The 72,089-nt window shown below is 47.6% G+C and overlaps 1 long non-coding RNA gene across 1 annotated transcript; it reads left to right on the top strand.

Moving 5' to 3' along the window:
• The first annotated feature begins 35,346 nt into the window (after positions 1-35,346).
• LOC125943138 (uncharacterized) lies at positions 35,347-39,949 on the top strand. Its single transcript, XR_007465589.1, has 3 exons — positions 35,347-36,042; positions 37,097-37,190; positions 38,472-39,949. It is a non-coding gene; the product is annotated as an uncharacterized LOC125943138 (long non-coding RNA).
• Positions 39,950-72,089: the final 32,140 nt, after the last annotated feature.

Here is a 72,089-nt window from a genome sequence, read left to right as displayed (position 1 = left end):
CGGCGAGTGGTCCTGGTAGAGCGTCATGCCGCCTTTTCTTGTTTCCGATAAGATCACTGGCGCTTGCTTCCTCGTCGTCACAGGAGCCCAGGTTAGCGTCATACCGGCCTCCTGTGCAGATCGCCGTCGCAACGAACAGACCTGCCCACTCCAAGCGATCAACAACTCCGCCATTCCCACATACGGCCAACGCTCTCTTACACTTGACTTTGGACTACGCCGTACGTTCCGTTGGATTTTCATCCTCGCTGACGTCTCGCAAGCTGTTCTTGGAGCTGACTTCCTCAGTTTTTTCAACCTTGCTGTGGACATGCATGCTCATCGCCTCATCGATCTCAACACGCGCCTATCCATCAACGGTATACCCTGCACTTCCTCGTCAACGAGCCTTCGAGCTCTCACACCTGCTTCGCCGTATGCAAAAATTCTCGCTGACTTCCCCAACCTCACGAAGCCGCACACCAGAGAGTCACCGGTGAAGCATTCTTTCACTCACCACATTGTGACCACTGGACCTCCCGTTTTTACACGGCCTCGTCGACTTTCTGGAGAACGCCTCACCATCGCCCGCCGTGAGTTTGAGCACATGCTTGAACTTGGCATTGTGCGGCCTTCCTCCAGCAACTGGGCATCGCCACTCCACATGGTCCCGAAGAAAGATCCTGGCGACTGGAGACCATGTGGGGATTACCGCGCTCTCAATGCCCACACCTTACCAGACCGCTACCCACTTCCTCACATACAGGATTTCACATCAAATTTGGCTGGGTGCACGATCTTCTCTAAGATTGACTTAGTGAAGGCTTACCATCAGATTCCTGTAGAACCCGCTGACATTCCGAAGACGGCCACAATCACCCCATTTGGCTTGTTCGAATATGTAAGGATGCCTTTTGGACTGCGCAACGCAGCACAGACTTTTCAGCGCATTATCAACGAGGTCACGCGAGGTCTCGATTTCGTATTTGCCTACCTTGATGACCTCCTGGTAGCCAGCTCATCGGGCCCTGAGCATGAATACCACCTGCGCACCCTGTTTCACCGTCTGGATGATTACGGCCTCGTCATAAATCCCAATAAGTGCGTCTTCGGCGTCGCTACAATCGAGTTCTTAGGCCACCTTGTCACTCCACAGGGTATACAACCGCTCGCCAGCAAAGTGAAGGCTATCCAAGACTTTCCACCCCCGACATCAATGAAACGACTCCGAGAATTCCTGGGCCTACTAAACTTCCATCGCCGCTTTCTTCCTAAGTGTGCCACTTTCCTAAAGCCCTTAACCGACTTATTAGCTATAAAAAAAGACCCGGCTGCGCGACTGGAATGGACCGACGACGCCGCATCTGCCTTCGCCACTGCCAAAAAGGCTCTGGCAGACGCCACCATGCTCATACATCCCGTTCCTGATGCCCCAATTCGTCTCATCACCGATGCATCGAGTGTAGCAGTTGGCGCTGTTCTCGAGCAGCACGCATCAGGTTGGCAGCCCCTTGGATTCTTCTGGCAAAAACTCAAACCAACGGAAGTAAAATACAGTACATTTGCCCGAGAACTCCTTGCTGTGTACCTCGCCATCAAGCATTTCCGCCATTTACTGGAGGGCCGGGACTTTTACGTCGTTACAGACCACAAGCCCCTGACGTTTGCCTTCCATCGCAATCACAGCAATTACACTGCAAGGGAGATCCGTCAACTATGCTTTATCTCCGAATTCACCGTGGATCTCAGACACGTACACGGGTCGGAAAATGCCGCCGCTGATGCACTCTCACGCATCGATGCCTTGTCGACCCAGCCACCACTAGACATGGAAGAGCTAGCAGCTGCCCAGAGCAACGATCCTGAGCTACATAGTCTTCGCTCTTCATCCAAGTCTCTATCTTTCACGGAGTGCCTACTTCCATTTTCTTCCTAATTAATAACGTGCGAAACGTCTACTGGTGTTCCTCGGCCCTTCGTGCCTAAAGCGTTTCGTCGTGCAATTTTTGATCAACTGCACAACATGAGCCATCCGGGTATTCGTGCGACCCAGAAGCTAGTCACATCTCGTTTCCTTTGGCCAAGTATCAATGCTGACGTCCGACGCTGGGCGCGAACCTGCCTTCAGTGCCAGCGTGTTAAAATTCACCGTCACACGGTCACTGCACCATCCCCCTTTCGGCCTCCCGACGCAAGGTTTTCCCACGTCCATCTCGACATCGTCGGCCCTCTTCCACCATCACAAGGGGCCTGTTACCTACTGACATGTGTGGATCGCTTCACCAGATGGCCGGAAGCGTTTCCCGTTTCCGACATTACAGCACCGACAGTGGCCAAGGCTTTCACAAACGGCTGGATATCACGCTTTGGATGCCCTTCTGTCGTCACCACTGATCGCGGTCGTCAATTTCAATCGGCCCTTTTCACCGCACTTGCCAATATCTTGGGCATTCGACACATCCACACGACTGCCTACCATCCTTCAGCCAATGGCATGGTCGAACGGCTTCATCGACAACTGAAAGCTGCCCTCACTGCTCACCAGCCAAGAGAACGTTGGCTTGATCACCTCCCCTTCGTACTTCTGGGCATCCGATCAGCATTGAAGACGGATCTCGGCTGCTCGTCAGCTGAACTAGTCTATGGCGTGTCTCTGCGTCTTCCAGGTGAATTCTTTGAGCCGTCGTCGCCCCCTTCCACTCATGATGCCGCTACGTACATTCGAGAGCTGCGCACCACGTTTCACGACCTTGCTCCTGTAATTCCTGCCGACCGACACCCCCAATCTGTCTTCGTCAGCCAGGATCTGCATGACTGCAGTCACATTTTCGTTCGGCGTGACCAAATACGGCCACCACTCACACCGGCCTATGATGGCCCATTTCGCGTCCTCCATCGTACACCTGAAACGTTCACGCTGGACATCAACGGCCGTGAAGACGTCGTGGCTGCCGATCGACTAAAACCTGCATACATTGCCGCTCTCGCGTCCGCGGAGCTTCCATCTCAAGTCTGGACTTCCACATCCAAGCACGTTCACTGGGCGACTCCTATGGCTCACGCTCTACGGGGGGGCTGTAGCGCCTCAGCATACGGCGCCCGTCAAGGAAGACGAAGTTGGCATTGGAACGCGCGGCAGGTGCAGAGCGAGAATAAAAAAATATCAGTTCGAAAACTCAACACTGTCAGGGCTGAATCTTTCTCGTGTTAGCTCCGACAGAATCATTCGGTTGTTCCTGGCAGGCTTGCAACTTCGTACCTTTGTCCCTAAGTCTGCATCAATTGACGGTCACCACACGTAGCTGCGAGCCAGCTCCTTGCTCCGGACGATGCAGGCATCACCTAGGTGCAGTTCGTCGAGCACGGATTCCCCAGGGGGGGACGGAATAACAACCGTCAGGTCACACATGAGGCACCCTTGATGCACGCTGATCTGCAAACGCCAGTCGAAAAATGGTTTTAAGCTCGCATCTCGCAAGTACAATGGCCAGCCTATGCTTGTAAGCTGAACCACTTTACGAATCACGTGCTGTAACGAGCGCAATCTGTTTGGCGGACACAGGCATATATAGAGTCCAGACGGAAGGCATAAAACGATTCCTCGCCTTCAGACGTGCCGTCTTCAGGATCCTAGAGCGGGAACCTTGAAAAAAAATCTGCTTCTGCGTTGTCACTGGACTTTTTGTGCACGAGCGAGTACTTGTAAGCGGACAACGTGACCGCCCATCGCTGTCAGCGTGCTGTCGCAATTGGTAGAATGCCTGTTTTAGCCCCAGAATTGTTTGTAATGGCTTGTGATTTGTAATCAACGTGAAACATCTTACATAGATGTAGAAATGAAACATTTTGACACCAAAGATAATGGCCAGCGCTTCTTTTTCTAGCTGACTGTACTTTTTGTCGGCGTCATGTAATGTGCGCGACGCATAAAACACAGGCCGAGAGCTTCCATCTTATGTTACACGCGACAATACTGCGCCCCCACCGTACTGGGAACTGTCACATGCCACTTGCAAAGGTTTATCTGTGTCGTAGTGCGCCAGGATCGAGGATGACGCCAACGCATTATTGATTTCCTCGAACACCCTTGACACGATTCATCCCAGAGCCATGGCTGGTCGCGACACAGAAGTTTCTAAAGTGGACTCGCCAGAGTAGACAATCGAGGAACAAACTTCCCGTAGTAATTTACGATGACCAGAAACGATTGTAGTTTGCTGCTTGCCTGTGGGTGCGGACGCGTTCATGAGTGTTTCTATCTTGTGTGGCGTTGTGCCGACACCTGCTGCACTGATAACATGACCCAGATAGTGTAATTCCGTATGGAAAAATGAACACTTTTCTTTTTATATTCGAACCCCGTGCTCAGTCACCCGCTTCAGAACCGCTTCGGGTTTTGCAAAATGCTCGTCTGACGCTCTTGTCGGTTATGAGAACGTCATCCATATAGCAGCTGACGCCTTTCAAGTCTTTCAACATTGTGTCCATACTTTTTTGGAAAATGGAAGGTGCCGAACAAAGCCCGAACGGCAGCCTGTTTACAGAAAAAAAGTCTTTATGAGTATTTAGTGTCAAGTACTTTCTTGACGACTACGATATTACTATACCTGCTGATAGGCTTGATTTAGGTCAATCTTAGGAAATTCTTGGCCCCTGCGAGCGCTGTGAACAACTCGTCGATTCTCGGAAGTGGATACCGGTCAGTTTCAAGACAAGGGTTTTGGGTGGCCTTATAATCGCCGCATAGTCTTATGGCACCGTCTTTCATTACTACTAGCACAACAGGCGTGGCGTAGTCAGTTGTCACTACCGGTGAAATGACTCCCATGTCTTCCAACTTCTTAAGCTCAGTCTCGACTGTCGGTTGCAATGCAAAGGGCACACTTCTTTCCTTCATACATTTTGGCACGCTACCTTCTTTCAGGGACAATCCTGCTCTTTCTTCTGTAATTGTCCCCAGTTCGTCCTGAAACAAATGCTGGTACCTGTCTAGAAGAGCGCGCAGTCTGGAACATGCGGAATCGTCCCACCTGTGAATAGCATGGAGCTTGAACATAGGGCTCCAGTCGAGTAGGATGGCTTGCAACCATTGTCGACCCTTTTCTATCGTAATGTAAAAAGGCAGCTGGCCCCTCTGCTCTCCGTACTACATGGCAACGTGAGCAACTCCGACGGGCTGGATGATTGCTCCATCGAACGTCCGCAGCTGCAGCGTCGTTGGCATGACCTTGATTGAGGGAAACATTTGACGAAACTGACCCGAAGACATTATGGACGCAGTAGCCCCAGTGTTCAGCGCCATTTCCAAGGATACGTCTTGTACGTGCATTGAAATTTAAATCGGCTACAGACCAGGCAAAAGAATTCTCTTCACGCTAACAGAAGCTTGAACGGGACTCAACACCTTCATCGTGTTTCGATGCGCTCCCTTCGTCGTTCTCTGCTTGTTAGCTTGGCACACTCTTTGAATTTGCCCTTTCTTATTACTTTTGAAACAGATGGCCGCAATGTGCGGGCACAGACTGCTTGCATGCTGATCGAGGGCAGATTCAAATTCGCATGTCTGTGCCAATTTCCGCAGCAGCGCAACATATTCCGAGATTGATTCAGTCTCAAGTTGCACTCTTCTGTGAAATTTTGCGCGTTCGCTGATCACCGACAGCTTCAGTGACAAATGGTCACCAAGTAGTTTCCTTAAAAACTCGAAACCTTTAGCTGACGGCAATTCCGGTGCGGTCAACGACTTGAGAAGTCTTTGAGCCTATGAGACTCAAAAAAGCGTGTACCTTGTCGCCCTCGGGGATACGGCTGATCTGAAGAAACGACGACAAGCGTTCCTCATACGACGGCCAGTCGCTTGCGTACTAGTCAAAGGGCTCGATGTGTCCCAGTCGACCCATGATTTGCGTCACTGCACCCGCCGCTGCCGGACCTTCCATTGCCATGTCAGCTTGCCGCAGAATTGGTCAGGATCCCATCTTCGTCGCCAATGTCGTGTTTTCGTCGGGGGGAAGCCGCAGACGAAGGAAAAATGCGTAAGCAAAACGAAACGTGGTTTATTCAATGACGGCTCGTAGTGGAATGCAGCTCGATGGGCACATTACTGTGCCCATCGAGCTGTCGGGATAGTCGGGATAGTGTCGGGATAGTCGGGAAGGTGTCGGGATAGTCGCGCCGCCGCTATCGCCGCCATCGCTCTAGCGGCGATGATAACACAACATGCGGATACCTTCAACAACAATGCTGCACTGCTATACATGACTGTGTAAATCACGGCAAAGTAAGACGCCTGGCATACGCCTTACATTGAGTTTCCGCTTTACGCACCTGGGTGAAAAATGGATCAAGGCATACAGTTTCTAGAAAAGGTGAGGCTGCCCTATTGTTATTCGGTGTGCCGAAAATTCAGCTACATGTCTTAAATTGTTGTACGTAGGTGTTCTATGATTAAAGAGATGTGCCCGTACATTTATTGCCACTTAGGGGCATTTCCCGAGTAGCTTTTACACCAGCATTAAATTTGCATTGCACGCATGCGAGGCAAGGGTTGCACAAAATATTTTTGCAACAAAGGCCAGAAAAGACTGAAGGTAAGATGTACTGCTTTCAATACTTCTGTCCATTGTGCCCTAGATGCACATGCGGTGCTGCCGTACCAAAAGCGAGCCGCATATGTAATCAGCAAAAAAGTGAAGCGAGGTGCAAGCACGTACGTTATACAGTTGAATTTTATGCAGTAAATAAACGGTCCTCGGTCGCATACATTACAAGCGTCGCAAATCCTGTCACAGAACGACAATTCATGAATTGCTACAATCAGATGCACCACTAATCTTCAATGAGAGTTTAGAAGATTGCGAAGTTGATGGTGCCCAGACTTGCACAATGGGCCTTGGAATTTTATTGCAGATTGTATACTTTCTTGAAAAGTGCAATGCATCTTAGACACTCTCCGGGACCCAAAATATCTGTTAAAGCTGGGGTCCCTAACAAATCTCGCAAGACGAAAACATTCAGCGCAGCGTTCTAGTAAGAGCCGCAGAAGATATAGCGATATTTCAGCGGTTCCACTTCTCCCGACACCTTCGGCGCCGTGGCTGCCCGTGATGTCGGCCATTGTTCATCCCCTTCCAACCAACGTCGGAGGAAATGAAATAAGTCGGAGGCGTTACCATCACCGCAAAGTCATCCTTACCGATAATACAGCTCAATGCATTTACACAGATGCTGCTGTTTCACAGAATCACGTCAGTACTGTCTGAACGAACAGCGATGGCAGCAACACAGCAACAACTACTCATAGCACACCATTAAGTAAGACTGGTGCAGAGCTACAAGCAATTTTAGAGGTTGCTCAAGCAGCCAGATATGGCCGCCTCGATCATCGCAGCCCTCTACACCTTCAGACGGATTCGCAAGACGCCCTACGCGAACTAAGCAAGATTGACGCACACTCGCTGGCAACGCCATGCACGAAGAAGCAACACTTCTGCGGCACAAGGGAACTGAGCTTCACATTCATTGGACAGCGAGCCATATGGGCGAAGGAGGGAATGAGCGAGCGGACGCGCTCGCGCGGGGAGCAAATATACCCACCCCCAATTCTGCTTTCCCCGTTTCCGTCGCAGCCCGATCAGCAGAAGATGTCGACGCTGTCGATGCTCACCTGCAGCTCCGACAGCATAGAAAGCTTGCTCTACAAGCGCTTCTGCCCAAAGGCCATGGTCCCCTCCCTCCTGAGCTTCCACGCCGGGAACGCGTGGCACTGCGCCGTCTCCGCTCCGGCACGGCAGTCACGCCTGCGTTCAAAGCCCAATACATGGACAAGTCGCTTGACATAACCTTTGGAACTTGCACCACTGGTGTTCCAACCACAGCACACCACTGGCTATGGACATGTCCTGGCCTATCCCCACTGCGAAGAATCTGCCTTGCTGTGCTGCAGAGCTCAGTCGTCACGCTCAATGACTGAATCCTTCCAAGAAAGACCCATTAACACCGCAAAGCTATATATGAGAGCTTGCTCATCTACCTTATACGAAGCAAAATCATTAACCTAATCTAGGAACCTCACAGGAAAAACCACTGGGGTTGCCTTTTAATACATGTACATTTTTTATTTATTAAATGTCTTTCTCTCTCTCTCTCTCTCTCTCAACGGTGCGTGGAAAGCTATATAGCTATAGGTCCCAAGATCTACCATCTTAGCTGTGACTGTGGGGATCACTAGGGCATGTAAAGGTGGGCTGCCGTACCTGAGAAAGGAGTTCTCCGTTATACGTGCGTGAGGTAGCTGCTAAAGCTTATGCTGGATTAAGAAAAAAAATTATTTCAACTGCCCGCAAGCGACCGCTGGAAATAGTATTTACACAAGTGGGCTTTACTGAATAGCGCATAATAAGGTACGCTAAGTTCGTGCCCGACAAATAAGCCCATTTCTCACTTGCACGGCCAACAAAACAAAGAAAGAAACGTGCGCAACAGTAGTTATTTGCTGAAGAAACGAGAGTGCACCAGTTTTGGTGCAGTTGCTTCTTTTGTAAATAAATGCTTTGAAATGTTGGCCGAGGTGCAGATAAACGTTCTCACTATCACAAATATTACAATAAAAAATATGCCTAAATTAATGCACGTTGCGCTTGTGAAGCACTTGTACAGTGCGCCCGCGTATGCTGTAACCATGCGCTCGTCGATGGTTGGGAGGACTAACTCGAGCGCCCCTTGCGGCAAAGCCCGGAACGAGAACCAGCGCAGGCGGCTCCATAGAGTACTGCCAGCTGAGCCGGTCAGTATTTGAGTAGGTCGTGGTGCGGTCACACAAACGCGCACAACGCTCTCCTCGTTAGTAGAGGGAGAAGACGCTGCGTCGCTCGTATCGGGGGACGCTGGCGCCAGCACCTCTGGACTCTGTTGCACTTTCTTCTTCTTCTGGTTGATCGGTGGCTTGCGCATGTGTTGTTCCTTCACTGCAGGTGCATTGTCCTCCAGAGGTGGTTGAGTGGTCGTTGCTGGTGCTAATGCAGCAGCATACTAATGTGGTTGCACACAGTCAACAGTGGCGTGCTCGCCATTGCAACGTCTGCATGGCGCATTGCACGTTGCAGTGGCATGGCCGAAAATGGCACATCGGGCGCATCGAGATGACATGTGGCGGGAGGCCTCGAAATTACCTTCTGCGCCGCACTTGGAGCACGCCATTTCATTCCTTTGTATTTCACCCTTACCCGAAAGCCAGTCATCATGATGAAATTCGGTGGAGTTTTTAGCATCTCCAGCTTGACCAATCGGCTGCCCTTGTCGTTGTCAGTCAGTCATAAAACTTTATTCTCGGTACTGGGAGTGATGGGTTCTGCGACCCCACCAGATGGCCCTCAGTCAGTTCATCCTGTCCTTGAAAATTACGTCGGAAATGCCTCAGCACTTTCCGTAGGGTGCAAGTGCAGCAGTCAGGACGTCGTCACTGACCACAGGATGGAAGACGATACACCGTCACATAAACCACTGGAGTGCCCGTGCGCTCCAGCGGTACGACCTTGTTGGCGAGCAGCCGAGAACCTTTCGCCTCCATCTAGGCTGCCTGAGCCGCGGAGTGGGCAGCTGCCAAGAACTTGTTGCCGCCGTGATGTAGCAAACACTGCAATCCTCCGGCACCTACGACTTCTTTGACGGAGTCGATGCTGGCGTCAACCGGCATCGAAACCGGTACATTGAAGAAAAGCACTGGGCTTTCGTTGGGCGTTGCACGGGCGCTGGTTTGTCCATGGCTGCTTAACCTAAGCAACGACACAATGCGTGGTGCCCAGGCCGATTACACGTTTGCAAAGATGACAAGAAAGTTTATTCACCCGTAGGCACGCGTACAACTGTTGTGTGAACGTAGAGTACAATATAACGTACTGGACATCGTATTTGATATAAACAAAACAAATAAGCAAACAAAATAGTAAATGGTGTCTGCTTAACACTGGCTTTGCCACACATAAATGCTCTCTGACAGTGTATAGTACGGTCCACTGTTAGAGGGAACATGCGAGCGCGTGGCCGGCGCCCCACGTGGCGGTAGCTGGCGGCGAGATTTGTAAACGCGGCGCATGCGCATAGAGTCGTAAGGGGGGCGCTTGCCCCGCTTCGTCTGTTACTTCTCCGCCCCTGCTCTCGGCAAGCGCTGGAGAGCGCATCCGTTTTCCCGCCGTGGGATTTTTTTATCCGCCACTCTGCATGCCTGCTGCTCGTCGAGTAATCAGGTGGCCGAAAAAAAAGTTTTTGCTTGTTGCTGCAGTCTCTCACCAGTTTTAACTCCACTCTGATTTTACTCTTTGAAGCAACGTCCACGGATGCTCCATAGTTCGGATATTTTCGATATCATTTCGACATGCAGTATTGTGAAAATTATTCTGTTACACCCACACGTGTGCGCAATGAAATGAGGTGTGCATTGAACAAAACATGGAAGTAAACGTGGAGGAAAACTTTATTCATTACATTTTTGTGACAGAGGGTATACGAGGCCAGAACTAGCCACACGACCTTAGAAGGATGCTAAGCTGGTGTGTTGGCATACGTCCATGCTCTGTAAATCCCCCCAAAAAACGCAGACCTCTGCGAGGAAAATTGGAAATTTTCTGAGCTGAGAAAATTTACACGAATAATTGTTATGGACCAGCCCCTAACTGTAGCATTCTGCAAAAGTGATAAGGAAGCCTGTCACATCCGCAACCTTGTGACAATGCTAACTGATAAGTCGCATGCTTTTCACATAGGGCTCGCAGCAGCTGGTCACTTTTTATAACAGACAAGACAATTGAAGCACGATGCAGCGAGCATGCCAAGTTTGTCCTTCCAACCATAAAATGCCCGCTATTCAACAAGCGGGAGGCAGGATTGGTATCAGTTGCTTCACAATGAGCAAACAAAAAAAACAAAAAAGAAAAAAATTTCACAGTTTCGCCCTAAGGGCGAAGCAATGAATGCGATAGCAACACAGCAATGTCATACGAAGTAAGGTGAGCGGCTTTGGTAGCAATATGAATTGTAGTAAACATGAGCTGATTAAGTAAGCAGGTGTGCTGCGGCGTAAGTAGACCGACATGAAGAGAGACTCGATGACCACGAGAAGGCGCGTGTGAAACGGTGGTGTTGATGAGAAGCGCTTCCCGTGGGCAGCGCGCGTGCGAAGGGACACACCTGTAGCGCTGCACTGCCGATCCGGGCAGCATTACATGTGTAGCGTGCGTTGGAAAATGTGGCCCGACTATTACTAACTGAATGAACAAGCGTGGTGGGAGCGCGCACAAACAAACATGAATAGATAAGACTGAATGACTGCAGACAACGACTGTCAAAACGCTGGCAGCAAGCCCATACGCTGCAGCGGTCGAAGGTACGTGCGGTCTATCGGTTCAACAGAAACTGAGCGGCGAATGCACAGTGCATAAAGGTCAGAGCCGTGTGGAGATAAGAGACGGTGCGGCGAGCGACGAGCGCGGTTGTTGGCAGAGGAGAAGTGCGCCCCCCCCCCCCCCCCCCGCTCCCTCCGGCGCTGGCTTCCCGCTTCCTTGCTTGCGCGTGGGAGAGATAAGAGACTGTGCGGCGAGCGACGAGCGCGGTTGTTGGCAGAGGAGAAGTGCGCCCCCCCCCCCCCCCCCCCGCTCCCTCCGGCGCTGGCTTCCCACTTCGTTGCTTGCGCGTGGGAGATTGACTGCGTTCGTTCTCCGTGATAGCGCGCGTCCTTGAACGCTTCCGCTCGGGCATACGGCGCGCGGTGCAGATTTTATCTATAGGGAACCTCACGGCGACGGCGACGACGACGGCGACGACGACGGCGACGACGACGGCGACGGCAGAAATCCGGTTGAAGTGTCCATATAATTGCTATAGCAATAAAACGCCGGAAGGGCCTGCGTTCGCTGCGCGCGACGAGCGCTGGCGCGGAGAAGTAGCAGACGACGTAGGGCACGCACTGCCCTTCCGAATCTATACGCATGCTCCGCTTTTCGAAATCTCCCCAGCAGTTAGCGCTCCGCGGACCGCTGGCCACGCGCTCGCATGTTCCCTCTAAGAGTGGACCGTACTGTACATGCAAAATCTTAAATGAAATGATGCGCCGAGAACAAAATGAGGTCATCCGGGTAACCAGCCAAAACATAAGAAAATGCGGTTTCCGGCCCCCAACCCTTTGTACAGCACCACATTAAATAGACTAGTTACTCTCTAAACAAGTTACACGAAATAACGCTTCCGAGTTCTTCCCAATGTTTCTTCACAATTTGACTCAAGCTGTAACTTCTTGTACACTGAAGTTTTATTTGTCATTTCTAATAGCGACGTTCAAATGGTAGATACAGGGGACCTAAGGCCGCACATTTGCAGCCGACCACTTCAATACGGCACGAAGAAAATGTAGCGATAGACTGTTCCAAGAAGAACCACGGTTGAAGGCGGCGGCACCACAAGCAGCAAAAGACGCCTTATGGTAGCCATTACATGCTTAAATCTACTCTTGATTAGGGGACAGCCCCCATTTCTAAGTGCTAAGCACCTTATGCGCCCGGGCTGTCGGCGTCTCCTGTCATCGATGTAAAGTCACGATAAGCAAGCGGCTCGTGCTCGCGCTCGGCGCGCGCTCGTGCCACTGCGCCCACGTTCGTTGTCGTCGCCGTATTCCAGAGCTGGCTGCGTTGCCGCTAATCATTCCTGGGTATAATTCCACTTCTCTTCAGTCGTCGTAATGGGGAGGCCGCGTTCACGGGGTTATGAGCCATTGCTTAAGGCAGTAGGAGCCCATTAGCGGTGCATCACTGCATGCTTCGCACCTCCCGAGGTTTCACGTTAGTGTAGCTGCATATCGCTCAATATGTCATTACCGTCAAATTTAATTCACCGCTCAAACCGAGCCTACGACTTCACTCGTACTAACTGCATTAACCAATAAAAACTAAAACAGTAAGAAATGCGTCCATTATGGCCAAATCGCTGAAGGAGTTAAAGAAAACAATGATGGTTTTGCTAATACTTCATTGTAAAAGACATCATCACTACGAGCCATGTTTTGAGGCAACAACAACAACAAGCGTGTTCTAAAATAATTCTATTGACGGCTAGGTGGCAAGGCGAGCTTTTTATATCTTGGTGCATGATACCGGAGCACCCTGTATATGAAAGAAGTAGTTCTTCGGATCCGGTGTTGAATAATTTAAAAAAGCGCAGTCGCGCGTAGAAAAGCAACAACCAACATTTCACTTACACGTTCCGGCCGGGGTCCAACCTTGCTGCAATCTATTGCTTCTTGAAGAGGCAATCGCACTCCTCAACGTCGAAATTAAATGTTTGCATGCTTTTGCATTTCTACGTGCACCTGTGCTTTTTTCAATATATAGACGACAAAACAGGATTTCCTGGCAACTGTTTAACTATTCGAAGAAATGTAAATTGAAGAACACAAAAACGTGCTTAAAATTGAAATAAATGAATACAAATTATTTGTGTTTTTCAACGCGAATTTCTTCAAATGTGTACATATAACATTCAGTGAATGTTTTATAGCGTGAATTAATGCCAATATGTTTGGAGTTGTCACAACAACTCGTTGTGCTTGCGTCCTTTTTACCTCCAAGACGTTGTGCAGCATGACTAAGATGCCCGCGAACGCAGAGATTGAGGCAGGATAATCAGGACTGCAAGTGCGAGTGCTCGCAAAATATTCTGTCTCGGAAACGACTATAGGCTCCGTATTGATCACGGGACCCGTAGAATTGGTCGCCTCCTCTTTCAGGTCCTGGAAGCAAGTGTGCCTCCCACGCGATCGCTTTTATATATCTGTGTACTTCTCCCCTGCCTATAGAGCCAAAATCCTCCTCTCATTCGCGCACCCAATTTTGCATGCCGGCCATGCTCTATGTGTTCATCAATACTGGCCTTGTGGTTTTCCGCTCTTCCGCATTGCTTGCTTCCGAGGCCATCACCTCTTCCTGTTGCTGCGTTTTGTTGTATGCGTGCCGTTTTTATGCCGTCTGCGCTCGGCTTTCGGTGAAAGGGAAGATTCCTGTCCAGCGAGCCAGCGTGGCTGCGATCCCCTGAGCAGCGACCGCTGAAAACCCAACGGTGGCTCCAGCAGCAGCTTACACGCGTTCAGGTAGAGGCATGCTGCATTGCGCAGCTGCGTACTCAACCAAACGCACACGACAGTACGCACGCACGCACATACGCACACGAAACGACCAACATGACAGCCTGCATTCCGTTCGGAACCACACCACCGATATTTTGGGTAGAGTGAGTGAGTGAGTGAAACAACTTTATTTGGTCCACAATCGACGCGAGTAAACTCAACGTCACTTGGCTAGGCCCACTCGGGGAGAGAAATTGAAGGACCAGGTCGATTGGTTCCGAACGTGCCTCGACTATACGAAGTAACACGCGGCACTTTTGTTTCAGCAGCGAACAGGAAACGCAGTGATGCTCCTTTGATTTTCTATTTGAGCGTACCCAGAAATCAACGGACTTGTGAATTCTTGTTAGTGCATTAACATAAAAAAGTCATTACAAACCCTAATGTGTTTTTTTTTCATTTCTTACCATTATACATGCCAAAGTGCGCGATGTCCAAAGGTACGTTTATCCGTCGGTTCAAATTTACGGTTAAAAGTTGCAGCTAACTGTTGAGGAGGTTTCTCACTCATTGTCGCTTTCACTCGCCAACTAACTTATTTAGTAGCAATGCCATTCGTTCGTTGGCCCGTTCATAGAAGAACAGCACACAGGACTTCGCTAATAAGGACACATGCAATTATCAACGGAGTTCTTATGCTGTCATTCACACTAACATTGAAAGTACCCCAGTTAGCACACCACATGTATACTACAACTGGTTATGTTTATCTGTATATATAGGCACATGTGCAGATGACCCGGGATGTTGCACTTCACAAATGATTTAGTAGAGTTCTTAAAGCAAAAGACAATACAATACCTTGCTGTTCACCGGGAGTTCCATTGCTACGCTTGAAAATAATCTCTGTTTCCAGACGGAGTCCTCATTCCATCTCTGTACCTAAGCACAGTTCCCAAGGACAGTTAGAATATCAGTTACTCTGCCTCGTAGACAAACCTTGAGTATGCAGTCTAAACTTGTGTATGTGTCAATGACCTAAATAATTAGGAAAAAATTGTTTGAATGTACCAGATTAACAAATATGGCCCCTCACGGGAGAAATGTGTTGCTTCAACTTCGAGATGTGATATATGATTCTTTCCGGTTACGCACTTCCTCGAATCAGCCTTAGCAAGCTGCTATAGACGAGGTTTTTCCAAGGGCCACAGTCTTTCGACGATTTCCTGGACATAGCAAGGGTTCCAGGCTTTCAGTGTTTATTTCTGACAAAATTCGGGGGATGCTTTTCGGCGCTGATCTGTTTTACCGCCCAATTATTTAGTTAATATTTTGCGTTTAGGATAATCGCACGTTATAAACTGGGATCCCAACCAGAGAAAACGCATCTAGAATGCTGAAACTAGCTTTATTCAAGTGAAATACTTACAGTGATGGTAGGTCAGCAGACGCAGGATCGTACAGTGCTAATTCATGCTTGTTTTAGCGGTCACGGGCACAGTCACAATAGGTTTATCTTCAAACCAAGACATGTTCGAACTCCATGCTTGAGCTTTTGTGGGTTGGTGCTTCTTTTCCACCCAAAAAGTCAATTGCTTTTTTTTTTGGCGGTGGAAAAGTTAGTGTTTTTCTGACAAAAACCAAATCGCCGAAAAATGCTTCACGCGAAAAATGCCGCAGAAATGCGATTGATGCTTGTCACAATTTTTTCGGTTTAAACCATAAACATGAAACACTAGACATAACTTTCGAATAATGTCATGATACTTGATAGTTCGCACCATACAGAAGGGATACCAGGTACATTTGCTCGCATTATGGACTTGAAAAAATTGTTTAAGTTGTAATATTCCTTTACGCGGATATATGCTTTCATCTTATACTTATGCGAGGCGATAGAGAAACAATGCTGCAAAGTGTGCTGCAGTTTCAATTTACGCTATGGATATATATTGCGTAATGAAGCATACAATTCGTGGACATTTCACAAATTGCTAAAGCTACGCAATCGCGCCATAGGTCTTCTTTCATTGCGGGAACAATTATTTGGACACTCCCGGGGAATTTATGCCGTCGGCGTCGCCGTCATGTTCCGTATAAAGTCGAAGTGTGATAACATCGCTGCCATGAGCCGTATGCTGTAGGTGCGTGCGCAATCTTGTGCGGATGAGCCGAGAAGGATGGTGGTCTGATGCGCCGGTGTCTTCTCGAGCTCGCAAGGGAAGAAGTCGGGGAGGGTGCGCGCGCTAGGAGGGGGGTGGAAGGGGGCAGGTTAGTGCGCACCTCCTGTTATGCGCCATCTGCGGTGGCTCAGGGTGGCCGCGCGCCTGCTGTCTTGGAGGCAATATTTGGTGGGTTCGAAGGCTAGTGGACCTGAAATGGCTGGTGTATTCGTGTACGCTGTGTTGTCGCACGCATAGTCCATGTTGAAACGAGAGGGAGCACGAAGGAGAAGAATTCACTCGCCGCTGTTTCCACTCTTCATCGCATCAGCCTTCTGAAAGCAAGTGTCCGCGATATTTGAGTGAGATATGTGTTCATGTATGCCTCTGCGCGCGTGAGAACGTGCTTGTCAATTTAGTTAGTAAATGAATATTAGAGCAGTTCTTGCAGCTTATATAACGACTAAGCTAACTTCTATAGCTCTCTAATAATTTTCTATCGCAATCAATGCTTTGCCTGTCGGGGGAAACTGCGAATTTTCTTCTCTAGAGGAGAAGCAGGCTTAAAATGTTTTAACGGAGGTCTACTTCCATTTTCATAAGGTCACATTTGTCCTCAGAAACGCCTATTACTTGCTGAAAGGTATGTAATCGCTAGCCTTGGCCCAAAATAAACGACAAGAGCAGGCAACGAGAGAAGGAAGTGGGAAGTGTTATGCAGAAGGCTGAAATAACTCTTCACTCTTGAGGCAAAGCTTTATGTACTCTCCTTCATCGCCTGCCTCATTACAAGTCTTTTCGTTTGTTTGATCAGACCTACTAATGCCATGCACTCGCCAGTATAAATACTAACTTACTCATGCGAATCAACAAAGAACTACGGAAATTGCACAGGTTGCTGCATCAAGAACGTACCGGCGGCCGGAAAATCAAGTATGCATATTTATTGACAATCTCGAGAACTCAAGGAATGCTGGAAGAACACGCGAGCCCTGCATATGCTTCTATGGGAAACATGTTTTAACTACCTCCTTATTTTTCTGCGTCTCCGTTAGGATAGCCTCCACGCAGCAGCCGGTTGTGTTGTGAGCAGATGTTTTCGCCTTGTTTTCATATTTTCTGCCCTCTCGTATACGCCAGATGGCGTGTCTAGTTCTGCGTTGTGTGTTCTACAACAGATGGCGTTAAAATGATTCTACTTGTAACGCCACTCTACTTTCGGAAAAGCACCGCCATCCTTTGAACAACGCTGCTTCTCTCTCTCCAGTATCTCCGATTGGGCGTTGATAGCGCACGCTTTCACTTTCTATATATATATATATATATATTTGTTCCGCCTCAGAGCTATGTTGAAAGTCGCTCTGCGCAGCCGCCGTCGCTGGCGGCGGCGGCGGCACGCGCGCGGCCTGAAAGCTTCAACGGGAGCTTTCAAGGGGCGCCACCGTCGACTTGCTATCGCAAGCAAAACGTAAAAAAATATACAAGCGGTTTCGGAGAGGAGACGGCGAAGGAGAGAGTAGATGGCGGTACTTTTCCGATATAGGGGTTTTATCTACTAGCCAAGTAGCCGCAGCGAGGGGTACGACACAAACTGCTGCGCATGAAAAAATCGCGCGCCTTCTTTTAACTCCGTGCACGGCCCAGCACAAGTGGCGCGCCGACAGATAGCGTTTCGTGGGCTCTAACCCCGCTCCCCCCCGAGGACGAGTTGACCACGCTATTACTGACATTCCGGAGTTCTCCCACTGCGTCAGTCGCAAGTGACCTCCTGGGACACTGCCACCACTCACTGTTGCCACGACCGTTTAGGTAAGATCGTCAACGGATGACCACGTGCACTGCTCTGCAGACCGACTTCTCGGCCCTATCAAGCTCTTTCAAGACTCTTTCAAGCTCTTTCAAGGAAAACGGCGAAGAAATAAACATCGTCTTCATCCTTGGTGTCGTTATTATTATAATTATTAGGCATTTTATTTCCTGCGGGTTTCCTCTGGCCAAAGCACGGAAATTACATATTATGCCCCCCCCCCCCCCCCCCCCCCCACACACACACACACAAATTCAACACCCCTTGGCAGAGAACCTGGGTGCGCTACTGCCCAGCACAGAAGCCCAATACTGCGCAAAGCAACTAGATGTAGCCCTGCTCCGAGGAAAAATGCGCATGTATCGCTCGATAGAAAAATAACTCTATTGCACCCCTTCTATAGGGCAAAGTTTGAGACGGTGGTGTAATGCGCCACTTGGCATGGGAGCAATATTCTTACATCGTGCGATAGCACACTACTTTTCACTATACTTCTGTCATGACAGGAAGTACGTTGCGACGCTGTATTTCATTGCATTGCCTTCGCGATGGGCGGTGTTTACCCACTGCGTCAACTTTGGCGTTGGCGTAAGTCGTAGAAGATTAGGCCCGCATTAAAAGGGGCCCAGAACCACCCCTCGGGCTAGGTGAAATAGCATAGTCCGCGGGTACCATACGCTGCTGTGAACATCTCAGCCAAGTTTTGCTGTCGTTCGCGGTGCGTGGAGCTCGCATGCGGATTGCGAAGTCACACTTCTCTCAAACGTCCTCGTTTCAACAGAGCCATGATCCTCACTCTTTTCTCTGTGCTTTATTGCGCAATAAAGCACATTCCAATGCGCGACTACTATTCGTCGCTGTGGTCGGTCACACTGCGGCTGCCGCGGGGTGCCGCCACGAGTCCACTGGTTAAGCGCACTGCGGCTCTCTGAGGACAACCGCGTTGGGCTTACGTTTAGCGCGGCGTAGACACCAAAATAAGAAATCGGAACTGCGCGCCACGGTGACGTTTTGAAGACGCAGCGTTGTGGCCTCGCCCCACTCCGCCGTAGCCTTCATTGTGCAAGACATTGAAGTAGGAAGGGGAGCACAGCGGAGGCCTGTGTTTGATTGCCAATAACTCCGCTTCTGCTGAACGCATTGAAGTATATTTAGCGGCAAAGTATTTCTGAAACAGCCTATTTTCACCTAAAATATTTTTCTCCATTTTGACATAAGGTGTTTCAGGGCCCCTTTAGAAGTTTATTTTCGTATTAATGAGCGATGCACTTATGAACTAGGTACCGGAATGTTACTGTCCCCTCACATTTCCTTGTAAACGGTAACATCAAGGCAGCTTGTAACCTCAAGCCCAAAGCCTCAGAAACGAGAATCCATCACAAAATGATTTTTTTTTTCCACTGACAGAGGCCTAATGCGGCAACACTTCACAATGCTGTTGAAGTAAAGACCAATATTTAACATTGATTATATAAACACTCATTTGGTTGAACGACTTTGGTGGTTAAGTCACGTGAAGGTCTGTATTGCTATGGAGGTAATTAACCAAGGCACTGAGTTGGGGCTCTTGAGTCTGGCTCTTTTCCACACTTTTGCGCTTTGTCGCAGGTTCATACGAAGGCGCGTTCCCTCTGTCGCCGTGATCGGCCATACAGCAGCATGGATAATAAAAAATTAAAAGAGTAGAAAGAAAACTATCCGTCTATAAGATAGGGATCCGGGGGATTGCGCTTCATTGCTAGAGTATTATAAACCAGACTTCACGCCATCGTCGTCGTGGTGCCGTTTCCTTGCCATTGTCATCACAAATATGTTCGTGTCACACATTCGCCTCAACACGGATGCGTTTTCTATTAGATAATACCCTCCGCTGTACCCCAATGAATATAGCGTTGCGATTCTCAGCTCAGGCGCGCGGGCTCAATCCCTGCCGTGGTGTCCGCAATCATATGGGGACGGAGTGCAAGAACGCTCGCATACCGAGCACTCGGTATTCGGTACGTTGACGAACCTCGGGAGGTCAAAATTAATCCGCAGCCCCCTACTGCATCTTTTCCTATAAGCATATCGTCGTCTTGGCACGTAAAACTCCCCAATTAAATTAATTATCAGATGACACTTAGCGCAACTAAAAAACCTGCGAAATTATTTTTTTTAACATTGCTTCTTAGTCTGCGGAACCTGAAATTCTTGTTCTTTCATTTTCACATAAAAACAAGAAATGTTCCTCGTTGAAGTTTACGTTAAATTCCCCCCCCCCCTTCCCTCTCTCACCTATGCAGACGAGTGCTAATTTTTTAACTATTCAAGAGCTCGTACTGTCCCTGTAAAGCGAAACAGAGAAAGACTGGCACGTTGGGATCCTAGCACCCGTCGGCCCAACTGGAGATCTAGGGCTTCGTCTTGTCTCTCTTATTTCACGGCAGGAAGGCGGCATACAATACCTGCACGTCTGATCGAGAGAGAGAAAATTTTATTTTTATTTCTCTAGGCAACGGAATTAGACTGTTTCAGACAAGCTTTAGAAAGAATCCATGGAAAGTGGCGTGCTCGTTCTCACTTACGAAAGCGCGAGTGCCTGCGGGTTCACCGACATCACGCCACAGCACGTAGCAATTGGACGAGCCGCGTTGTGCAATATATTCTTTCGCTGGATTTCTCAGCGCCTCAATATCTCTGTGGCTAGACACTTGTAGCGAAATTGTCTCGCGAAATACATGGAGCCAATGCCCTCGGACGTAGTGTATTCTCTACTCAATCACAACCACACCTTTGATGCGCAAAGTGTCGGATAAGAACGTGCCCGTTCAATAAAAAAAGATCATTAGAACGAAGTTATGACGAATGTAAAGGGCACAATACGTACACCCGTGAAAATTAGTATATGGTCAATTTGGTCACCGATAAAGGCAAATTTCTTAGTAATTAACATTCATAAACAGAAATTGACTAGTGCATTAAAAAGTTCGCAATGCCAAGTTTGGACTTTAGTGCTCAATTTCAAGTTACATTGGCAGGCATAGGAGAAATCAGCTTTAGCGCACAATCCCTGCTCCGTATACATTTGGCCTTCTAGGGTGTACACAAATACAAATCAACATCATCATCATCATCGCCATAAGCCTAAATTTATGTTCACTGCAGGACGAAGGCCTCTCCCTGCGATCTACAATTACCCCTGTCTTGCACTAATTGATTCCAACTTGCGCCTGCAAGTTTCCTAACTTCATCACCCCACCTAGTTTCCTGCCGTCCTCAACCGCACTTCCCATCTCTTGGTATCCATTCTGTAGCTCAAATGGTTCACCGGTTAAGTAAACGTCACAGGTCTGCGCGGCACATGTAGCACAGTTACAACGTAAGCCGGTGCAGCGGCTCAAGAGTAGCTCCAATTTCGACACCACGCACAGCAAAGTCTTCGCGGCAAAATGTATTCGCCTCGATTTTGACGAGAACAATCTGAACTGCCCGCCCGGCGTCGGCGTCGACGGCGAGCTGCGGCTTGCAATGCTTTTTGCACAGCAGTCTGCTGAGCCCGATGATGCCTGGTTGCATGCGCGCACGTAGCTCTACGATTCTCGTCTTCATCAGCAGTTTGTACCTTGCGAGGAGGTGCCATAACGTGTACCGAAGAGGTATCCAGAATACGTGGTGCACATCTCACATCCCTTGACCCGTGGCACGGTACGTTGTTGTTGATGATGATGATCGTTTATTGGATTCTTCAAAACGGAGTGGTGACAAATAGTCACCTAGCCTACCTGAGTTAACCAGGTCCAGCTACATGCAGCATGCGACTTCTGTATGCAACTGCTACATGTCGGGACACGTGGTGGAATATTACCGAACTGCAAAGCAAATTTTGTACGTATCCAAGCTACGCGGCACGCATGTCACATGACGTCTTAAATGGCACAATACGATGCTAATGATGATGATTATAATATACTGGCATTTTCTATGAAACGGGACGCTGACAAACAGTCACCTAGCCCGCTTGAAATATTCAGGTATGCCATACATGTTTTTCATTACATCAATATTTATACATCTCCATGATCTTCCTTCTCCCTTCTACTGTTACCTGTGCATCCGCTAGATGGCGTTCTACATAGTGTAATAATATGCAACTGCAATGAAAAATGTGCATGTATCGACGCTAAGTGGCGCTCATGTCACATAACGTGTATTGGTAAAAAAAAAGCAGAGAAGAGATTGATACGACCATGTCTCTTACAGTCATAGGTAGCGACACAACGCAGATTATGAAGGAAGAAAAAAAAAGAGACGTATACAGAAGTTCTAGATAAAAACATGTATAGCATACCCGTTTAAATAAAGCAGGCTAGTTGACCATTTGTAACAGCCTTGCTTCACAGGGGATGTAATTAAATTATTATCGTCATCATCGTGTCTCCACGCGCGCTAGGGCGCGTTTATAGAGCATTTTTCCGCTGCCTGATAACGAGCGCTTGCGTGACTCAGTGGTAGAGTATCTGACTCGCGCGCAGCGGGCCCGGGTTCGATCCCGGCGGGAACTGGGTACCTTTTTTTTCTCATTTCCGGTGGTTACGGAAACCGGACACCGACAGCGGAGGCGGACACCATCGCCAACCGAAACGGCTATTGGAATGAGCAAATAACACCTTACGCTTTAAAGGCAAGCAGATCCCACACCCTGTGCGAATCGATGTTATGCTGAAGTACTGTGCCGGGAGCTGGCTATATAGTATAACGTGGCATTCACCCAAGCGTATTTCATGACACGCATGTCATGATATTCATGTCATGACCTATCAATTCTGTTCGCCATACAGTCTTGTCATACTATGCCAACTTTGGTGCCTACCAAGTTAACGAAACGACCATGACAGCACCAAGGCGTAGGCCTTGGTGCTGTCATGACCTACATGGTTTCATGACCTACATGGTGGTTGCATGACCTACATGACACGAATGTCAAGACATTCATGTCATGACCTATCATTTATGTCTGTCTTACACTCTTGTCATACATGCCAATTTTGGCGCATGCCAAGTGTATTTCATGAATTTCATGACTTACATGACACGCATGTCATGAAATTCATGTCATTACCTATCATTTATGTTCGTCATAAACTCTTGTCATACTATACCAATTTTCGTAGCTACCAAATTAACAAAACGACCATGAGAGCCCCAAGACGTAGGCTGCTGTTTCATGACTTACATGACACACATGTCGTGATATTCATGTCATGACCTATTATGTTTGTTCGTCATACACTCTTGTAATACTATGCCAATTTTGGTACATGCCAAGCGTATTTCATGTACTTCATGACCTACATGACACGACAGGGATGTCTTGATATTGATGTCATGACCTATCATTTATCTTCGTCATACACTCTTGTCATACTATGCCAATTTTCGGTACATACCAAGTTAACGAAACGACCATGAGAGCACCAAGCCGTAGGCGCCTAGATAGATAGATACCCTCAAAATAGCAAATGTTCGCCATGAAATGCTTCGCATTTAATATTGGTTATCCCTGTTTGCTCTCTGATTCCACACTGCTCTCTTCCTGTCTCTTAACGTTAGGTCTAACATTTTTTCGTTCCATCGCTTCTTGTGCGGTCCTTAACGTGTTCTCGAGCTTCTTTGTGAACCTCCAAGTTTCTGCCCCATATTTTAGAACCGGTAGAATGTAATGATTGTACACTTTTCTTTTGAACGACAGTGCTAAGCTCCCAGTCAGGATTTGGCAATGCCGGCTGTTTGCACTCCAACCTAATTTTATTCTTCGGTAAATTTCCTTCTCATGATCAGGGTCTCCTGTGAGTAATTGACCTAGCTAAACGCACTTCTTTACTACTAGGCATACTCCTAGGCTCATAGGCGTACTCCTAGGATGACTGGCGATCCTGAATTCATGTTCCCTTGCCAGGCTAGTGAACATTATTTGGTCTTCTGCATATTAATCTTCAACCCCACTCCTACACTTTCCCAATTAAGGTCCTCAATCGTTTGTTGTGCCTCGTACCCATTGTTGCTGAATAGGACAATGTCATCTGCAAACCGAAAGTTAGCTGGGATATTCGCCGTTGATTCTCACAACTAAGCCTTCCCAGTTGAAGAGCTTGAATACTTCTAAGCATGCAGTGAATAGCATTGGTTAGATTGTGTCTCCTCTCCTGACCCCTTTCTTGATAGGTAACTTTCTACTTTTCTTGTGGAGAACGAAGATATATAGCTGCTGAATCTTTGTAAACATTTGACAAGATATTCACGCCATGACAAATACTTGGTATCAAATATTAGCTCATACTAAAAAAAACAATGACCACAAGTATGTATAATCTAATCGGTGGTCTGTTATCGCTAACTCTGAATCTCAAAGCAAAGTAGCATGTACCGAAATCTATTACTACTTTAATACGCATGCATAGTATGGGGTTGGCAACAGCAGATACAGTATTAGGCATGCACAAACTTACCTAACTCCTATATTGAGCGTATACATTGTCTAGTTATACAAGATAAAAAATTGGGAGGACACTTAAGCTTCACTTTTAAGAGTGGGACGCAATAGAATTCAAAGATCCCTGGCTGCTACTCATGGTTCCCGACCACTGCAGCTTATGCATCCGTAATGGTTACCAGCAAACACTGGCGGCGAACGCTATGCACGTAGGCGAGCTTTCTGGTGGGAACACGGCCTCCTGCGTGGGCCGACCCGGAGATAGTGCACAACCGCGCCAAAGAAATTACATCATTTTCAGGTTTCCGTATTTGTTTCGCACTTTTAATATTCAAGTCTGAGAAGATTTAACATAAAAGGCATGCGCTGTGCGTGTTTTGTTTCAAGACATTTGTTTGTGGATTGTCATTCTCAAAATTTCGAGGAATAGCTTTGCCAAGAATGCAAGACAAGGTATGAGCAACATTAATGATAGAATGATGTGGCATACCTAAACGTGGTTGGGGATGATTTTGTCGGCTGCGGGCGCCAATCCGACGCCGACGCCGGATGACACGGGGCCCTAAACGCTATCGCGTTAATAAACTGCATAGAAGAACCACTGCAACATTTTTACAGAGAAGCTGCATATGCCTAGGTTCTGACCAAAAGTACGTGCGTCGACACGGTGTGTAGAAAAAAGTCGCGTAGACAGAGAAAATGGTAGGCCGATCCCGACAATTGCACAACACCGGGCCGACCGTGGCGGAGGTATTCTACCCACTAATAAAGATAGATCATGCAGGTTTAATGGGGATTAAGTCGAATTAGGGTCGATTAGGGTCGAATAAGGTGCATTAAGGAAGATTAGGGTTGATTAAGGTGGATAAAGGTCGACTAAGGTGTATTAAGGAGGACTAGGGTCGATGAAGGTAGATTAAGGTCGATGGAGGTGTAATAAGGAGGACTAGGGTTGATTAAGGTGCAATAAGGTCGATTAAGTATGATTAAGGGGGATTAGGGTGTCTGTGTTGATGCTTTAATTGCATATATATATATATATATATATATATATATATATATACAGGGTGTCCCAGCTATCACGGAGCCCGATTTAAAGAAAGAGGAATGGCGTTACGCGAAACCAACCTAGTGCGTATTGTTTTCCGTAGAGTGGAGTAGTCGCCAGCGATTTTTTGTTACTGAGATTAAATTAGGTAATTGTAATTGATTATCTAACTCGAGAAGTACTGTCCTAATTATCAAAGTGTCAATGAGACAATTGTAGAGGAACAAGAAAACCTCCCGATACAGCTTTCTGTTGCTCAATAGGTGCTACATAAAAGTGTTTTTCCGAGCTTGAAAAATGCCCGCGAATACACGCAGTGCCTCGAGGGGCCAGTCGCGCGGCGGGATATAGCATACCGATAAACAACACTGTAAAGAATTGTTTCCGAATAACGTCAGGTTGTCTGCCCACATGTTAAGCATTTCCTTTGCAGCGTCGAGTAAGTTCTTTTGTGAGGCCTGCAAACTTTATTTGTATATAAACAATTGAACGACTGATACAAATGAATAGTCAAGTTATGTTGTAGAGTTAGCGATAAAGTAATTCTTTGTGCGGTTGAGGGGCTCTTTTATATATTTCAATATATTGAGGACCATGCAAAGCGGGTCTCCTTATGAAATACGGAAGCGCATTAGTACAACCACCCACTACGTATCAGCGTTCCCTTGTTCGAGCTTCGAGAGGAAAGATTAATGACGTCTCCGCGAAAGAGTTGCCATCCAATATTGTTTTTATGCTGGGAAAATATAAAAGCAGCACTATTTCGTACTTTATCATACTATAAACGTTGCAAATTGTTGCAACTTCGCTAACGTGCCCGATGTTGCACTTCGAGTCATCAATTATACTGAAGAAAAGTGTTTCCTTGAGAAGGAGAGCCGAACACCGCCACAACTTCCGTTTTCGGCCGTGAATGCATTTTTCTTTCAGCTGTCCTCCATTATATCTGATAAGATGCGTCAGCTGCATCTTGTTCCAAATGACTAACGCAAATACTCAGCGCCACAAAGTACAAGAAAACAGAAAAAGACGGCACTAAAAAGGCGTGGCTATACCCTCTCCTGAAGGAAGCGGGTTTTTCCCAGGGGAGCGGCCGGGAGCTTGCAAACATAGGGTAAGGTAGGATACGATTCTCTAATGGATTGCATGCGCGCACTGAAACCATGTTTCTTTTTCCTCTCTTCTCGCTGCTTATAAGATTATCTTTGTTTTCGCCGAACATTTCGCTATTTGAAATGAGGTGAAATATATTCAATGATAGCGCGAATATTGTTTGCCTGGTAAAGAAATGCCGATTATGAATTCTGCGCGATCTCCATCACTCGTGGCTATGTGTTTGTTGCGAAAATTTCGGGAGGACCCAAAATCACGATGCATGTCGACGTTATTGTGAATAACTTTGAAGCAATAGACAACCACAACGACACACAGGGCTGCTGCGGTGCTAGTTGCGGATGCCACCTACAGCAAAAAAAAAAAAAAATACAATGGCAGTGGGGACAGCGCGCGGTCCTCCTTCGTTTCGCTGGATTGTCAAGGCATTATTTTGTGCGTGTGCCGGTCGGCGTGCTTAAGCTTTACGATGATGGTTTGCCGCAAGTGCTTCCAGTCGGAGGACATCTATGTCATCTCATTTCGATCAAGCTGAAATATTTTCGCCAAACAAACGTCGCGAAAGCACAGCTTGCCTTGCATTGTTACGTCAACAGCGCGGAGCAGGTCATGAAAAACAAAAGTGTTTGTGCGAAGGAAATGCGCCTGTGTGTGAAGATTTCTCTTTTGTCTGCAGCACATTTAAATGTCTCTAAGGCAAAATGTGTTCTCATACAGTAATTGTCCACCTCAATAATCGTTAGCATCAGGTCAGCCTGTTTTTTTTATTTTTCGGGTTATGAAATGATTGCAATTGAGGCCTAAATGAAGCTGAGCGTCAACACTAATGGTAATTTTATACTTCGTAACGAAGTTCGAGTGAGCAGGACAATATGTTGACTCTCAGAAGTCTTGAGCGACTGTGGCTATTTATTGATCTCATGTGCGTCCTGTTGTAATAAGATTACAGTGCAGGAAGGCTGTGATCTAAATCAGTCTCACTCTGCATACTGCGTTCGTTTTGCGATTTGTATGTGTCAATCCATAATGAACAGGTCATTAACACAATTTTTCTCTGTTATCCTACATGCGATAAATATGCATAAAGCTCAGTGGTTATTCCAGTACACCACAGTATGAAAAGTGTTTGGTTCGATTAAATTGAATACTGTCCAGAAGATGTAAAAGTGTAGTGAAGGCCTCCGTATTTATTTTCATCACCTGGTCTGTTCTCGAAAGCACATGCCAAGCATGGTTAAATATCTCGGAATGCGGCTGCCATGGCCGGGAATTGAGCCCATGGCCTCGTGCTATGCAGCGCCACGCTTTAACCACCGAGTGGATTGAGTAAGTTAAGCAAATGTTAGATGAAAGCAATGAGTTGAAATACGAATCTATTGATACAGCTTACACTCTGTTAACCATTTTCTTATTTTATGCGTTTCTTTTAGTTGTGAAAACTGTATATATATATATATATATATATATTCCCATTTTCACGAAAAACTATGCCCCTGGGATTGACAGGGACTGCTTACACTTAAGAGCTCTTTTCTATTTAGTATTCTCACTACCACTTGAAATAATAGGCTGCACGCACCCGCTTCACTCCTCTCTACCCTTTCGACACTAATACCACTACAAACTCTCGGTTTTGAACATTTCGACTTCTCTCATACTCAACACACCAACTTAGCCGTCTCACGGCTGCGTGTTTCCGTGGAGCATCCGTGTAAGTTGTTGCCGCGACAAAGGCAAGTCCCATTGTTAAGAGGCTGGCCTTTGAGGCGTTCCATCTTCAACCAACAATGAACGTTTAGCGTGAATTGAATAAACGAGCGCACGCGTGCAACGCACAAATCATGAGCCCTGGCATCGGCGGATAAGCTTCACGTGAGCTTATAGCAACACACAACACTGCCAATGCGAAAATTCATCATACGTAGCCTTTGATATAGTGTTATAGCGCGGAAACATTTTACACGGACACAGGAAGGGACACACACATGAGCTATGCTTCAACATAATGTTTATTAGAAGCCTGATCACTATTTATATAAGACACCCAACAACTCAGACACGCACAAACACAGATGCATCGAGATACGACTAGTCTGTGCTTGTAAAAGAAAGTGAAGGCTTGCTAACACAATCTTGGCCTAGCTTTTCAATAGTTGCCGTTTCAATTATCAGTCTCGTTATTTCTTTGTGCTTGCGCACAACGAAACATTCTTGGAAAAGAGGCAAGCAACCATGTGTGCTTCGGTGGGCAGCTAACCAGCCATCACCACCTTTCCTTACAATTTTGCAGTGCTCTCAAAGCCTATCGTTTAGACATCTGCAGGTTCGCCCGACGTAGTGCCTACCAGACAATAGTAGTCTCTGGTATACGGCGCCTTCTTTGCAGGATACGAACCGTGTTCTATAGTTTTACAGCGAAACTGTCTATAGCCAACGATCCGGGGATTTCTTCGTGGCCTAACGTTGACAGAAAACTATCCTCATCAATGGCTGATACACCCAAATGCAATGGCTCATACCCTCGTAAGGCAGAGGCTACAAGCACTCAGCAAAATCAAGCGAGCAGCACATACATTCGTTGGAATCACGCATGCAACATACTGAACAGATACGTTTTAATAAAGAACGAGCTCAAAACAAGCATCCAAACCACATAATTGACGATAAGGCGCTCCTGCGCCTACATGCAATGTGAAGCACTTCGCGCTCCCCGCATACGCTTCCCGGTAAAGATTACCGTTGCGCAAGCTGCCCCGGCAACGGCACCTTGACTGTAGCGTACGAAGCAGGCAGTAACGTAACTACACTTTCATACGAAAAAAATCACAGCATATCCACTGGGTGAATGATGATGAGTGGGCGAAGCTCCGGAGGGAATCATCGGATCTCCCGCTTAAGGGGACGCTAGCACAAAGGCGTTAGAAACGTGCAGTACTCTCTAGTAAGGGGGAGCGGCCACAGATCTTACGCAGCCATTTACACATGCCGGAACGTGCACCGCGTTTGCCGACGCCATCACATGACTGCTGAGAGAGTATACCCCCCGTATTCATAAACGTTCCTCGACTTGAACTTGACTTGCCACCGCCTTGGGCAGCGCATTCGAAACGCGTTGAAGGTAAGGCGGAGAGGCCACAGCGTCTTACACCAGCTTCTTACACGGGCCGTAACGTGCTAGCACAAACGCGTTAGAAACGCGCTAGAAACGCGGCCTTTCGTTAATGTTGGGTATTTATTGCCATCGTGGTGCGTGTGTCTATGTGCGCTTCGTGGTGTAGTGGTTAGCGCCGCGCGTTCGGAAGCGAGGGGTCCCTGGTTCGATTCCGTGCTACGGACACAACTTTCGGAATTTTTTTTTTCATAAAACGCCGGAAGCGTTCTCCGGAAGCCGGAAGCTGGCTTCCGGAACTGGAAGTGGAAACGGAAGCGGAACCGGAAGTGGAACCGGAAGCGGAACCGGAAGCGAAAGTCGGCTTCCGGTTATACTATACGTATACATATATATGTATATATGGGTATACATACATATACGGACACACAACGCCATCTATTGAGCAATTCATAAAACTAGACGTGGCTACCTACTTCGACGGGGACGAACGGGTGCCGCTATAAGGAGCTTCGCCCCTAAAAGAAGAATCCGCTTAGCAATTGATTTGTGTTGTGACAGTGCTATGGGAAGGCCGCGTTTAGTGACGACTCCGCCTGCATACAAGGCGAGGCGAATTTCCATTGTCTCTGGTCTACTCTTTATATGTGCTTGAACTAGCAGTGCATGCCATGTCGCAGGCCGTCGAAATGTCTTAGGCTAATAATTAAGGTAAAGCGATTATGAATATTACCGCGCGAATAATTTCAACCTACCTCGCAATGAGCAATCGTTCTACTTGTCGTTTACAGCTTTGCTGTTCAACCACATTCACAGCGTGGATTGGAGATCATCTTTCTTTTTTGTCACAACCCACCATTTTATCAGCAACTGGGTTGCTGCTTTTGGATAGTTTTCTCAGCTTGTTCGGGGCTGTGAAAACCACGGTATCTATCTATTCAGCCCCTCACGCCGACCAAGTTGCCCAAGTTGTATACCTGCTTGGGCCGCTAGGTAAGTGCGCCTGGTCGCTATGCCACAGTGGTCGTTCTATTGTCGTTATCCCAGCTTCATGATATCTTACTCTCGCCATGCCCTCGTCATCGTGCCTTCTACCCCGAGCCAGTGATCTAAGTTGGACGGGCCACTAGCTGTGGAGTCGTGGTCGTGAGGGTGTCGTAGTTGTTGCATCGTCGTCATTCCAGCTTTGGCATCCGACACTTGTCATGCCGTCTTCGTTGCATCACGTTGGTCATTACATCGACGTAATCTTTCTTCGTCATTACTGTCGCCATTCAATTGTGATGATGCCCTCTCTGACGTGTCATCGTCAGACATTAACTATCATGCGTCCATTGTCATACTGTCGCCGCAATGCCTTAGGGGTCCTGCCATCAGCTTCACCCCAGATGCGTCACCTAACTTTCGCCATACCGTCGTCGTCGTTATACAGGTTTCGTAATACAATCACCGTCACGCCATTTTCATTACACACTCGCCATCATCCAGTTGTCGTCCCGCCATTGTCACGACATCGTCATTGCTGCATGCAACTTTTGTCGATCCCTGTACGTAATTCCCTGTTGGTCATTCTCTCCTAATCGTGCTGTCATCATTCAATCGTGATTATACCACTGTTGTCGTCATCAGATTGCCTACATGTCGTTTTCGTCCTGTTGTCTTTATTCCATCCTAATATTTTAGCATTTGAAATGTTATTGTCATCGTGCCATCATCGTTATACGCCTGTGACGCGCCGTCGATATCATTGTTTCTCTGTCCTTTCATTGTCACTGCATTGGCGTCATGGAGCCGTCGTCACTTTGGCACCTTGGCAAGCGAGTGTCATAGCAAAGTCGGACGACATCGGCGTACGTAGTATATATAGCCGAATCAACTGAAGTGTTAGTTTTACCACTACACGTGTTAAATAAACGTGACTTCAGAAAAATGTTCTGTCGCTACGTTGCTTGATTGCTATTCGCAATATCGTAGGCGGTCATTGTGAGGTAAGTACTGCCGTAATGTTTTATGCCTGTGGGATATTTTGTACACGTATGGCATAGTGGCAAACTTTCTTCGGCCAACGAAGACAGCTGTTTAGTATGCCCTACAGCTGCAAGGTGGTTTCCTGAGTAGTGCTTCCGCAGCTGATACAAGAATGTGGTGGGGATATCCTGGTTGCGTTAGGTGAGCCTTTTGGCTAAGAAGGCCGGTCCATTCAAAGTGAGAACAGGATTTCATGAGAGCATTGTCAAGACAGTGCCTCACGATACTCGTTTTAAGCAGTTTCGAGAAGGAGGAGCTAAATGGCAACATCGGTGTCTTTCCACTATGTTCGCAAGACCCGCCCATGCAGTTTGTATGAAAATGAAGATGTATATCCAAGAACCTCATAGACCAATCGTCACTCGGAAATTCATGCGTGAGTTGCAAGAGCACCAAACATTCTCGAACCAATGTTAGTTCGTCAGAGTCTTCAGATTCGAATTAATCTTTCTCACACGCAAGCAAAAACAAGTAGTCATCCTCGTATCTAAAACATTTTATGATTTTTGTGCCCGTAAGACGCGCCAAAAGTGATTTTGTCATGACTGGATGAAAACAGATCACTAATGATAGGCGCGATGCAAGATCCAATGCAAACGCCTTGCTTTTGAATAAAGAGTTTCCCATCCCAGTGGATGTACGTCGAGTCGAGGTACACAGCTAAACGTCCCAAGTGATGCCTGTACTAAATATCCGATGTATCTTTAAAATTGAACCAACCAAACTGTGTGGAGGCGTTCGTTCTTCATCCATTCAAGCAATGCGTCACGAGGCCAGGAGTAGTAGAACTCCTTTATATCTACAGAGAGGGCCCCAAGACCTTCGTTGGACTGAGGCGACACGACATTGAAGACCTCTTATGACTTTTTCGCTAAAAGAGGGTCATCTGCCTCCAATATATTTACTTACCTTCCAAGACCAAGGCAAGGGGTTTTTGCCACTTGTCTGTTACTAACACTATGACCCATAGGGGAATATGCGGCGGATGCGTTTTCGCGCTAAAGAAGACTTTAAAGAAATACTTTTTCGCATTTCCCCATTTTCGCCAGCAAGTTGTCTAGACTAACCCTCTCGCATACGTATTTTGTCCTCTTACTTATTTACATGCGCACATCGAGTCGGCAATCAAGAACATCAGAAACCACTTCACTGACTTTGGACAGAAAGATGCCATTCGACATTACAGCCAATCCTCTCCCCTTATCAGCAGAGTGTACACGTAAGGAATGTTACTTAAGAAAGGACTCAACGCGTTTGACAGGTATACTCGAGGATCTTTGCTTGCATCAGGTCTGTACATCAACTCCTTCCGAGACGCAACGAGATTCCTCTGAGCCAACCGAATGACAGGATACAGGACGCACATGAAACAGCAGTTCTGGAGCAGGCTGCTTGGGCTCTACTGCGAACTTGGGTCTCAGGGAAAGCACGTTGCGAATGTCACAGTAGACGGGAATGGCACAGGTGCTGCCCACAGCTCCAGCATATGGACAGCACCTGTGGGCGTAGATTGCCTTCGAGGAGCATGCGCATGCAGCCCAGGGAGAAGATGAATCCAAGTAGGCTCAGTGACTTGGTCTACGAAGCGAAGAAAGTTCCGGAGTCGACGTTTCCCCTCTTCCTCATCCAAGTTGTCGAAAAACAGGGACGCCAGCCAATGGCGATATACTCGAGCTTGCCTGCAGCATTTCCATTTCAGAATCTTGCTAATACTTTTGCCATGTGCGGTCGAAGGAAGGGAGCCGCAGAAGAGAAATCTGCCGTCCTCTGAGAGGTAGCCGTTTCAGAAGAATAAAAACTAAATTAAAATTACGGGCCGGGCACGTTACAGCGGCAATCAGCGTAATAATGGTATTAGGAACCGGATAGACGCAAAGAAAGGGGCCAGATGTGACAGAAATAAACTGAGCAAGGATTGACTTCTGGCCGAGTTGGAGCGTCATCTTTGATATTGTGTTTTAACGCGGAAACGTTTTCACGCACGCACACAGGAAGGGACACACACAAGCGCTAACGTTCAGCATAATGTTTATTGGAAGCCGCATCCGCGCATTTTTAAGCATGAAATGCGTTTAGCTCCCGTTGTCGGCGACCTTCAAGTGACTTTAAGCCAAAAGCCATGCAGGGCCATTATCTGGGCACTCAAACCAACTTAAACGAGAGCATCCGGGCATCGTTGCGAGCACACAACGAGATCATCCGGGCAACCAGTCAGAACCTACGACAATGTGGTCTCTGGCCCCCAACCCTTTGTACACAACCGCATTACATACGCTAGTTACTCCCCAAAGAAGTCACATAAAATACTGCTTCCAATTTATCCCTAATGTTTGTTCACAATATCACTCAAGCTGTAACTTCTAGTACGCTGAAATTTTATTTGTCATTTCAAATAGCGAACTTCCAAAAGCAGATACAGGGCACCATACACTTGATTGTCATCTTTTGGCACTGAGACACGGTTGGCCTGTGCACTTTTCAACGCCAGTGGTCCATGAGTTGGCCGCACACTTGCAGCCAATGACTTCTACGCGATAAGCAGAAAAAGTAGCGAGAGACGCTGAGCGTGCTGCACTGTTGGAAGAAGAAAAGCGGTCAAAGGTGGTGTCACTGCAGGCAGCAAGAGACGCCATATGGTAGCCACTTCATGCTTACACATACTCTCGTTTACGGGAGAGCAAACAATTTTTTTTCTTTTTCTGTAGTTTATTGGTGTGCCTGATGTGTCTGGCCTTCTACTTTTTTTTAGTGCTCCCGTTATAGAGCAATAGCATATCATCTTAGAACAACCCTGTGGCTGTCTTACTGGATATATTTTAATGTGAAGCGTTCTTCTCTGCAGTCCGGCCACTTTCTGGTGGGTGACCCTACCTCACTGCTTTTGCGGGCTGATCTTGGTGATTGTGCAGTTTAAAGTTATGCGCCAGTGTCACGGCTGAGTATGTACACTGGGTATATGCATTGAGTATGTGCACTGGGGCCACGAGGTATGGACCACTTGGTATGTTCCCATGGGTATGTGCCACTGATCATGGGCGCCCATGGCCACTGAGTTGACATTGCCAATGTTATGCCATTATTATTATTATTATTATTATTATTATTCTAAACAGTACAGTCTATATTCTCAACATAACCATTCGCTACACAATAGTTACATCATCCATAGAACCATTCTCTACAAATCATGAACGCTTCGCTTCATCCGCAAGATACACAAAGTCGCTCTTGGCGTTCCGATTAGAGCATCCACACAGAGGGTGATGGCCACAGCCACAATTAATACCTTTGAAGAATTAACCGAAGCACATCTATCATCGCAATATCACAGACTCTCCACCACTGAAGCTGGCCGTGAGATCCTGAGACAACTTCACTACGCCCCACCACTCAACGAGAACAAGCGACATCAACTTCCTCCGAACATACACGGCCAATACCCCATCCAACCCCTACTCAGAAACATGCACCCCGAATTTCACGTCGAACGCCGGAAACTTCGAGCCAAGGCGCTACAACGCAGCTACACTCTTAGTCAAATACCGTATAATGTCCGGCACATATGCGGTATATTTTCGTTCCAGCGTAAAGTACTGCATATAAACGGACTTTCGAGCAATATTATGCGTGACAATGGCTGCGGCGGCAGGCTAGGCCCGCTATATGCGGCCGCGAGCGGACGCAACGCTTATATGCAGCCTTGCAAATTTGGCGCGCAAAAAGCGCGCCGAAGCGTTGAGAGAGCGTTACAAAGCAAAAACTGTAAGGAGCAGTGAGGGTTATGCTTTGAGGGAGAAAGTAAAGCAAAATGCAAAAGGAGAGAACGAAGAGAAACAAGTCGACGCCTCCGCTTTGCTTTGATGGCGGAGGAGGAGGAAAGGCTGCGCCGACCGGACCGGGAAGGAGCGAGAACATGGCGTATGGCGGCGTGCGAGGCGATTGTTTTCGGCGGTAATTATCGTCATATCTTTGTACCGGCGACGTTATGCGACTGTGTTCGTGTTGTGAAGTGATCTGGCCGCGTCGGTGAACGCTCTCGATGATGTCAGGGATGTTCAAATCCACCGTTGTTACCGGAAATTGCAAAAAAGCAGTGCAACTTCGACAACTCGTGTGAGTACGACGGCCACACGGGCGATCAGCGGCGGCGGGCCGCCATGTGCGCTGGATCGGCGGGCCCAGGAGTGCGTGCTGTAGAGCTGCGAACCTGTGCCTATTTGGTAGGTCGATTTTTGTTTCCTCTACACTACGCTTACTAAATGCTTGATTTCTACCATTGCATTATTATGAGCCAGCAGATAACGAATGTCAGTGATTTAAATATCTGAACGTGTAGTACTAATGCGAACACGCTTTTTATAAGTTTTGGTGTGTAAAGTAGCTATAACTGCAGGCGTAGCTCCGTTTAGTTTTCCCCCTAATGTATGATTGCAGGCGATTTTTTTTTCTTGCGTAGTCAGGTGTCCATTTGTTGAAACTTCATGCTCGAATTTTCGTTAGGGCTTGCGTTTTATAACGGCGCTGGTAATCGCGTGTAGCGTTCTAACCATGAAATGTGCCTTTTTTAAAATTCCTTTCGTGGGCTTTGCGTGATTAATTCATTGCATTTCGTAGTTGCAGTTCGTCAAACGACGGTTATATTTTGAAAAAATTTTCTGGTGTGTTACGCACTTTCCTCTGTGTAGTGTGTCGGTTTGCGTAGATTTCTGGCTTTCCTGTTTAATGCGTCCAGTTCACTAATATTCAAAGCCCAATTTAGCACGAAGCTTGCGTGACGCGACCGTAATCAAATAACTCCGACGACGCAGCAGCTCCGAAGTGACGGTTTGCACTAGCCGCAGGATTTGCCACATTATTACTTGGAGATAAGCAGTACACTCGTTACTTGTCGAAGGGCTGAAGTTCTATGCAACTGGGAAAATTTCAACAACGCAACATGTCACGTCGATTGTAGCAAATTCAAGTTTTATAGCAGACGGAAAAATCTGGTTTTGAGTACTTGCGTCATTCCAAAATGCCACACATCATTTTGTGAGATAAAAGCGCTGCATGCATAGCTAAAAAAACTATGAAAGAAGCAAAAGAACATTACAAGTTGGACATTTTGCTTTTGTGTGGTGATTGCTATATTGTGTTGATTTGCGACTATGAAGTACGCACTAGCCCCAAAATAGGCCTTAATAAGACCTTTCTTATGAGCTTATGCTTCTGGAGTTATCAAATTTCTGCATTTTCTTTTTATTCTCGCTTAACTGAATTTTTTTTTCTATACAGGAATAAAGTGGGACGTCAACAATAATAAGAACGCCACCCATGAAAGCAGAACCCCGGGCTCTCCATTGGAACTTTAGAGTGGACCACCGCACCGGTAAGCGAAAATCAGGCCAAAAATGGCTGTTCACTGCAGTGCGGAAATATATGCTTATGATGAAGCACACGAAGAAAAAGCTCATATTTTGCCAGCTCAAAAGTGGTGCGGGGCTCAGAAAGATACAAGTGTTTACAATATTTCTTGCACGCGGAGAACATTGAAGCACTTACACGAGCTGTAATATCACTAGAGATACACACACATTCGAGAGCGTCTCACTAGTTTCTGCTGATTTCAGAACAGTGGTAAGTCTCTGAGTTTAGGCCAGTGTAAATGCAAGTACAACTGAATTCCAGTAAGTGTAAGGGACATAAATGAGTGCCCCTGAGAGCCAGCTGACAATGTGGGCCTATTAATAATTACCTGCAAGTGGGGGGAAATATGACTGTGAAATAAACCAGAAGCCCAAGCACATTGAGTTGATTTCGAAGAGGCCAAGTATATGTGAAATGTGTTTGTACATAACGTGAAGAATGCAACTGAATGTATGTTTCTCTCTTTAGTTGCTTGCCAGAGCATTATGTGTTTGCGTCTATGGTCATGGCTTGATTACTTTATTTTACACTGTGTATGCACTCATTATATTCAGATTAATTAGGGATGAACTTTAGTGCTAATAATGCCAGTGAAATTTCAAATACAATGCTGTAAATTCAAAGGTCAGACACATTCGCATGTCGTTCACAATCTCTTATGAGTTATTCACATGTGAAGTGTGTGATATGGAATGTTCAGCTTTCTGTAGTAAATCATGGACACCTAGTTTTATAATGCTGACACGTGCTCTTGGAGAAAGGAGGTAGAAAGATAGGAAGACAGGCAGGTTCACCGGCATAAATACGAGTGAATGTGCTGAGGAAGGGGTATAAAGGGAATGAAAGGCAACAGGAGAGCCTAGATTTAAAATAGAAAGGAAGAGAATGTGTGCACATCAATGCAATGCTGTGCACTACAGCAACAACCCACATGTCAAGTAGCAGGGCAATGCAAGGGTGTTCAACACAGTCTGAACAATTATTCTCTCCGCCAACAAGATGCAATTCAGTGCAGTCAAGTGTGGTTTTTAAGCCACACCAAAATGAGGGCAGTCAAATAAAAGACCTCGGATCATTATCTCGCAGTCTCAGAAGTTTATGGTTAACATTGAGATCTGTTTCTTGCAAGATCACTACTATATTGGCCTCGAACAACTATTGAACAAACATAGCCCTAAGAGGGCCAAGGTGATGCAGTTTTTGGAATCATCTAACATTGAGTGGCATTTCTTTTTCCTTCCAGGTACGACGGTCACCTGGAGGCCCAGGAGTCATCAGGACAAATAACTCTGAATATATATAAATGATATCTAATGTGTTTGTGATGACGGAGCAATTATGTCAAAATGAAACACATATTTAAAAATGTTTTTTTTCTCTTGTTAGCAATGTATTCATAAAAAACTTCACTTGGATCTCTCTGCATTCACCCAACCACTGCGGCATGTATACAGAGTGTGCTCCGCAAGACAAAAGATTTTTTATGTTGCTTGGCTCCCAAAAGAGTTCTTCAATTCAAATACGTACAAGGTGTGTTCGAAAAGAAACCAAACTTTTGCTTTAACATCTTTATTGCTTATTGTACAACATTTTATGCATGGCCCCTACAAAGTAGTCCCCTCTTCTGGCAATACATTGTTCCTATCATCTCATCCATTTTTTGAAAGCCTCCTGGAACACTTTTTCTGGGATGGCGCGTAGGTCTCGTGTCGCATTGTCTTGAATTTCTTTTATGGGTTGGAAACGACGTCCTTTCAACGTGATTTTAAGTTCGGGAAACAGGAAAAAGGCTTCTTGGGCTAGGTCTGGAAAGTACGGTGGATGGGGCACGAGAGTGTGATGTTTTGCTAGATAGCCGCAGACAAGGAGAGACGCGTGAACTAGGTCATTGTCATGTTGCAACAATTAAGTCTGGGTTTCCCACAATTCAGGCTTCCTACTGGACACAGCATCCCACAAACGCGCTAGAATTCCTTGGTAGACCGCCTTGTTTACCATCTCACCACGTGGTACAAATTCCTGATGGACTATATCTTTCCAGTCGGAAACCACCACCATTACCTTGATTTTTTTGCTGACTCTTGCGTGCTTTCTTGGACGAGAAGACTGTTCGCCCACCCACTGCGACGACTGCACTTTTGTTTCAATATCAGAGCCATAAACCCACGTCTCATTGCCTGTTGTGATGTTACAGAAGTTTTCATTATCTCTGCCAGTGGCATGCAGTTCCCGGCTTATTTCAACACAGGTGTTTCTGATCGACAGTCAACAAACGCGGCACGAATTTTGCACTGACACGATGCATCTCAAGTTTGTCATTCACAATAGGATGCCATGATCCTATGCTGATGCCCACTTCGTCAGCTAGTTCTCAAACAGCTAAACGACGATTTCCACGAATCACAGCACGCACTCTCTCGACATGGTCATCATCTGTTAATGTGGAAGGTCGTCCAGGCTTGGGATCGTCACCAACCGACATTCTGCCTTGTTCAAAATGCTTAAACTACTCATAGCACTGAGTGCGACTCATACAGTTTTCCCCATATGCTTGGCTGGGCAATTGAAATGTCTCTGTGAAAATTTTGCCAAGTTTGTAGCAAAATTTCACACACACACGTTCTTCTACATCCTCTTTCGTTGTTACTTTGGCACTAATCCAACAAACAGCTTGTACACGTGCGCACTTCGGCGGCAGTAGCTCACCAACCAATGGTCAGAGCAAAACGCAGGTAAATGGCAGTTTGTTGTCTAAACCCGCTGCTACATGCGTTCAGTAGCCGCAGCGTGCTCTTTGCCGGTTTGCGTGCTATTTCAAAAGTTTGGTTTCTTTTTGAACAGACCTTGTACATTAACATGCAGCGCTTTCATTCTTTCTTTTTTTCATTCTAGTCATGGATAGCTATTTTTCATTAAAGCTGGGAGCACTTAGCTGTCTAAATTCCTCATTAGATAACTTATCTATAGAAAATGTGGCCTTACAGTAAGTTTAGTACATATGTGTGTTCTGTTCCTCATGTTGTAGTTATCTGCTATTTTATGTAGTTTTGGTTATAAACAAAACTTTCTTTAATGAACAAGAAAACGGTAAACTGAGAGGCCCAACTCTTGTTGGTCGCAACTGCAGGAAGTACGTGCAAGTTAATGCGTTATGCTTGTTTCACATTTTAAAAGCTGCAGGCACTAACACTGCCTATCTGCTTTTGTATTTCCTGTAGCAGTGTGGCTTTTATTTGTTACTGTCAGAGCTGGGTATATAAGTCCCCATTCTGTGTTGAAAACCTACAGTGAAACTATGCTGGACACTTTTCACTTTGTTGTGTTGTAAATAAATCATTCCTCTTTTGAAAAATATGTTCTTTGTCTGTGTCTGCATGAACGTACGTGTCTGCAATAATGTACAGCATGCTTTCAGATGGCGTACACAAATGAAGTGGGCATTCCACAAAAAGCATACTTAACGTTGTAGGAGAAAAACGTGTGCTTTTAATAAATGTGCATATAGGGCGCAGTTGATATAACGAAGGCAGAGGCACTCATCTAATGTGCACGACACCTAAATCCCAATTCTATCTCTCCTTCGTGATAATTAGGTATGCTAGCGGGCAGTCCATCTCACCTGCTTGCAACCACTTCATGGCACACCTTCCTTTGCCGGACACAGCACAATAGTGCGTGCCCACTTAATACAGCGCGTGCACTTTATTGCAGTCTGCACGCTGCTTTCTTTTTCTGTTTTGAGATAACTAAAAGTAGTTTGTGCATGAATGCGGCTCGTCTTGCACACGGAGAGTCACTTGCATTCCAGATAGCAGAGAGTGCTCATTGCGTGGTGCTGATCACACAAACGCAGCGCAAGATACAATGGGCAAATTGCGGTTATTCCACGTTCATTTTGCGTCGAAGCCATCGACTTGCAAGGGTAAGAATGGAGCCGTTGTAAGCTTCGACACGCCGGCAAAATCCCGCCTTGTTATGCGAAATTTCAAACAGCTGATTCGTTCACTTTCAACGACCGTCGCCGCAGTAACATTAACTACAACGGAACAGCATAATAAGACCGGTTCGAGAGCATTCTTCTTGATACTACCAAAAGCTATTATGTCAGTCTTTCGGACAGGGCATCCCTGTTGAGGCCAGTGGAGGTGAATGGAAATATTTGACGGTTCAGCAAACTTAGACGGGCCGGTAATATCCCGCCCGCTTATTCGACGTCTCCGAATATCGGAGCCGTATTGTCGTTATACCGTCGAGGCAGCGCAACAGCACGGATCAGTTTTAACTGAACCTTCTGAACGAGGTTAAAAGTTTCTCAGACAAAGCCGAGTTCCCGGTTAAACAGTGACTGCAGCCGCATCATAGCGAATAAAGAGAAAATATTAATGAACTACATTTGCCTGGCGAAGCAGCTTTTCTTTTCGTGCCGCCCCCCATGCTCCGTAATCCTACCCCATTTAGCCTTTCCGCCCCACATGACAGCTGTTGAAAGCGCTATTTGTATACTGATACTCATTTAAATACATCTACTGTCACCAACCACCTAAGCATCGGTAAAAGCTACACAAACTATGTGTATATCACGCACGATTGCCGACGGTGAACGATCGACATTAAACGACAGCCTCGGAAACACAAATGTATCTACAAATAGCTGTGCAAGTCCTCCACGACAGCATAGTGATGTGGAGTAGTGGTTAGCGTGTTTGGTTCTCACGCGGTGTACCCGGGTTCGATTCCCAGTGTTTTCATGTTTGTGTGATGTGCGTTGCCATGCTTGTGTTGTGTGTTATCGATTTCGTATAATGTGGTTCTATGCAATGTCCATGAAACAGCCCGCAAAACCACTATGGACGGCACCTGTCTCTAAATAATAATTTTTTCTTAAATATACCCAATGGGCCGCATAATTTTGAGCCGCATAAGATTTGAGCCGCTTAGTAAGCCGGACAGATTTGATCTGAAATACCGCATAAAAATTTGGGGTTATGCGTGACGTCCACCAAGCGGCCCTACTATGGGCCGTTTAAATGCAGGCCGCATAGGCAAGAGCCGCATAAAATAGGCCGTATACGCAGTAGGCCGCTTACAGTGAGCCATTTATAAGCGTCGAAATTTTGATCTACTTTCCGCCCTATATGCGTTGTTTTAAGCCGGTATTTGCTAAGAGTGTATTGATACCTCGCACATTTTAACACCTGTAACTGGTTATGCTACCCGTCCTAAACATTCCCTAGCAGTAACCCCGTTAACACCGCATAGCAACTGCTTCAAATACTCTTATTTTACACGAACAATAGTTGATTGGAATAAACCTCCTAGCGAACTCGTTATTCTAAACACTTTATCCCTTTTTCTGACGCACCTGCATTCTTGACTCAGTCGCACATAATTTATTTGCTCCTTTCTGCTTGCATTATGCCCTTTTGTCATTGTGAATTCAAGCGTCGGCAAGATTGCTTGCAATGTATGTTTGTATGAGTGTACTTGTATGTTCCCACCCTGCTAAGATCTTGTAAAGGATCGCAGTATCTATAAATAAATTTTAAAAATGTCTGGCCCTCGGTATTGTCATGTATGGCCCCCACGCGTCATGTCTGGCCCTCGGTATTGCACTTGGGCAGCTGGAAACTGGCTTAGGCTACCCCTTATTCCCCATAAAAGCATTAATATTAGGCTTCGCAGTCTTCCTCATGTTGATATTCGAGCGTCGTCATCACGATGTAGGTCATTCTCTGAAATGTGTTTCCTGCGTTAACCGGTTTCATATTGGTGGGCGCATGGCTGAAATTGGCGAGCTGCTAATGTCGCGAACGAAAAAAAAAACAGAAAGAAACAGCGTCACGTACACTGCCAGAGTCATAATTGATCAACCGCTCACTGCCTGTTATTTCCGCTTGAAACAATTTCAGGTTCCTTTAACATAGGAGGTCACTTGTTAAACGGCATATAGCGAAACATATAATAATATTACCGCCTAAACATATGCAACCACGCAACCCAGGTGCCTTAATTTGGCACTGCTATGTAGAAGAAAGACGCCATACTCGGCCATGCATGGGTTGCATTCATAGTTGGTGCGGTTGTCACTCCACACGTGACGCAATTGGGCCTGAATTAAGCTCTTGCTCGGAGTTCAGAGAAGCATATAGCTCTGCAGTAACCTTGTTAATCCGAGCAGAACTGGTCTCATATTCGAAAGTTCACTCTATCTTAGTACCAAGAACGCATCAAACTCAACGCTGTGCTCTTGAATAACTATACTTTCGTGCTTTAGTGAGGGTTACCAACCACAGTGGCCGAACGTAACTGTTTATTGGGCGAAAAGGAGCCCAGCAAAACAATGTAACAGTAAGCACAATGATAGCGGCGAGCATACTTGTCCGTCTTCAAAAATGTTATCTGCAGGTCACGCGCGTCGGCTTTTATACATGATCCGCCGAAGGTTGCAGCGCAATAACTGGTGCTCGCATACCTTCAAGAATGCACAACACTATTCGCGTATCGTATAGAGTCTGATAGTAATGGAAGGTTCGCATGATCCTTGTGTAGTCTAAGGACCCGCTCAGAGGCACTCGACCGGATTGTAAGTAGTAGTGCGACAGCGTCTGACAACAATGCAGCAAATAGGACAGATAGACGCTGCCGTCCGCTGTCTGTCATTACAATTAGTCGTAAGCCGGAACGCGAAACCCAGGCAGACACAAAGGCGTGTTCCACGTGCCAAATTCATGTCGACGATGGTCACTGCCTCGCACAAGCGTGTGAAACGGTCCACTTTGGTCAAGATGCAGCGATAGCAGCGCAAATCAGGAAGCGTTTCAACTATTTTGAGATGAACATGGTCGAAGTACTGGTCGTGAGCTAGGAAACGTTAGCGTCGCTCCCTCACGTGACAGGTTACTTTAGTCGCTTTGCACGCAAGGCAGGTGCGGGACCAGGCACAACGTCCGTTTTGAATTGTGGCCAGATGTAACGCGTACTGACGAGAGAGAGAGAGAGAGTGAGAGCGATTGTGGTTGTGAAGAGGAAGAGGCGCAACCACAATCTCTCTCTCTCTCTCTCTCTCTCGTCAGTACGCGTTACGTCTGGCTTCAACTTATTGAGTGGCCCGTATACCAGAAGGATTAATGTCATGCAGAGAGCGAAAAATGGCCCACCGGAACGTTGTGGGGATGAAAGGGCATGTAAAAGAGGCGGACACGTCACACCGCAGTGACAAGGACGTAGGTGGGTGAGATGCTCGAGATGCCGAAAACAGGGCCGTTGCTGGAGCGGTTGTAGTTCGGTCGTTCGGTGTCGTTGCGCTGTGCCTCCCCTAGATCATCCCAGTCGATAAAAATACTAGTGGAGCTAATCACCTCAACACGGGAGATATGTGCTGCTTCGTTGTCAGCTTCCTTGACGTGCCGAATGTCAGTGGTGAACTCGCAGTTGGACGCAAATGCCGAATCACTTAGAGCGGCGTGCTTTAAAAAGTTCGCTCGGGATGAACACGTATGTCTGACGCCCCGTATTCAGAAATGCACATTAACTTGAAGCTTATCCTTGGTTTGATCTGAATGACGCTTGGCGTGAATTTGCTCAAGACGCTCGTTATGTTTCCTTCGGCGGAGATCAACTTAACCATGGGCTTTGAGATAAGACATTTAAAAATACGGTGGTCATTGTCAGTAAAAACTTGGAAGTCATACGCTTCCCGTTAGTGGCGAAAGCCCTGAATGGTGGCATAGATTGCACGTAGCTCATGACCGCAGACGCTGTAGTGTGTCTCGGTACATTGTAGCTTCTGAGAAAAATAAACCGCAGAGTACGATTCAGAGCCACTATGTTGTTTCAACAAAGCACCGATGGTAACACTGAAGGCGTGTACCTTCCCTGTAGTGGTCGCGTCAACATTAGAATGCAGCAAACGAGGTGCATCATGGGTGGCTTATTTGACAGCCATTATGGTTGCCAAACAGTCCAATGGGCCTTAAGCGCCGAAATCATAGCCGAAGACGGGCTCCGTGGTGTTTAATAGGTCGGTGGTCAGCTATAGTAACAGCTCACGTTGGCGAATAAAACTGCCTCAGAAATTCGCGAGGTCCAGTGCGTGTGACGTTAGCGGATGGTGTGGGGAAAAGCCGGGGGTTCTTGACTTTCCCGATGTGGGCCGATAACGGCAGGTTGCCGAAAGCCGAAATGCGGTGGCCCATGAAGTGTAAGCTCGGAGGCTTTAAAAACACACTTCAATGGGTACACAATCAAGCTGTAATGTTGAAGGCGCGCTGGAAAAGTTCACGTAGGTGACGCTTGTGGTTCTTCGGAGTGCAGCTTGCGATTAGGATGGCGTCGGTGTACGCGATGACCGCAGGCAAACGACCTGTATTCTCAGGGATGAAACGTTGGACTGTCGGTCCGGAACAGAGTTAGCGAAAAGGCATGCGCACCAACTGAAATAAACCGAACGGCGTCGTGATGACAGTGTTCGCAATGTTTTCGGATATAAACGGTACCTCGTGGTAAGCCTTGACATCGCTAAAGGTCTTACACCCATGTAGGTTCAATGTGAAATCCTGGATGTGGAGAAGTGGGTAGCTGTCATGGATGTTTGAAACATTGAGAGCACAGTAGTATACAGAGAAACGCCAGTGACCGCGATCTTCAAGATGCAGCGCGGGATGGGATTGGTGAACATTTGATTAGAAAGCTGATTCAACTTGCAAGGTTTCGCGCTATCACGGAACTCGGCAAGGGCGTGTTCAGTTAGGAAACAATCAAATGGGGGTGCCAACAATTTTTTTGTTTTCAGTGAAATCTTAATATGAGCTGGGAAAATGTTTCCGTAGAAAGGAATAAACGTTGGTTCGGTGAAACTTAACACGCATTTCTTGAAAAAAATAATTATTTCACTAAAGGTGAATAAGAGCGTTTTAACGGCTTGTAGATTTTACAATTATAAGTCCTATCACTGTAGTATTAACGCATCGTATCCCGTCAAAATGTTTTCGGTAGATCTACACACTTGCACTGTTGTCCCACGGGAAGCTTGGCCTCAGCTTGCATTAGCTCCGTGTGAGAGGTTGTATACAGCTGTGGAGTAAAAAGGTTAACGAGTAGAAAACTGTGTTCATTATGCCACGTGCTTTTAATGTTTGAAACGTGTTGCGACTTACGCTTGCAACGATATTTTTTCACCTTGTCACACTTAAGCTTTCTTGTGTGTGTGTAAAAAAAATATGCCTGGCCATCCGGAGAGCTCACGACATTGGGAAAGCCTTTCACCTACCGGTGCCTACGTGGGCGGAGCCACCGACTTAGCCTGGCGGCTTTTGCCTTCGGGCCATAGTTTCTATGGACCAAAATAAAATTCTTGGCATACCATGACATGCCGCGAAAATACTAGCGGTTCTGCCGTGCGGGTGGACTTTTATGCCTAATATACACACATAAGTCAAAATGAGAAGAATTGGGGACGTGTTTTGCGACTGTCCATATATGAACATACGAGCTGGCCCACCACTATAGTGGTGTTATCGCACATTCTTACTGCGCTGGTGCATTGTTCATGTTTACGGGGAGCATTTAAGATAGCAGATGTAATGCAGTACTAGAGTTACCAATCCTCGATGGCTATTGTATAAAATTTCCATAAAGATTGCCGATTATTATTTTGTTAAAACGTCTGTAAAATGTTACAGGTATTACGTTATTTTTCTAATTTTGACATTTTGGGGGGACGATGCCTGTTTCGGCAATATTCTAATTGGCTCCGTCGCAAATGCTAGAAAGATTTCCAGATATATAATCTTCAAATATTCACGAATGCATCTGCACACAGCGACGGTCAAAGTGTCTCTGCATTTTTTTCTGCCCTTCGACTGAAGTACGACGTATATTTCCTATGCTCCATCCAGCCTTGTCAACAACTGCGGAGCTAGCAACAATTAATGTTGCATTCAAATACGTGCTAGAGGAGTTAACCACATCGAAGGTCGCCATCTTTACGAACTCCCGCGCTGCACTTAGCAGATTACAACGCAATCATATTGATTGCCCCGTTGTGCGCAGCATTACTGACTCTGCCATCAAATTTTCATCACGTGGGGTGCCTCTCGTTGCCCAATGATTACCTTCACACGTAGGGATCGCCGAAAATGAAGAGGCTGATCAGCTGGCTTCAACTTCCACCCATAACGACTGTGCTTGCCCTGAAATTTTGTGCAAGCTTGATGACGCTCGTCTGCTTATTCGTCGCCACCTAGCCAAGCAGCATCCAGACGAGCGCGTCGCAATTGGAACGTTCCCGCCCCGTGTTCACAGTCGAGTCTTGCCTCGTCGCGCTTGAGCGCAACTCCTGAAGCTAAGAGTTGGCTGTGTGAACAAAGACGTGTGGCCAGTCCATCGTGTACGTCATGCGGTTGCTGCGAGACACTTCAGCACCTGATATTGTAGTGCCCCGCTTTCAGTGCGCAGCGCATGTCACTAATGAGGGATTATCATCTCCTTGGCCTGCGGTATACCACGCTAGACAAATGTTTGTACCCCAGTGGATGTGCGTCTCGACACTATCAGGCTCATCGCGCTCTTCTTTCTTTCCTTAAGGTAACGAACTTACGCGCACGTTTGTAACCCAGAAATTATTTCTTCTATTTACCATTCTTTAGTAGCATGACCGCCAGTGAGGTACCCTACTGTGTGTTCTACTTTATTTTTTTTATTTGTATTTTGCCCTTTCTTTCCTCCTTGCTCCTCTCCTTCCTATCTTCCATTTCTATGTTTCTGTCTCCTCCTTTCTGAAGAGTAGGCAGGCGCCGTGCCCCATCTGGTGGCAGTTGCCAGCCTTGCACCTTGCTTTCCTTTTCCTGCGTATATCTTTTCAAATCGAATCATCATAATAATTTTTTGGATTATTTACCGATTAAACGCGTTATTTAGTTGCTTACATTTTTGTTTAGGTTGCGAGAAGTCCTTTGAAGATTTGTCAGAAATGTTTTTCAGCTTCATCGCTTTAGCAAATTTGGCCCAAGAGGACCCCTGATTTCGGGGTCCGTCAGAGGTATTTACTCAAAACCGAATGCCTAGCAATTTTTCATACACATGCACTCGGTCACTTCAGTTTAACTTAGCGTGGACCAATAATATTAATGGTTTATTTTACCGGAAACAACTTTCATAGTCTAAAATTCGTTAATTTTAGAGTTATGGGCCTTTCTATTAGTGAAATCGGCAAGTAGTTAAAACACATTGTGCTCGGCCAGAGCTCTCGTATGCGGTGGAGCATCTAGAAAAGGTGTCTGTCGCCGACTTCTTGCAGGTGGGTGCGTTGCAAAGGCATGGCACACTTTAGGATATTTTCGTTGAGGCACTCCTGCGTGGTTTTGGCCAGTCCACGTAAGGGAATTGGTGAGTTCAATAATCACCTTGGTGATACTAAAGAGATAATCGTGTACTAGTGAATCGTCTCTGAGGCGATCTAGCGCCAGTGGTATTGCGCTTCCGGCTGTAAAAACCAGGCTTGGTGATCTGCGTCCCAAGGTGGCCAGCTGAAATTGCACCTCTGCGAAATCTAGGGGGCTACTGCTTGATGAGCTTGAATCCATAGAATTGATGCGAGGGTGATTCATGCTCTAGTTCTAGGTTACCACTGTAGAGTGCGAAAGAGAACAACGGACACCCACACTGTATCACTGATCACTGAGAACACGTCCACGGCCTATCTTTACTTTTCTTCTTTCCTGGCTCGCTGTAAGCGTCAAAGCGATTGTTAGGGAAAGCGGGTGCTACGCTCTCAATAAAACTGTTAGTTGAAAGACTGACTCTGTTCTGTTCATTGTTTATTAAACGCTTTGCATGTGCCGTAACATTGCTACCACGAGCGCATGACCAAGTAGTCCGCGAGCAATTACTACTGAACTTGGTTATTATTCACTCTCCTTGTTTAAACAAGAAACCGAATGTGACTGAACGAGTAGCTTGTGCATATGACTAGTGCTCTTGATATTTTATTATGAACATTGGTAAGTACTGATGCTTTTTCTTCATCACGCTTTTGATTAAGCTTGACACAGCGTACCATTAAAAAGAGATCACAAGGTGCTATACCTATGACCATTTCGCGATAATTGTTAGGAAAATGAGCACTATGACTACTGTGGAAGGACCAATTAGTGCTTACAAATAAGTAAAATAATTGCAACGATATATCGCTTTCCCACATCTGGTTATATCTAGTACAAAGAAACTGAGCACCGCCATAAATTAATAGTGGGCGGAATGATTACCTTCGAGGTATTAAGGTTGGTAATATGAAGAACTTGCGGTTACGGGTAATGCTACTATGCGTTTCTTGCATATTTGTTTTGCCAAAAACCGCACCTGTTACGCTCTCTTCCTACAGATATGTTAAAGTTTTGTGCGGTCGCTGTGGAGCAACTGCCTGAAGAACAAACTCCTAAGGGTGCTTGTCAACTGTTGCTCTCACAAATGTATTTTGTAGCCTTCCTATGAACTGCATATTATTCCCTGTATTAGTTAACGCCGGCAGACAAATATTTGCTTGGTGACTGCACGCCAATAGCTGTTCATATCGACTTCCAAACAGCTACATAACTTCCTGAAGGTCGTGCTCACCTGAACAGCCATCAAGTGCTTGAAAGGCACTTGTTGGCCAAGATGCTGTCTCCCGTTTCACGCCGTACTGCTGCATGAAGGCCACGTAGAAGAACCCCGATGTAGAGTGTACGGCAGAATTGAAAAACGTGGCTGCACATGCAATGGCCGCACGGCTCCAGCTCTTGTCGAGCGTAGGCCTGTTGCACTGACTGAGTTCCGTTGACGTCTCGATTCCAGCATATTTTTTTGCAGGCGATGCGTAGAGGCTTAAGGTCTCGCGGTGTTCGCCGTTGCAGGGCCTGCGAGGTTAGGTGATTTAGTCTATTAGGGTCAATAAAATCTGTGTGACCGAATTGGCTTCAATTTTCATACATGAATAGTTTGGTGCTATAAATACAGCACCATGATTTCGTAAAAATTGCTTTATTGTTTGGAAAATAGAAATGCTGCACTGGATTTGCGGTACTGGAAAACTACGAGACAAAATCCAATGCAGCATCTAGAAGGATGAAGATTAAACTATAGACCTTTAAACAATGTTGCCGATCGAAAGCAAGGTACAAGTCAAAATCGTTTGATTTTAGCTCGCGCACACCCATATAACGACACTGTTCCTAGATAATGTAACTAAAATAGTCCGTCTAGTGAATCCCGCTCTTAGGCGTACATAAATAATCAGAAATTCACTCACCATTTTTGCCATTCAGGTTACTCAAATTCGAAATGTTTGTAGAGTGCGTTTCTCTAAATCATAGACTTAGCTAAATAACGATTATTTGGTTGTTCTGTGGCTAGATCATATATCGAAGCTCGCTTTCCTAATGCCTTATAGGTTTTCCAGTTTGGCAAGACATCATTAATAGCACCTAGCTGTGTTTATGTTTTTCTTTCATGCCACGTGTAACTTGAAATAATGTTACGGGAAAGAATTTGACATTAAATTGTGATTCTAGTAAACATTTCTTGAGAAGCTTAATGGCTAATAGCCTTATCTGTCAAGCTGTTCATTACATGACCGATTCTGAAAAGCAAACGGTATTTTATTGTGAGAAGGTGGTTCAGTGGCTGCCACTGCGCCTATGAACGCTAATGTAGCGAATAAAAAATGCGGCAAGCTTGACACTAGCGGTGCCAAGCCTGAAGAAACAGCGGAGCTGGTTGACATTCCTTAGCAACAAATTGGTGTATGCTTAACGTGGCTTGGCTTTTTCTAGGCAAGTTTGGGCTATCAGGGCAAGGCTAGGTTATCATGGCAAGGCTGGGCGTTGAAGCTTGGCTCGATTCTCGCGTTCTCGGTATTCCGGATCGGCTCGGCGACGTCGTATATCGGCGGCTTTGTTGGCGAGGTAGGCTGCATCGCCACGAATACAGCGATTCCTTTCCCGCGTCGCTTGAAGGCGCTCCTCTCGTCGGGAAGCCTCTTCTTCCGGCGTTAAGCTGCGATTAGGTCGAGCGATATCTCGGTAGAGCGAATAAATGCCCAGGCACCGCCGCGTGCACGCTTTCACTAGCGCGGTCACATGACTCTGCTGAACACGTGCTCGGCGTCACTATGACGTCAATGCACAAGCTCTTCTCTCGCGAGCATAGTGCGCGGCGCGCCCTGTGCTCGCGAGAGACGTGGCTCCTTCTCGCTCAACCAGTTTTAGCGTTGCACACCGGAATTTTGCTAAGCTTAAACAGTTCCGCTGTTAAATGTTTTGCGAAATATACGTAACGTACAGCAGCTTCACTTCACACTCCACCGCAGTGCCCTGCCCAGTTAACACTACACAACATGCACAATGTACAACAACCACTATTTTCGCCTCACCTCCAGTTTTCGACTGTCTCTTTCAGCACGAGGTGTGACAGCTGAGGGCGGCATTAAACATTTTCATCCATGACGACATTTTACATCTTCAACAAAGAGTTGTCTTCAGTTAAGAAAGCGAGGAAGCTGTCAATCTCAAATACATACTGCACTGCTTTTGCTCGCTCCTTTCTGCTGCATAATCCGAGGTTTAACACTCTCTTGTGCATCCATCCACGAACCACCATGGCTGCTCCGTAAGAGAGTGGGGTACGCTTGGGTTATCTATGTATTCCATAAAAAAGTACCGTACACGTAACCTTATTTCGTGCTTGTATATGCTCGCATATGTTATAGTTAGCTTGAGATATTCCACAGCTATACTTTTCCGACACTGAGGTATATTTCCAAGCAATGTACAGCATGTTTATGTTAAGAAAAAGGTATTTTGGTTCAGTTTGAACACTGAGCGACAATTTCTTAGTGACCTTAATGATTTAGATTAGGACCTTTATACCTTGGTCCTCTAGTTTTGTTGGCGCTTTTGTGTATTTTTGTCTATCTTCTGGATGAATGTGAAATGCGTGAAATAAAAAAGGAAACTGAATCTGAAACCGTCGCATGCTCCTCAGGGTCGAGCTACGTGGCACGGGAGCGAACATCCGGGAAACTTTGCAGCAGCGCACCTGCATGTTGACCGTTCTATTTGTTCGGACAGGCCTTCAAAAAATATGTGGCACAAAGTTCACCTGACGCTTTTCCTCAAATCGCGAACAGCCAAAGTGTTTTGGCGCAGTCCCCCGCAGATTTTCTGTCACATGATGCCAAGCTGCAGACCCAGAGCTTGGGCTATACCCCCCACAGCCACGAGGCAGAGGAAGTCCGACCTTATGATATACCACTGTAGCTACACGCCAATGAGAGGGACACAGCCACTGCCCCGATCTCCTGTCCGCCGTCTCCTTCGGCTGACTTACCGTCAAGCTCTAACTACAACGTTTAAAACTCTGGCAACAGCCACCAGCGACAATCCCAACAACGCCAAACATGGTTGGGTTGACCACACAATCCCAAGCCGAAGTTTTCTGGGGCACAAGGATCCACCTACCTCTGCAAGTTTACTGTATATTGTCTCACCTGAACCCATGGTGCAGCATGAATTAGCAATTCAGTTGACTTTCAGCGGATCCTGACTTTCGGCGCCTCTGTTAACACTAGAAGCCGACTGATGGAGTCTACCTCAATGTCTCTGGCAACATTCACATACACATTCACATACAACATTCACATACATACAGCATTCACATACTCGTGGAACGATCGAAGCGCGGTCAGTGCTTCAGGCCCTCTTGTTGATACGCCCACAATGTCATACGCAGATATCGGCGACTAACGACAGCGTCCGCAAGGCAGACAAGATCAATGAAGCACATAAACAGGCCAGCTCCCTTATGGCTGGCAGCTACGCGCAAGCGCGACAATCAAACCAGCATCAGGGCAAATCGAATGCCGTCGACTTTCCTACCTCGATCTCTTTGTGCCACGGACCTCACCTCATACAGGTTCGTCGGCCTTAATCTGCCCACTCTGCGTCCAAAGATGATGTGCCCTATGCGTCAGCTGCATCAATCCCAGCATCCACCGGTTCAGAATCTCACCATCCGGTCAGTTTGCAATGAACTCTACGAAGCGGACAGTTTCACGAACTTACAGAACTGTCACCCTTGCGGCAAGTGACCTACGACAACCCGCTGCATCAATTTCGCTACAACGCAGCACTCCAAGAAATTGCTCGTTCTTGCTGTGGCTGCGTCGCTAGAGGGGGGACGGGGGTTAACATGGGGAACGAGTACTGTTGAAGAGATGCCCCGGCAATTGAAGCGTATAACTAAAATATGCTGACTTCATATAGTAAAGTGGCCACGAACATAGCACTAGATACTGAAGGACAGCGATCGCGCGCTTGGCTCAACGTTTGCTTTGGCCCGATGTGTCCTGTCAAGTTTTGTTTATGACCGTGCGCATCGGGATGAGCACATGCGCTCCTACGTTCTAGCACACTGGTGCTCATTCAGATCAGTATATGGACACAAATGGCTCAAGTTGATCGGTGAATATGCTGGCGCGAAATCAGTGAGAAGAAAACTTTCATAGGGCAAGGCAATGTTTATGCAGGAAAGATAGACAGGCTAATGTTATCTAGAATTTTGATCATATGGTAAATGCGGTAAGATAATTCTATGCCGACATGTACAGTACACCGAAAAGCAACGCTACCTTCATTCTAAGTAATGATAAAGAGTATGTAGAGGCTTCTTATATAACTAGCAATTAGGTTAGGAGGGCCTCGCAAGATATGTTCAGGGGAAAAGCAGCAGGAAGAGACTTAATTACAGTCTCCTGAACATCTCCTCTATCCAAAGATGAAGGAGATATGCATGAAAAGCTTACGGCCCTTTATGCGCAATGCCTCATGAGATCAAGTGTTCCAGAAAGCTGCAAAAATGCCAACATAATAATAATTCATAAGAAAGGAGACGTTCATTAATTGAATATTGACCCATTAGCTTGCTTTCAGGATTCTAGGAAATATTCACCAAGATAATTTCCAACCAAATTAGGGCAAACTTTACATCCGTCAGTCAAGGGAACAGGCTCGCTTCAGGAGGGGATATTCTACAATGAATTACCCCCATCTCATCAATCACGTATTTAATAAATCTGCGGAGTACAATCAACCTCTCAATACAGTTGTCATAGATGATGAAACTGGGTTAGAGTGCATATTTCAGGTACTACCCAATCCTCAATGGGAGCTTACCATTGTTGTTTAAAAGAAACGTGTAGAAAAGTACTTGTGCTAACCGAGAGGAAAGAAACTTGGAGGTTACCAAGGAAGCTCGAGAACAAGTTGAAGACCGCGCAAAGAGCAAGTGAACGAAAGAGGTTGGCTGTAAGGTTAAGAGAGAGAAAGAGCGAGCTGTGGATAACAGAGCAAACGGGGACGTCCAATATTCTACTTTACATTAGGAGCAAAAAAAAAAAAAGAGCTGCGCAGGCCATGTAGTGCGAAGGATAGATAACCAGTGGATCATTAGAGCTGGAGAATGAATGCCAAGGGTACAGCAGCGCTGTCGAGGACGGCAGAAATTTACGTGTGCTGGTGAAATTTGGAAATCTTTAGGCGCCAGTTGCAATCAGCTAGCTAATTGGAGATCGCTGGAAGAAGCCTTCGTCCTGCAGCGGACTGAAAAAAAGATGATGATGATTCTTGTGTGAAATAGCACCATATGGTACTGAAAACTGTGACATCCGTCCACTAGGTGGCGTGTTAGGGCGCTGCATTTTACACTGTTAGTTTCAGTGCTGCTTGCACATGACCAGTTGCCATTACCAGCTTGACAACGGCAAAATTGGGCCTCCGCGTGCTACGTACGCTCGGGCCCGGTGGCATGAGAGAGAACATCTGGGCATCTGAGCAGCAGCGCACCGGCTGGTTAATTGTTCCATTTGTTTAAACAGCGCTTACAGAAATATCTACAACCAAATCAGTATCCTACACGTCCAGATTCTGGCTGCAACCCTGCAAGCCCGGCATAATAACGAGGTGCTGTTGGACTGGGTCGCCCGGCATGCCGGTGGCGCTGAAAACAGTGTCGAGCAAAATACACCGAGTGCACTTCTCAGACTCCACTTGCTCGATCGGGACCTTCTGGTTCCTATCTCTTAAAAAAGGTATGTGGCGGAAGTTTAAAATTACCTGAAGACTTAAGCGGAGACAGAAACAGCGCCTAACGCTCCTCACCTGCGGGACCACATGGAGGCACACGAACACTTGAATCAAAAGCTTAGGCAACGCTTTCGCTGAGTCATAACGCCAATGAGCCACTCCTTACTTCATGATCTCCCGCGCAAAGCACAAATCCTCGTACACCGGGTGTCCCCACAGAAGGCGATGTTCACACCGCACTTGGATATTGTTCTACGAACAGCCGCCAGGATATTGGAAACTTGCAGTGGGAGTTTTCAGCCCTTCATTAAATCCGTGGTGAGCACAAGGCCAAAGCAGTGCGCAGCCTTAAGGATGGGAAATATCCTGCAGGCTACACGCGCGGCGCTCTAATTTCGCTGTGGAACTTTTCTGAAGAGTTGGGCTTTCGCGGGAAATATTAGCATTGATGAACCCAGTGCATATCGATCCATCTGTTCATTTCGCTTAAAATAAAATCGAAACTGAAATCTGTCTTTTGCTGCAGGTGGTTAAAGCGTCAGTTGTGAAAGGATAGGTAGGGTACCAATTTCCCTGCCTTCGTTTTATTTCTTTATACACAGCTCCTTGAATGATGACATGAATGATGATGACCATATTTTTGATGCGGACCGAAGAAGGCTAGGCATGCCTTGAGCGGAGCGCCGCGTTGGCAGCTGTTCGGTAATTTCTTTATATAATAACATTTCTACGGTGCGCCATAGGGCATTATCGTAGCGGGGGTGCATTACACGATAAACAAAAAGATACAATGAAAACTATAACAGCAAAACAAAAATTGGGCATTAAGGTCAGTAACAGTCACGCGACACGTGTCACTCAAAGTAAAGCGACAAAAGGTAAGAGGTGGACTGGGAGTAGGTTAACATTACTGCATAATGAAGTGTGAGCCTACGCTATACTCACTCATCGCGGTAATAACAATTTTAGGCAAGTTGTTCCACTCACACAATGTGTGGACAAAATTATGACTCTACATTGTGGTGCGGCGACCCCAATGGAACAACGCAAGTTGCGAAGCTAAATGTTTATTAGGCGAACCTGCTCCAAGCAAAACAAGTAAAACTCAGTGCAATGATAGGGGCGAGCACACTCTTCCATCGTCGACATCTTATCTGTGGGTGAGACGCGTCGGTTATCTTAGAGTACAGCTCTTAGGCACCCGTTTTTGCGCTGAACGTCGGCGTCCCTCGGCGTAACCTAGCGAGCAAGCACAGCGAAGGATGAAAGAGCGTACGCGGAGAGCAGCGGGGATGGAAGACGACGATAGCGAAGAGAGCGCGAGGAAGAAAGGGGAGTGCCAAAAGAGACGGGCTCAATGGCGGCGACCAAGCATGCGTCGAGCGCGTACACCGATACCACATATGGAAACAAAGTGCTGGATGTGGGCTTCGGACCCACTGCGCATGTCCCACTTCGCCTGCGACGCCGCAACTAGAGAATTCGCTCCGCGCGAGCCACGCGTTCCCTTGCTCCTGCTTTCTTTCTGAATAGTAAGCGACGCAACCGGTGGAAATGCTTCGTTTGCCACTGCTACTAAACGAGATGCCCGAGCAGAGGTTCAGCGCCGCCGCCGAGAGGGCCCTATCGTTCAAAATGAAATTCTTTGCCACTATATATCGCGAATTCAAAGCACCTAAATAGTTGCGCTAAAATTCGCATTCGGGAGTATCGTAATCATCGGTGATTTTTTTTTTCAGCGAAGCTGTATAAGGCTACCCCGGCAAATTTTCTGCGTCCGTGCGTGTACACCGTCGCGTCGACAAAGAAAAATTTGGCTACAGAGTTTGCGTAATTTTGAGCTTCCGCGTAACATAATTATGTTTTCTCGTATGTTCAAATTACAATCCGATGATATCATGTCTGCAGGTTGTGTATATGTCGTACTTTAAATACTATGTTACACACTTTGAGAAATCGAATTAGTTCAATAACGCATTTGCGCCACGTGGAGGGTCTACTACAATGAGGATATATGCTGAACTCCGGCACGCTTGCGTGCACGAGTGACGTACGGGTGCACACGATGTACCTTTCCTTGATGAGTGGCGCTTGCTTGTGGTGGTGGCGCTTGTGTAACGTCGGCAACAGCTTCGCTGTAAATCCACTTTCACAGGGTGGAATGGAGGCGGAAGTATTTATTTATCATTTCATTTTCATCATCATCACGTGTAGCCGTATTCGCAAAACTTTTGTCAGCTAATAGATAAGCGCCGTCAAGGATTGGCCATCGCCGCGCCCATCATCTCGTAATTACACCGATCGCTATCATCACTGGCGGACACCTGAACTTTTGTCAATGAGGAAACGCTCTAAGCAGAAGTTCTGTGAATGCAGGATAAGTGCCCTCGGCCCCTAAGATGTGGCGGAATGTCGTTTTTTTTAGATTGTGTAAACTGAGAATATGGGCAACTGGAACACAGGTAACCAAAAAATCATCACTAATAAACACAGACACATAAATAGTATAACCAACAAGACTAACAAAAACACGACGAAATGTATGAAAAGATTATGCAGAACCAAACGCACATGTTGGAATCTATATGAAACGAAGCTTCAATCAAGCGTTGGGTAATAAATTGTATTAAACAGCGGTGCGTACAATAGTTTTTACATTCATCCTATGCTGCGCGCAACCTCATGCAATTTGTATCCCCTACGAAGGTCGCGACTTTATTCTTATGCAAGATTTATGTGTATGTACTACACCGCTCACTATCCACTCCGGAATGAAAACAACATCTGAGGCGGATGCAAAGTGCGAGACGTCCAAGCAGTGATGTCACGAAGACGAAGCCTGTTTCCTTGTCGATGAAAGGATGGCTATGACAGGTGTAGGCACAGGGAAGCGCGACACGTATCAAACAACATTTAGGGATTCTGCCATCCTTGTGTTCCAGTGGCCCATACCCATTCTGGAGGCCTCGAATAGGCACTGACACTGTTGCACATACCGAACGGCTCAATCAGAGCAAGCCAGATAAATCGATAAGTACTTTCAATAAAATGCACTATTCCATTAGGAGGTCGGTGTGCTTTAGACATACCTATGACCCGAGATTATACGCTCAGTTTTTATGTAGGAAATTATTATTTTTTTATTGCGTATAGAACAGAGGTGTGCTTACTCGCACTGCTTTGTCCGTCGGCTTACAGGGGTTATAGTGACACGCGCACTTGTTTATGTTTTTCGGGTGACTGCTCGTCACCCCTGTTCGTCACCCCTAATCGTCACTACTACGTGACATTATAAGCTTGTATGCTGGTACTAGCATTCGGTGCACGTATATAAACTTTGCATTTATGTGCACAAATATATGCACCGAGATACCGATCGGCCCAGCAGCAGCTACGCCAACCGCGGTAGGGTAGGCATGCGAAAGCTTCGCTTTAAAGCGTGAACCTGGTAGCGTGTGTTCCGTTGTCTCAGTTTAAAAGCGGGGCACTGCAGCCGAACACCTGCAGCACATGAAAGTTTCAACCTTGTGCTTTGCAGATTAGGAGCACGACTTTGCACGCAAGTCAGTAGAAGTACTCATATTGCAAACAAAGAAAAAAAAAGGGGGGGGGTACTATATGATTTTTTTTTCGGGGATCGAATCCCAGCCATGGCGGCTGTATCAGTGATGAGTGTGACGAGTGGAAGCCAGTAACAAGAAGAGCGTTTATTCAGACGACGAATGTGCATATATATATATATATATATATATATATATATATATATATATATATGCAAGCTGTATGATAACAACCTGTGGTCTTTATCTATGGTTAGTTTCACTGGCAGTGGCGCATGCGCACGCATGGCTTACAAGCATTGCTCGATACATCTTCCTGCGGGTAAAGAAAACAACTTAAGTTATTTGATTAAAGTTATTATCGTAGCGTAGTCGATCCGGTGGTCGTGTCTGCCGCCCAGATCTGCGTAGCCGAGGAAGTACGTCTTGCTGAGGAACCGAAACCGGCGGCTGTTCCATGGGAGATCTGTTACTGGGGCTTTGACGTTCCTCGCTGTGCTCACGCTGAGGCCGTTCTGGCTCGGTGGGACCATCACTTTCATCGCTCGATGAAGACTCACTTTCGACTTGTTCACGATACTGCTCACGTGTCCGCAGTAGGTGACGCCGGTTACGTCGTAACCGTCTGCCGTCCTCTGTGGCTACCTCGTAAGATCTTGGTGCGACTCGTCCTAGCACTTGCGCCTTCCTGGTCCATGCCTTGTCTTGGACCCGCACGACTTCGCCTTTCTTGAGTGCTGGCAAGCATCTGCCACGAGCTTCGGGCTGTTTGTGTTTAGTCACGGAAACGCTTGAGTGGTGGCTGAAGTCTGGAAGTCTCGTGCGCAGGCGTCTGCCTTGGAGGAGCTCACCCGGTGAACGACCATCTTCGAGGGGTGACGAACGGTAGCTGAGTAGCCCAAGCCAGAAGTCCTGTTTCGTTTCCGCCGTCTTCTTCATGATTCGTTTTACAATTTGAACGCCTTTCTCAGCGAGACCGTTAGACTGAGGAAATCTGGGGCTAGACGTCACATGCTGGAAGTCGTACCTGGAGGCAAAATGTGCAAATTCATAGGATGAAAACTGAGGTCCATTATCGCTGCAAACTTCTACTGGGATGCCATATCTAGCAAAAATGGCACTCAGCTTTTCGATTACAGATAGGGTGGTCAAGTCAGTTAGTCTTTCGACTTCTGGGAAATTGGACAAAGCATCGAAGACACAAAGGTATGAACTTCCACCTTGCTGGAAGATGTCGACTCCGACTCTGTACCACGCGTATTGCGGTGCGGGCCTTAAAACTAGAGGCTCACTTTGCTGCGCGTAAGCGTACTTGCGGCAGGCTGCACAGCGCTGTAGCATCTTCTCGATGTCCACGTTAAGCCCTGGCCAGAAAACCAAACGTCGAGCTTTTGCTTTGGACTTATTCATACCCAAGTGCCCTTCATGAATGCGATCGAGTATTTCTGGCCTCAACGACTTAGGGATAACCACTTTGCATCCCTTAAATAAAATGCCCTCTACGAGTGACAACTCTGATGCGAATGGTTTCAATGTGCCTTCAAGCTTTCCCTTGCCGCCTAAGTGGTTGATAACAGCTTGCAACTCGGTATCGGCTGCCGTTTCGTTTTTCAGGCGATCCATGGTCTTTTTGCTTACCAACTCGGACACAATTCTTGTTGCATGGACTTCCACGTCCTCGTTGAATCCATCGGTATCCCCTGCGGCAGTTGGTGACGCCCTTGACAGCATGTCCGCCAGGAGCAGCTGTTTGCCTGGCACGAAGTGAAGATCAAAGTCATAGGTGAACAAACGCAGAAAGAAACGCTGAAGTCGCGGAGGCATATCACCAATAGCTTTTGTAGCTATGGCAATTAACGGACGATGGTCAGTTTCAATAACAATCTTGCGTCCATATACAAACTGGTGAAACTTTTCGCAGCCGTAGGTAATTCCCATCGCTTCTTTCTCGATCTGAGAGTATCTTTGTTCTGCAGCGCTCATAGCGCGGGATGCATAGGCAACTGGCCGCCAAGCGTCACCGTCACGTTGCAGAAGAGCTGCTCCTAGCCCGCATTTTGAAGCATCTGCAGAGATTTTTGTTTCTCTGGACGCGTCAAAGATGGCGAGCAGTGGTGGTTTGCTTAGATGCTCACAAATAACTGCCCACTCGCGCGCATGGTTCTCTGTCCATTCAAAAATGGTGTGTTTCTTTAAAAGGCTGCGCAGCAGGTTCGTCTTATCGGCCAGGTTAGGTATGAATTTGCCAAAGTAGTTCGCCACGCCTAGCATCCGGTGTACGGCCGCCTTGTCTACCGGGTGAGGTAATTCGCCCAGAGATGTGCTCAACAAAGGGTTTGGTTTTATGCCCTCTTTGGATATGACGTCACCCAAGAAATCAATTTCAGTGAGCCCGATCTTGCATTTATCAGCATTAAACGTTAAACCTGCCTGTCTGGACAACTGCAAAGCATGCCGGAGGCGCGCATCGTGCTCATCTTTTGTAGCTCCATAGATTAAGACGTCGTCAACATACACGTGCACTCCCGCAGCTCGGTCGAAGATTTCGCTCATCGCCTTCTGGAAAACTTCTGGCGCGGCCGCTATACCGAACGGAAGCCTTAAAAAACGGTATCGCCCGAACGGTGTGCTGAATGTGCAGATATACGACGTTGCATTGTCTAAAGGGATTTGGTGAAAACCGGAGTTTGCATCAAGGCGAGAGAAATATTGGGCCCCTGCTAACTCAGCTTCAATATCTTCTCGCCTTGGCATTTGATAATGTTCCCGCTTTAGACAATTATTGATATTCCGAGGATCCATGCACAAACGCAGCTTTCCGTTTTTCTTTCTTACGATGACTAGAGGGCTCACCCAGTCCGTTGGCGCGCTGACCTTCTGTATGATGCCGCCTCTTTCCATCCGGTCGAGCTCATCTCGTAGTGGTCCTCGTAGTGCCAGTGGTACTCGCCGCGCTGGCATTACTACTGGTGCTGAATCCTCGCGCAGAACCATGTGGTACTGTCGATGCAAGCAGCCAGTTCCCTGAAATAAATCTGGGAATTCCTTCATAATGTCAGAGGTGCCCTCTTTGCTGACCGTGTCTACGTTGCGCGACACCAAACCCAGAGTTTCACTTGCGGCTAATCCCAAAATAGCGGGGCTGCTCTTTTTCACCACGAAAAAGGAGATGCTACAGGACCGCTGATTCATCTCAACTTGCAGCGTTGCCACGCCGACGTGCTTGATAACACCTCCGCTATATGACCGCAGGACAGCACAACTTGGGTCAAGCTTCCGGTCCCCCTTGCACCTTCGGTAGACGGAGTAAGGCAGCAGATTGGCCTGGGAACCTGTGTCAACCTTAAGCACCACCATTTGACCCGCAACCTGTGCTTTAACTGTCCAATCTTCCTTGCGGTTGACATTGCAAATTTTCACATCCAAAACACTAAAGTCATCGCTGTCTTCGTGCACACCGTCTACTTGTCGTTTCGTCCAACACATAGCGAAGTGATTTTTTTCTTTGCACACGAAGCAAGTCTTTCCGAAGGCTGGACACCTAGCACGCGTGTGGGAACGATTGCATTTGGCACAAACGTGCTGTTGCGATTTTTTGACCACGGCTATCTGGTTGTCTGCTTGGGACCACGCCTTATTCTGCTGGTCGGATACTTCCGCGGCTCGGCATATCTGCCCTGCCTTGAGGAGCGTTAGGTCCTTTTCCTTGAGCATTTTCTCCCGCAGCTTGGTGTTGTTTGTGCCGAAGACAATCTGGTCTCGGATTAAGGACTCGGTCAAGGGCTCGAAGTTACAGCTGCGTGCCTGTCTCTTGAGGTCACGTAGAAAATGCTCAAAGGGTTCGCCTTCCGCTTGTGTTCTTGTCCGGAACAGGTATCTCTCAAAAACCTCATTTTGCTGCTCCTGGCAATATTCAGTGAACTTCTTTACAACGGTCTCATAATCTTGCTTGCTTTCGCCCTCCTCAAAAGAAAAATTGTTGAATACCTCGAGCGCTTCGTCTCCCGCGAAGCTCAGCAGAAGCGCGGTCTTGACAGCTGGAGTCCTGGGTTCCTTCGCTGATGCTGTCGCCTCCAAGAACAGCTCGAACTTCTGTTTGTATTTCTCCCAGTTCTTTGCCGTGCTTCCGGATAGCAGCAAGGGTTCTGGTGCCTTGAGAAGTTCCATGTCCTGGCTTTGAATCACATTCACCGGTTGCTGCTTGCTGTTCGTGGGCCGACTACATCTACGCCGCGGAGCGACGCGCCCACTTCTGACACCATGTATCAGTGATGAGTGTGACGAGTGGAAGCCAGTAACAAGAAGAGCGTTTATTCAGACGACGAATGTATATATATAGATTATATATATATATATATATATTGCAATGGGGATGTTTTCCTTGCAACACTCGATCTGGCGTTAGAACGGCAGACTGAAACAAGTCAAAAAGGAGCTATGGCGAGCGGGCGAGCAAGCGTTGCTTGTCTTCTTCTTCTTTCACCAGCACCATGGCCCAGTCCCTTCAGTACAATCACTCCCCACCAAAAGAGGAGCCATCCTGGCGACCTAGGGGCAGGAGAAGAAGGGGGGTCGTGGCACTGCTTTAGGCGGGAGACGTGGACAATTTCCTGGCCGCGACGACGCTGGTCGGAAGACGCGTCCTTCGGCTCGATGAGGTAGTTGACTGCGGATGTTTGTCGCAGTACCCGATAGGGACCATGGTACTTGGAATGCAGTTTGGGAGGAAAGGCCCGGTGGAGTAGACGGCACCCACAACCAGACCAGCGAGCCGGAGTAAAGGACGTAGCTGTAGTGGACGTGTCGTGGCGATGCTTTTGGCGCCACTGGTCCTGGATGTGAACGAGCGAGCGAGCTGGCGACATTCTTCCGCGTATGCAGCCGCTCGTGAAACAGTCGTCGACTCCGAGCATCCGGCCGGTAGGGTAAATTGTGTCCATTGTGCAGGAAGGTTCGTGTCCGTAAAGAAGAAAGAAAGGTGAAAATCCAGTGGTGCTTTGCGTTGCAGTATTATATGCGTACGTTACGAAAGGCAGAATCCGATCCCAATTCGAGTGGTCAGAGGAAACATACATGGCCACATGTCGCCAAGGGTGCGATTAAAACGCTCTGTCATGCCATTAGTTGGGGATGGTATGCCGTGGTAGTGCGGTGAATGATGCGCACTCCTTTAGCAACGCTGTAATGGCGTCAGAGAGGAAAACGCGACCGCGGTCGCTCAGTAATTCTCGAGGTGCTCCATGCCGTAATACCAGGTTCTGAAGGATAAAACGAGCAACGTCTTTTGCCGTGGCAGATGACAGGGCTGAAGTTTCAGCGTACCGCGTAAGGTGGTCAATAGCAACATAACCCGCGGTTGCCGCTGGGAGTGCTGGGAAGCGGACCGTATAGGTCAACGCCGACGCGGTCGAACGCTCGAGCGGGGCATGGTAAAGGCTGCAAGGGACCGGCAGCAAGTTTGGAGGCGTTTGCGGCGTTGGCACAGGGGGCATGACCGGACATACTGGCGAACGAAACGATACATACCGCGCCAATAGTACCGAACCTGGAGGCGAGAGTATGTCTTCAATACCCCAGCGTGGCCGCATTGTGGGTCATCGTGGAACGTGGCGCAGATGTCGGAGCGGAGATGTCGGGGATAACAAGCAACCACTTGCGACCGCTGGAGTTGTAGTTGCGCCGGTAGAGGAGGTGATCCCGAATAATAAAGTGCGTGGCTTGGCGACGGAGCGTCCGAGAGATCGGCGCTGGCGACGGCTAGACAGGAAGTCGAGAAGCGAACAGATCCATGGGTCCTTGCGCTGCTCTGATGGCATGTCGGAAATGTTGAGGGCGAAGGCACCGCAGCGGAAATCGATGAGCAGATAGGATCAGGTGACAGGGGTGACCGGGAAAGAGCGTCTGCGTCTGAATGCTTGCGGCCGGAGCGATAAACAACACGGATGTCGTATTCTTGTAGGCGTAATGCCCAACGAGCGAGCCGACCATTGGATCTTTGAGTGAAGACAACCAGCATAGGGCATGATGGTCTCACGATGTCAAAAGGGCGCCCATACACGTAAGGTCGAAATTTTGCGATAGCCCAAATAATGGCCAAACATTCCTTTTCAGTAACGGAGTAGTTCGCCTCAGCTTTGGTAAGGGTGCGGCTGGCATACGCTACGACGTACTCATCGAAGCCATTCTTGCGCTGTGCAAGAACAGCACCTAGCCCGACACCACTAGCGTCCGTGTGAATCTCAGTGGAGCAGAGGGATCGAAGTGGCGCAGTACTGGCGGTGAAGTGAGAAGGCGGCGCAATTCTTGAAATGCTCGTCACATGCCGGGGACCAGTCCGGTAGCTCGGAACGGCCGGTAAGAAGCGCGGTCAAGGGGGCGATTATGGAGGCAAAATTGCGGACGAAGCGGCGGAAATAGGAGCATAAGTGATGCTGCTGCGAAGCTCTTTCAGGGTATTGGTTTGGGAACGCGGATACAGCACTAAGTTTCGTAGGGTCCGGAGGATGCCGTCTTTTGAGACCACATGACCGAGGATAGTAAGCTTTCGAGCGCCGAAGTGGCATTTCTTCAAATTCTTCAATTTAGCTGCAGTATTTGCGGCATTAAGCAGAAATGTCGGCAGCGTCGCGGCTAAAATCCAGGGAGCGAGATCCGCGGTATCCTGCTGAGCAGCACAACGTGTTGTGGCACGCTGCTTGATCAGCTCGTCGTACTCCTGACAGAGCTGAATTACCTCGGCAACGGTCTGGGGACTCTTGGCGACGAGCATCTGGAAGGCGTGGTCATCGACGCCTTTCATGACGTGCTTGATCTTGTCAGCTTCGTCCATGGATGAGTTGACGCGCCGGCAGAGCGAGAGCACGTCTTCAATGTAGCTGGTAAAGCTCTCGTCAGTGCGTTGAACGCGACCACGCAATCGCTGCTCAGCACGAAGGCGGCGAACGGCGGGACGGCCGAAAACCTCAGTCAAAGTGCTGCAAAAGCGGACCAGGGGTAAAACTGGTTTCATGATTTCTGAACCAAGGTTTGCCACGCCCGTCAAATAAAAGCCTACATTAGTGAGCTTGTCGCGGTCGGACCACTTATTATATGCGCTCACACGGGGTATTCGGCGAGCCAGTCCTCGACGTCGAGGTCCTCTGCTCCGCTAAAGATAGCAGGATCACGCTGCCGGACGACGCCAGGGCAACAATGGTCGGGGGTACGGGAGCAGCAGCCTGGGACGGTCCGGATCATTCATCGCAGGAGCTCTTGGTAGCGTCCGACTGCGGAGTTCCAGGATGTGGAAGAGACCCAGCACCTCCACCAGATGCAATGGGGATGTTTTCCTTGCAACACTCGATCTGGCGTTAGAACGGCAGACTGAAACAAATCAAAAGGAGCTATGGCGATGCGGCGCCCCAAAGCAAGCGTGCTTGTCTCTTCTTCCTTCACGCACCATGGCCCAGTCCCTTTCAGTACATATATATTAATATTGTTACGGGGAGAATATATATAGAATGGATATATTTACAGGGTAAGGCGCACAACGCTGCAGCAATCGTTTAGGGAGCGCGTGCACACCAGAAAACCACCCGTCGTCGTCGTCATCGTCCAAGCACCGACCACAGGATCTCCGCTCGGGACATTACCCGCCGGCGGCAGAAGCACCGTCCCGGCAATTAGGGCCCGGGCTGAGAGTGGTACGGTTGACATGGACTATGTCACTCGCGATTGTTGCAGAGGCCGACGTAGGATTTAGCGGAGCGATTTCATAGGTCACATTAGTGACTTTGCGTACGACGCGGTAAGGGCCAGCATAACGGGAGAGAAGTTTTTCGCATAGGCCAACGCGACGTGACGGGAACCACAGCAAGACGAGCGATCCTGGAGGGAAGTTCACCTCCCGGTGTCGGCGGTCATAGAGACATTTTTGTTTGACCTGTGAAGCCGACAAGCGATCGCGGGCAACCTGACGGGCGATGTCAGCACGGGCAAGAGCATCACGAGCATAGGCAGAGGATGTGTCTGCGTGAGCATGAAGTATGGTGTCCATAGGTAATGGTGGGTCGTAGCCAAACAGTAGATAAAAAGGTGAATAGCCAGGTGTCGTGACGAGAAGAGTTGTAGGCGAAGGTCACAAAAGGCAAGTTAATGTCCCAGTCTCGGTGGTCCTCAGACACGTACATAGCAAGCATATCTGTGAGAGTACGGTTGAGGCGTTCAGTAAGACCGTTTGTCTGTGGATGGTACGCAGTGGTGAACTTGTGATTGGTCTTGCAAGAACGAAGAATGTCGTCGACCACTTTAGACAGGAAGCAGCGGCCGCGGTCCGTGATTAACTGACGAGGAGCACCGTGGTGCAGGATGACGTCGTGAAGAAGGAAATCGGCTACATCGTAGCACAGCTGGTGGGAAGTGCTCGTGTAACAGCGTACCGCGTTGCGTAGTCAGTAGCGACTGCAACCCATCTATTGCCAGTGGTTGACATGGGAAAAGGCCCTAGAAGATCGAGTCCCACCCGGAAAAATGGTTCATCAGGGATGTCGAGGGCTGAAGGTTGCCAGCAGGCGGTAGGGCAGGAGTCTTGCGTCGCTGGCAGTGGTCACAAGCCGCAACGTACTGTCGCACAGAACGGTAGAGACCAGGCCAAAAGAAGCGCCTACGGATGCGATCATACGTGCGTGACACGCCTAGGTGTCCGGCCGTCGGTGCATCGTGAAGCTGGCGCAAAACAGTAGAGCGAAGATGCGCGGGGACAACAAGCAAGAGCTCAGCGCCGTCAGGCCGGGCGTTGTAGCGGTGTAAGGTGTCATTGTGGAGCGCAAACATCCGTAGGGAAGGGTCAGGGTGTGGCGAGTTGAGACCGTCTATAATAGGCCGCAAAGATGAGTCGCGGCGCTGTTCGTCAGCTATGTGGGCGAAGTCTGTAATGGCCAGAACAAAGGTGTCAGATTCATCTTCCAGTGTATCAGGGGGATCGACCGGGTATCGTGACAAGCAGTCAGCGTCTTGGTGAAGCCGTCCAGATTTGTAGAAAACAAAAAATGAGTACTCTTGCAAGCGGAGTGCCCAACGGCCAAGGCGACCAGTGGGATCCTTGAGCGAGGAGAGCCAGCAAAGCGCATGGTGGTCTGTAATAACTGAAAAGTGCCTGCCATACAGGTACGGACGGAATTTTGCGATGGCCCAGACGAGTGCTAAGCACTCGCGTTCTGTGATAGAGTAATTTTGCTCCGATGGCGACAGAAGGCGGCTTGCATAGGCGACCACGCGGTGGAGGCCGTGCTGCTGTTGTGCAAGGACGGCGCCTATGGCCACTGGCGTCGGTACGAACGTCCGTGCTGGCTGACGGGTCGAAATGTGCTAGAACAGGTGAGTTCGTTAGGATGGCAACGAGCGATGAAAAGGCGTCCGCTTGGTCACGACCCCAAGTGAAAACGACGTCCTTCTTGAGTAGGCCAGTTAGAGGGCGGGCCACTTCCGCGAAGTTCTGGACAAAACGACGGAAGTATGAACACAGGCCAAGAAAACTGCGGACATCCTTTTCCGACCGTGGAGTATGGACTGACTAACCGGCGCGGACTTTTTCAGGGTCTGGCTGCCGCCTGCAGCGTCAACAAGGTGGCCGAGAACGCAGATTGGACGGTGCCCAAGCAACATTCGACGAGTTAAGCTGAAGACGAGCGCGGCGAAAAACATCAAGGACGGTGGACAGGCGAGTGAGATGGCTCTCAAACGTAGTCGAAAAACGATAACATGGTCCAGGTAGCAAAGGCATAAGGACCACTTGATGCCTCGAAGAAGAGAGTCCATCATGCGCTCGAAAGTAGCAGGGGCGTTACATAGGCCAAAAGGCATCACTTTAAATTGATAGAGGCCATCAGGAGTCACGAAGGCGGTCTTCTCGCGGTCTTGGTCGTCCACAGCGATTTGCCAGTATCCTGAGCGCAGGTCGATGGAGAAATATCTGGCGCCGTGCAAGCAGTCCAGCGCGTCATCAATACGCGGGAGAGGATACACATCCTTCTTGGTAATCTGGTTAAGGTGCGGTAGTCTACACAGAATCTCCAGCTATTGTCCTTTTTCACGAGTACGACGGGAGAGGCCCAAGGACTGCATGAGGGTTCAATTATGCCTTTGCCCAGCATTTTCTCCACTTCCTGTTGGATGACAGCACGCTCCGGAGCTGACACACGGTAAGGCCGTCGGTGAATAGGACTCGCATCGCCGGTATGAATGCGGTGGGTGACGACGGAAGTCTGGCCCAAAGGACGGTCGCCAAAGTCAAAGATATCCTGGTAGGAAACCAGCACGCGGCGAAGGGCAGCGGACTGTGCCGGAGCGAGGTCTCCTGATATCATGCGGGCGAAGTGGTCGCAGGACGAACCTGACTGCGATGACGGTGGTGAAAAATCCGGTGGAGGTTCTGTGGTCAAGGCAGAAACCGTGTGGCCGGCCAATGGGGTCAGATGAGCGAGTGATATGCCACGAGGAAGAACTTGCGTCGAGTAGCCAAAATTGAGGATGGGAAAGGCGGTGCTGTTGTTCTAACTGTCACCACCGTATAGGGTAGCGCGACGTTGCGTGTCATGGCGACCTCAGGAATAGGGCAGGCAACGTAGTCGCCGTCGGGTAGGGGCGGAAATGCTGACAGCTGGACGTATATTGCGGCTTGCGGAGGCAGTCGAAGAAACTCGACGGAGCGTAGCCGGGGTGGGCCGGCATCAACGTTGTCGGGGCACGAAGGAAGTTCTAGCCGGAGAAGGCCCGCGGAGCAGTCGATAAGGGCAGCGTGAGTGGACAGAAAGTCGATTCCCAAGATGAGGTCATGGGGGCACTGTTCTAGAACAGCAAAAAGAACAGATGTGTGGCGACCAGAAATAGTGATGCGTGCAGTGCACATTCCAAGTACGGCAGGTGTACTCCCGTCGGCTACTCGGACGGTAGGTGAAGTCGCGGGCGTCAGGACTTTCTGGAGGCGGCGCCAGAGGCTCGAGCTCATTACAGAAATTTGTGCGCCGGTATCAACAAGAGCGGTAACTGCCACACCATCAACCAGAACTGCAAGAAGGTTGCATCGGGTATAGGGACAATCAGAGGATTTTCAGGCCGGGTCGTAAATGCAGCGTCACCTCCGGGGCTGCACTGGCTAGTTTTCCGAGAGGCGGCCAAAGGGAGACCGAGAGCGGCGAGGTTGGGGCGAGCGGGACTGACGGCGCTGGGGCGATGGTGAGCGGCTGATCCGGTTTTCCCGCTATATAAATATAAATATATATATATATATATATATATATATATAATATATATATATATATATAGCAAGCTGTATGATAACAACGTGTGGTCATTATCTATGGTTCGTTTCACTGGCAGTGGCGCATGCGCACGCATGGCTTACAAGCATTGCTCAAGACAGTGGGTACCATTCGAGGTACCTTCAGCCTCTCGATATTGCCGCCGGGCCATTCTTTCGAGAGGGTTTCGGTCTCCTTGGCCCTTTCCCCCAGCCCAGCTTCCAGAACAGATGAATCGCCCTGGCTACTCATTACGCGACGCACGACGCTATCGCTCATGCTCAACACGCGTGACAACTTACCTGTGCTAGTTTGTTGGCGTCCCAAGGGAACCAAATTAAATTGTTTTTACAATCACCGGCACCGGACGCATAATTTTAACCATGTTCTTCTGTGCTACTTTGGTCCTCTTTCCACTGAGTGGGGCCCTCGAAAAAACTCCTTCCAGGCTACAAGGGCCCCTACTGCGTTCTACGTCAAATGACCACATCAAATATGTCTCCTACGGGCGTCTTTCAGGCCGAACGGCTAAAGCCCAACCGCGATCTTTCTGGTGGTACCGTTTGACGTGTAATGACGATGCTTTTTCAGCCGGGGGTAATGTACAGTGAAGTAAAGAAGAAAAGAACCTCATCAACTCCGAAACTGGACGAAGCATCAACACAGCCTGGCCGGACTCCCTGCCGTTTCCTTCAATGCTATCTGTCTTAATAAGAACGCCATGCGGAAATTGTTATATACGTAACAACATTAACTCTAACATAAGGTGCTTACACATAATGCTCCTAGTTCGCAAAGGCTAACACAATTCAATTTTGGTCTTGGAACCTTCATCATCATCATCAATGTTTATGTCCACTGCAGGATGAAGGACTCTCCTTGCAATCTCCAATTATCCCGGTGTTGTGCGAGCTGATTCCAACTTGCACCTGCAAATTTCCTAGCTTCATAACCCAACCTAGCCTTCTGCCGTCCTCGACTGCGCTTCCCTTCTTTTGGTATTCATTCTGTAACTCTAATGGTCCACCGGTTATCCATCCTACGCAATACATGGCCTGCCAAGCTCCATTTTTTAACAGCGGAGCTGTTTAAGCCGACCGTCGGTCCGTGGAAAGCAAACAGAAAATGTGGGCGGAAAGGGTACAAGCGCAATGGCATATACCCCTGTGAATTAAAAATGTGGGCGGAAAGGGTACAAGCGCAATGGCATATACCCCTGTGAATTAACGAAGGTGTTTAAGTCTAGCCCAAATACGTTGCCAATATTTGCGATAGCCAATTGATGGGCAATCAATAGCTAATCGATAATCGATCAATATACAATAAATTCCGGGAAATGTCGGAGATGACTTGGTAGTGCTTGCCCTAGCTCAAATACGTGGCCAATGCCTTGTGATAGCCAATCGATAGGTAATCAATCAATAATCAATAAATTCCGGAAAATGCTGGGGATCACTTGGTAGTGCTTAGCCTAGCCCTAATACATGGCCAATCTTGCGATAGCCAATCGATAGCCAATCAATATGTACCCGATAATTGTCCAATAATCAGTAAATTCCGGAAAATGCAGGGGATGACTTGGTAGTGCTAGGTGCCTATCAGCTCCGCTGTTTCTTTAGCGTTAATTGCGCCACTAGTGCAAGCTGCGCTAATTTTTTTTCTCTTAATTTCAATTAGAATATCGGCTATCCCCGTTTGCTATCTGATCCACACCTCTCTTCATTTCCCTTACGCACGTTATACTTGTACCTTATATTGGCACCTTGTACGTGCAGAATTCGATTTTTGGACGCAAAGACACTGTTCACATCCTCTTTCAGGATCACTGTTTTAGAGCGCAGCTCTTAGACCCTGTAGAAACTTGTTCCTCGCTCACCTGCGGCCACCATCATCAACGTCACTGTTGTTC

The sequence above is a fragment of the Dermacentor silvarum genome, chromosome 2, assembly GCF_013339745.2.
Source record: "Dermacentor silvarum isolate Dsil-2018 chromosome 2, BIME_Dsil_1.4, whole genome shotgun sequence".
NCBI classification, from domain to species: Eukaryota; Metazoa; Arthropoda; class Arachnida; order Ixodida; family Ixodidae; genus Dermacentor; species Dermacentor silvarum.
Note: the sequence above shows the minus strand (reverse complement) of the source record. Positions and strands in the feature narration are given on the sequence as shown.